This window comes from Alosa pseudoharengus, unplaced genomic scaffold (genome assembly GCF_046254945.1).
Source record: "Alosa pseudoharengus isolate Yale_2024_CS ecotype anadromous, Long Island Sound unplaced genomic scaffold, YU_APseudo_1.1 YU_APseudo_1.1_scf_6, whole genome shotgun sequence".
Lineage (NCBI taxonomy): Eukaryota > Metazoa > Chordata > Actinopteri > Clupeiformes > Clupeidae > Alosa > Alosa pseudoharengus.
In genome coordinates this window covers 22,540,463-22,601,410 of record NW_027468848.1, presented here as the reverse complement: position 1 = coordinate 22,601,410, position 60,948 = coordinate 22,540,463, and the positions used below count along the sequence as shown (strand labels likewise).

The 60,948-nt window shown below is 41.5% G+C and overlaps 3 protein-coding genes and 1 long non-coding RNA gene across 4 annotated transcripts; 1 reads left to right on the top strand and 3 right to left on the bottom strand.

Annotated features, from left to right (window-relative positions):
• The first annotated feature begins 448 nt into the window (after window positions 1-448).
• thbs4a (thrombospondin 4a) lies at window positions 449-10,702 on the top strand. The gene is made up of 22 exons (XM_076270650.1): window positions 449-688; window positions 1,290-1,487; window positions 1,600-1,850; window positions 1,998-2,100; window positions 2,364-2,449; window positions 2,643-2,694; window positions 2,854-3,020; window positions 3,848-3,985; window positions 4,264-4,341; window positions 4,724-4,915; window positions 5,867-5,971; window positions 6,069-6,176; window positions 6,284-6,443; window positions 7,411-7,529; window positions 7,660-7,712; window positions 7,825-8,006; window positions 8,095-8,273; window positions 8,379-8,427; window positions 8,643-8,839; window positions 9,624-9,796; window positions 10,026-10,165; window positions 10,440-10,702. The coding sequence occupies exons 1-22, from the start codon at window positions 613-615 to the stop codon at window positions 10,499-10,501; spliced, it is 2,868 nt and encodes a 955-aa protein (XP_076126765.1). The 5' UTR covers window positions 449-612; the 3' UTR covers window positions 10,502-10,702.
• A 378-nt stretch (window positions 10,703-11,080) lies between these two features.
• On the bottom strand, window positions 11,081-40,616 carry serinc5 (serine incorporator 5). Its single transcript, XM_076270652.1, has 12 exons — window positions 40,252-40,616; window positions 30,763-30,927; window positions 28,909-29,087; window positions 27,205-27,287; window positions 21,568-21,661; window positions 18,563-18,774; window positions 17,820-17,912; window positions 17,442-17,568; window positions 15,267-15,336; window positions 15,031-15,067; window positions 14,537-14,690; window positions 11,081-14,142 (listed from the first exon to the last, which is right to left on the bottom strand). Exons 1-12 carry the CDS (start codon window positions 40,276-40,278, stop codon window positions 13,998-14,000), a joined length of 1,386 nt encoding a protein of 461 aa, XP_076126767.1. The 5' UTR covers window positions 40,279-40,616; the 3' UTR covers window positions 11,081-13,997.
• LOC143105833 (uncharacterized) lies at window positions 34,075-35,658 on the bottom strand. The gene is made up of 2 exons (XR_012983555.1): window positions 34,641-35,658; window positions 34,075-34,318 (listed from the first exon to the last, which is right to left on the bottom strand). It is a non-coding gene; the product is annotated as an uncharacterized LOC143105833 (long non-coding RNA).
• Window positions 40,617-40,963: 347 nt separating the features above from the next.
• cdk7 (cyclin-dependent kinase 7) lies at window positions 40,964-52,944 on the bottom strand. Its single transcript, XM_076270082.1, has 12 exons — window positions 52,856-52,944; window positions 52,361-52,420; window positions 52,167-52,200; window positions 51,805-51,872; window positions 51,514-51,582; window positions 50,582-50,692; window positions 45,379-45,497; window positions 45,020-45,119; window positions 42,462-42,548; window positions 41,937-42,086; window positions 41,499-41,643; window positions 40,964-41,236 (listed from the first exon to the last, which is right to left on the bottom strand). Exons 1-12 carry the CDS (start codon window positions 52,919-52,921, stop codon window positions 41,208-41,210), a joined length of 1,038 nt encoding a protein of 345 aa, XP_076126197.1. The 5' UTR covers window positions 52,922-52,944; the 3' UTR covers window positions 40,964-41,207.
• Between the last annotated feature and the right edge of the window lie 8,004 nt (window positions 52,945-60,948).

The window sequence follows — 60,948 nt, the reverse complement described above, 5'->3', positions numbered from 1 at the left end:
TAATAATAATAATAATACATTTTGTTTGTATTGCACTTTATATTTAAACAATCTCAAAGTGCTACAGAGCAACAGTTTAAAAAAAAAGTAATTTAAAACAACCAGGGTCAAGAATTAAAGTTGTGTTTTCCCTTTCTGCCTTTCTTGATACCTTTCCATGCTTTCTGTTTCATGTTGAATACTTGAAACTGACTTTTTTCATTGTAACATGATGGTGTATTGATGAGAATGCTGATGGTCAGTAATAATTATCATGAAGGACAAGAAAAATGTTTAATTCTATTTTTAGATTATTAAAAAAACTAAAAACTTCAGTGTGTTGACGTGAAGGAGACAGTTTATAGGGGGAGGTCTTTGGTCTCACCTTCCCTCCATGAATCCATGTGAGAAGAAGTATAAACCCTCTGAGCACAACTCAGATTCTCAGTCTCCACACTGCAGTGCAGAGGTCTGCAGTGAGTCAGAGAGAATAACCTCTTCAGAGCGCTCTCTGCTTTTGCAATTGGGCTAACTTACACATTACTCACGCTGTGTAATTCACGTGTGCACTATTATCCTGCTGCCGTTGTCAGACTGGATTAATAGTCTTGGATCTTCAGGGACAGAGAAAAAATGAGTTGGAAATGGGCTTTGTTCTCCTCAGTGATTATGCAGCTTTATTTCTCATGTGTGAGATCCCAGGGAACTGGTAAGTAGCTGAATCACTGCTACTGTCAAAAGTGCTTTATCAGACTATTGTCTGCTATTCCAATTAAACAATGTGAGGTGTTTATAGTGATACAGATAAACTGTGTTTAGTAATCAGTGTTCAGGACAGGACAGAAAGCCAGGCATTTAGGCTATGCATGCTATAATGTGCCTCTGATTACTTTGTCCTGCTGCATACTTGTATATGACTTTGAAAACCGAGTCATAGTTAGAGCAAGTTCATTCAAGTGGACAGAATTTACTTCAGGCATTCTGGTTAAGTGGCACTCCATAAATTTCAGAAGGTTGCAAAATGCTCAGCGTGATTGCCTTGATGTATGGCAGTCACAACAGGTGTGAATTCAGACACTTTATTAAACTGCCCTCAAACATGTCATAGCGGCTACCAGCCATATAGTAAAACAATTTTTATGAGAACCCTGTTTGCCAAATTAAGTGCTTCTATATGTAGGATATTAAAACGCTTGACTGGGCTAGTGTTTTTGTATTTATCCAGGTGAACTCTTTAGACGTGTAATCACTGATTATTCATTCAAAGTGTTATTACTACTTTTAAAGAATTACTACTTTTATGTTCACAGTGTATGACCTCATGGGATCATCAGAATGTTTAGCAGACCTGTTACAAGGTGGACTCAGAGGTCGAGCGCTGAATGAAGTGTTCGTTCTAGCCACCTTCCAGATGAAGAGCAAAGCTCCCACACACGTTTTTAAGATTTACAACCCCCAGGACAACAGTGAACACTTGGATTTTGTGGTGCAGGGGAAGCTCAATAAAGGTGAGGTCTTTTAACTTAATGACACTAACTGCCTGGAATGAGAGCTTGACAAGTGTTTCACATCCACTTTCTTCCCCTGAAAATTCACACATGGTCTCTGCCTGTGCTGTAGCTACAATTCGATACCAGAAGAGCAATGGGAAGTTAGGCCAAGTAGTCCTTGGTGACACATCACTGGCAGATGGGCGCATACACAACCTTATGGTGCAGATGACAGGCCTGCAGTCAGGCTCACCCAGGATGGCTGTCTATGTGGACTGCAATTTGGTGCAGACAGTTGATGATCTGCCGGCAGCCTTCAAGCCGGGAGTGCCTCCTGGACATAACAAGGTGGCAATAAAGAAAATGCCATCTACCTCACAGGTGAGTAGGTCCTGATTTTCAGTTTGGTTTTGTAATTTCTGCAGCATACTACTATTGTCGTTTTCAAACATTGGCATCTCTAAAATTGTCAAATTTGAAATAGTATGACATTCTAAAGGGTGTTTTTTTTTGTGTCATCATTTTTAGGATCAACTAAGGGAGCTGCAGCTGGTGATTGAGGACACAGTTGAGAATGTGGCCACTCTGCAAGACTGCCACTTTCCGCAGACCGAATCTCTGCAGCTCTTGGGTGAAGTTTGGAACAGTTTAAAAAGACTGTCTAGGCAGGAACAAGTATTAGACTCTTGAGGCCAGCTGTGACTTAGCACTGAGTTATGTCTCTGAGTCAGAAAAGTATGCATTATGATATACTGGACATTTGCCTTTTAGATCATAATATTGTGCGCTGCCGTTTAATTGGGGTGATATCTTATAATGTTTTATATCAACAAGAGGCACACAACTTCAATCATAAATCATTTTGTGTCAGGATGATAATGTAAGTTCTTACAGGAATCACCACAACGAAGATGGAGTCTCCTGAAATGTTAGTCCTTACTAAGATGATCTCAGACCTCAAAGACCTGCTCCTTCAGCAGGTACTGTACAACACCCTTGTGATTCACAACTAAAAGCCATGTTACACTGAAAAAAGATTTCCATTATATCGCTAGTTTAATTGAAAAAAAAGAAAAAAGAATTGCATTATATCACTAGTTTAATTGAAAAAAGAAAAGAAAAGAAAAAAAGATTTCCATTATATTGCTTGTTTAATTGTATGTGTTCCAACAGATGAAAGAGACGGAGTATCTGAAAGACAGGATCACTCAGTGCTTGCCATGTGGTAAGATTCATAGCTTGCTTATTGTTTCACCAGCAGTAGCCTTGAGCATATGACTGAGCATTTGTTTGATTGCTTTGAGGAGTAGCCTAATCCCCATGTAATGAGGATGGTGACTTTGGGCGACGCGTTAACTGAGGCGTTTGATTGGTTGAACTTCAGACGGGACTGGCCCGACACCATCTGGCATACAGAACCCAGACAGCGCTTGCGGCTCGCTGAGGTGCTTCGGAGGGGCCCAATGCGTCAAGACTGCGCAAGGGGTGGAGTGCCCACCCTGTCCCGAGGGATACACTGGGGATGGCGTGAACTGTGATGATGTGGACGAGGTATTGCTGGTTTCTCAGTTTCTCCCAAAAGCAGCATTGCCATGTGTTTGGCTTGATTTCTTGATTGGACCTGAGAGTAAAGTATGGCTGGTTAAAATTGGAAAATCACATGTGGCTGTTTCATAGGGCTATTTTGAGAGCATTTGGTCAGTGTGGGAGTTTGAGTTATTCGTTACCTCACTGGTGTTTTTAGCAGGGTCTGCAAAAGCAACAAAGTCAGCATCAACACTCAGCAACAAACTGTTGTATCTGACAATGAAAATAAAGAGGCATTAATAAACAATCAGTAAAGTTGGAATTGCTCAACCAGTAAAACCACTTTCTTTTCTCTGTACGATGCAAACAAAGAAACTTTGCTCAAGAGTCCAATCTTGATGGAGAAAATGGAAAACTAAATTGTTTACTGGGCACTACGTAATTTCCTCCAGTGAACACAAAGGAGGGGTTTAAAGGCTCCCTGGTCTGTTTTCCATGACTCACTTGTGTTATCTGTTTCAACTCGCGCGTCCAGGCAGAGGCCACACGTTTAACAATCTGTGGCCAGACAACACATTACTGTTCTGTAGCAACTATGAAAAGTCTGTTCACCACTTTCCCTCACATCCTGTCTCCTATGTAAACTTCATTAGAAACCACTTACTGCAAGCATGTATTATATTGATAGTATATCAATCCGACCTATCCATCCATTGCAATGCTTTCTACCAATGTCCATTCCACATTAATGTACAAAGAGACGGTAAAGTTACACAGATTATTGACAGATGAATTTTTATGGAATGTAAAAGTTTTTGTGCTATGTGTGTGTGTGCTTTGATGTGCCACAGTGTCAGTTCAACCCATGCTACCCCGGTGTGCGCTGCATCAACACGGCGCCAGGTTTCCGCTGCGAGAGCTGCCCTCTGGGCTACACCGGTCCGGAGGTCCGCGGCGTGGGCATCGCGTACGCGCAGGCCAACAGACAGGTGAGTCATCGCAGTCCACACAAGTAACCACTTGTGTTTGAACAAGACCAGGTAAGGTCTAACCTTTCACGAGGAAAAGGGGTTTTTGCTCACATCTTCATCTTGAGAGTGCTTTTTGGCAAGGTTGATATTTTTGAATTCAGTGAGGGGAAAGACAAATGCTTTAAAATGACATGGTTAAGTGTTGTTTTAGAAGTAAATGCTTATGATTTCAGTCATTTGACTTCATTGCTGTTGAACAGAGATACAACATACACTGAACTGTTTGCATCCCTCAGGTGTGCAATGACATAGATGAATGCCAGACTGGCAACAATGGAGGCTGCAAACCAAACTCTTACTGTCACAACACTATGGTAAGAAGTGATATTAAACATTTCCTGACATTCCTTTTTAACCACTATTTTGTTTCATAAAAATGTTTGGAATGGAAGGATTGGAAATGTAATTAAATGCAATGGAAAGTAATGGAGAAGTTTTGTATATTTGTGTACCGGTAGATAAAATGAAGTGCAGCATGAATGGATGGAACCAAACAATTGAGATGGTGCATTATCTTTGAGAACATGACATGACAAGACAAGGTCCATGCTTTCATGCCACTCTTGTGTAATCTTTCTTTGTCTCTCACTCTTGGCACTTCTCTCTCTCTCCACCCCATGTCTCTCCGTGTCTGTCTGTCCCTGTCTCTCTTTCTCTGCCTCTCTGTCTCTCTCTCTCTCTCTCATTCTCTCTCAGGGCTCATTCCGCTGTGGGAACTGTAAGGCTGGCTACAGCGGGGACCAGGTGAGGGGTTGCTCACCCGCCACAGGTGGACAGCTGACCGGCCCTGGGACCACAGGGGACCGGCGGTGTGGTAACGGCCAGCCAAACCCCTGTGATGAGAATGCGGAGTGTATTGTGGAGGTGGACGGAAGCATCACTTGCCAGGTAAGGTCACCAGTCTCAAGAACATCACACAGCACAGCACGCCGGGTAAACATGTTCAGACTTCACTGTAGTGTCCACTGTTGTGTCCTGTTATTCTCTGAACACATGAATTCATTCATTTCAGTTCACATGTGTGATGGCCAGTAGCCAAATGTTTTTGTTAGAATGCTAAAGACTAAATATCTAAAATGATTATGTGTTTATGGGAACTGTGTTTTTAATAAATTCATGAGCACTGTAATGCACAGACCAATTGAAGATAATGTGTTTGTGGATATAACTGTGTACTTACATCAGCAAACCCTAATAACGGTAATATGAATAGGGAAAGATTGAGGTCAGCGCATGGGACTCGTGAGCTAGTCCCTCATGATAGGAACTGTCACATCAAGAGAAATTGATTTTTATTTATATAAGATCAACACTTTCAACATCAATTTCAAAGGTGTCTTGAGCAAGAAAAGATTTGAAGGATTCACTGGGAAAAAATCCAGTAAGGATTGGAATGGTAAAAATGTCCCCTGAACGCTCAACTGTCTCATAAAAATACTACAGAAGACAGATGAGGATTTATTAAAACTGTAGTGGCCAATGGTTGGAGCACAAAATACAGACTAAAAGAATATGTAAATTTGTGGTTGCTGAAATTGACAAGACATTGTTTTTTTTTGAGAATTTTCTTGATGTGGTTGTAGTAGTACACTGGTTGTGTAGTGTTCTTTCAAAGTGTTGTTTAGAGAGTTTTTAGTATGTCAACAAGAACAGACATTTATACCCTAGAAAGAAGCTAACATCCATGTTCAGGCCTTATACAACGTTTCAGTCAAGCCAGTGTGTGGGCAGGTTCGATCAATACCTAAATACACCCATGTAGTTACCTTTAAATCAGTCTTTATTAATTGTCATTTATTGTGTCAAGTTGATAGTATAATCATTCTCTTTTTCTGTTAGTGCAAAATTGGGTGGGCTGGCAATGGCTACTCTTGTGGCAAGGACACAGACATTGATGCCTACCCTGATAAGGTCCTTCCGTGTCAAGATGCTAACTGCAAGAAGGTGACAAACTCAACCATAGTATATTATATTCCCATTGTCCTTTTCCCAACACTATATTTTATTTTGCATGATGACCTAAAGTCTGCTCTGGTTTCAGGACAACTGTGTATTTGTCCCCAACTCTGGACAAGAGGACGCAGACCGAGACGGGATGGGAGATTCGTGTGATGATGATGCAGATGATGATGGAATTATTAATGTTGATGTAGGTCGAGCATGACGAAACCAAATATCACGTTGCAGTTAAGGTTTGAAGTTCAGGAAGAGAGGTTCATTATTACTCTCCTCTCTCCTCGTGGCAACTCACTATAGGATAATTGCTGGCTGACACCAAACAAAGACCAGAGAAACAGTGACAAAGATCTTCACGGGGACGCGTGTGACAACTGCCGTCTGATCGACAATCCTGACCAGCGTGACACAGACAGTGACGGCCTTGGGGACTCATGTGACGATGACATGGATGGAGACGGTAAAAAATCACCATCTGCATTGAGCTCACGGACATTATTTTCCATTCCTGCCAGAGCGTAGCACAGTAGCTCTGTTTTTCTAAGAACCAAACTGTGTGTTCAAAAGTTGTTGGCTCTCTCTCTCTTTCTCTCTGTGGCAGATTTTCCTGCACTTAGGTCATTTGATTATAGGGGAAAACAGAAGCCTAAGTCCTACTCGCTGGCCCTGTCCAAATCACCAATTAAAATATGCAATTTGACATGAGCCCTTGCCCACTGCGTAATGAGCATCAACAAAACTTAATAGGGTGTTCAGCTCTCGAATAATCGCAAACACACCAGGTCCTGTCTGGTTATTTCTGCCTGTCTCGAGGCATGGCACAGGTAGTGCACTTTTAAACTCTTACGAGTGGTCGAGTCACATGTGGAGAAATGGGTGCTGGCAAGACATTGACATTAACAGTCTGTTCGCAAGTGGCAGCCCTCCAAACCTTTGACTAGATCTTTCAAGGGCTTGGTCATGTCTCCTCGCTCAAGAAACCACATTTCCACTGTGGACCCGGGGCCAAGAGCTGATGACCAGTGGAAACTACCCCCCCCCCCCCCCCCACACACACACACACTCACATACACACACTTCCCCCCAGCCCCTCGCAGTTTCGCAGAAGCAGTTGCAGTGCCACCTCGCATCTTCGGCACGTGTCTGCACCACACGCGGCTGTAGCACAAAGACTCATTGTGCTCCGCGAGCAGTCGGAAAAAGGGGGAAAAAATGCATGTTTATTTCCACAACTTTGATTCCTTAAAAGTAGTGGAGCATTTAGGGAACACAAATCGCTGTCTGCTGTCTCTTCTACTAAATTCCCCCTAGTTTGTAACTGACCATAATAAGCTTGTTTAGTCTGTTATTCTTACCCTTTCATTTGCTTACGTTCACTAATGTATTTCGACACAGTGCTATTTCATGTGATCTGTTGCCTATCCCAGGGCTGAAAAACATTCTGGATAATTGCCCAAGGGTGCCTAATGTTGACCAGTTGGACAAGGACAATGACGGTGTCGGTGATGCTTGTGACAGCTGTCCAGATGTACCAAACCCTAACCAGGTACAGTGTACCGAGCAGATAGCCGTTTACCATACACATATGGTAGAGAGTACATAAGAACAATGAAATCATGCTTAAACAAGAGCTGTGAGATCATGTTTACCTATGAGTCTTCTTTGTGAAATTGTAGTCCGACATTGATGACGATCTTGTTGGAGACTCGTGTGATACAAATATAGACAGGTATGGACTCCTGCACTCAACATATCACACAATGTAACTCGCAAATCAACACGCAGAAGTCATTAAATGTTTTTTTATTTGAACCAAATTTTATGTTTCTCCTCTGTTCCAGCGATGGAGATGGCCACCAGAACACCAAAGACAATTGCCCCGACGTCATAAACAGCTCTCAGCTGGACACGGACAAGGACGGCCTGGGAGACGAATGCGATGATGATGACGACAATGACGGCGTTCCTGATACCACAGACAACTGCAGACTTGTGCCAAACCCAGACCAGAAGAACACAAACGGTAGTGACATGTCTTACATCAAACAGAAAAGACACACATCTATTATTTAATGAAGGTTTTTAGTAATTCCTCATGTCATGCTGGATAGGTGGCCAGTATGGCGATGCCTGTGATGGTGACCTTGACCACGACAAGGTGATCGACCGCATAGACAGCTGCCCCGAGAACGCCGAGATTACTATGACAGACTTCCGGGCGTACCAGACAGTGGTGCTAGACCCAGAGGGTGACGCTCAGATCGACCCCAACTGGGTCGTCCTCAACCAGGTCTGAGACACCTCATGAGGAACATATGACACACACCAACACTATGAGCAGTTCCAGCATTAACATTTTAGATCTTGACCTTGAATCCATATCAATTTATTGTAGGGAATGGAGATTGTTCAGACAATGAACAGTGATCCTGGGCTTGCTGTGGGTATGTTTGCTCTTACACATTCTTGCTAAAAACTTACTTTACATTTACTGGTATTACAAAATAATGTTAGAAAGGTTACATAATGCATGTATTATGCATACTTCTTAATTATATTTTTATTTATGCATTAAAAGTACAGAAAAACATCAGAACTGATTTCCAGACTGAAATGTTTTTGAAAGTAGTTAGACTCACAGTGCTCTCTTTCATGCCAGGATACACTGCCTTCAACGGTGTTGACTTTGAGGGGACTTTCCATGTGAACACAGTGACTGATGATGACTACGCTGGCTTCATCTTCGGCTACCAGGACTCGTCCAGCTTTTACGTGGTGATGTGGAAGCAGACGGAGCAGACCTACTGGCAGGCAGTGCCCTTCAGAGCCGTGGCCGAGCCTGGCATCCAGCTCAAGGTCCGTTCATCATCCACTTCAGCCGTTAACTCTGCACGGGAGATCTATTCTATACTGTATAACTACTGCTTGTTGATCATTTATTCATAAAGTCTTCATTTAAGGACATATGCACATTTAAAAGCACCTATGAACTTGAGTGGATTATGAATTTAATTTTAAATGATGTCCACAGCTTAAATCTGACAAAATGTTGTGCACTTATACTGTATAGCTACAGTAGCGAATGTGGGTCACCCTCTAAAATTTAATTGGCCTGTAGCAGCCAACATGCTATTAGTCAAAACTATCAAATGGACTATGGCTCACTCCACAAGGACTACATTCATAAATTGAATTAATAAGTATTAAACAGTCTGGCATATACATATTTTTTTTGTCAGAAGTGTTATGCATCAACACCTTTCTTAATAATCACACATTTTAAGTCTACATGGACTTTGAAAACACATTCTAAAAAGTGTTTAGCAGCAATTTACTCATGGGTACTGAACACATTTTACAATAAACATATCAGCTCATATTCTGAATGTATTTAGCTGATGCTATTATCCAAAGCGACTTACAGATACCAAATGCAGGGGCCAGTTTACTGGACCAACTCCGGGTTAAGTGCCTTGCTCAAGGGCACAATTACGACAGCCGGGAATAAACCCACAACCATTGTGGCTACTGTGTACTAGCCAGGTTTCTTAGCCACTACACCACCACTGCCTCATCTAATATCTCATTCAGATGTAAACATTTAGTTCCCTCACCTGTCCCTGCTGCGTTGTGTGCACAGGCGGTGAAGTCAAAGTCGGGCCCTGGCGAGTACCTGAGGAACTCCCTGTGGCACACTGGCGACACCACGGACCAGGTGCGTCTGCTGTGGAAGGACCCGCGCAACGTGGGCTGGAAGGACAAGGTCTCCTACCGCTGGGTCCTGCAGCACCGACCTCAGGTCGGCTACATCAGGTGAGGCCGCTTGTTGACCCTATTGCGCAACGCACCCTGCTGGCCATAAGGGGATCTACAGCTGGATTTTTTCAAGATTGCTCCTTGGCAACCTGTGCTTTGTATGAAGTCTGCCTTTCCTCACTATTAACGCTCCTAATATGGAGAATGCACCTGAGCTAGATAATTAATAATCAAATACAAAGCTCAGAATTCCTGATTGGAACAGAGATCCCATTTCTTTGCACAGGGTGCGTTTCTATGAGGGCCCGACGCTGGTGGCAGACTCTGGAGTGGTCATCGACACCAGCATGAGAGGTGGCCGACTCGGTGTGTTTTGCTTCTCCCAAGAAAACATCATCTGGTCCAATCTGATGTATCGTTGCAATGGTGAGTGAAAAAAAAAAAGACTTCTGGTCTCAACCAGTAATTGTATCAACTGAAGGAATAATGACTCATAATGAACATTTGACTATTGAGTAATGGTAATAATGGCTATTATTATCCAGTTTCCAATGTGCATATTTTCATATGGAAATATCCATGAAGGATAATAGCATACTGTTTACTCATCTGTCAGAATTAAATAAGGATTTGAAACTAAAGTGGTTTGACACCTTTAACTAATGAAGCCCCCCCCCGTCCCTGTTTGTTCCCTTTACAGACACCATTCCAGCTGATTTCCAAGAATACAACACGCAACTCTTGGGCAACACAAGCCAGTAATCAAAGAGGAGAATGTAATGACAGAATAACAAAATGGAAAGAATGTCAGAGATCATTAGTGTGGAAAGGAAAAACAGCATGAAGGCTCTATTCTGATCATTAGAACTCAGCTTCAGAATGTCTAGCAGAGAGAGAAAGAGAGAGTTAGTGAGTGAGTGAGTGAGTGAGTGAGAGTGAGAGAGAGAAACATACCGACAGCTAGAGAGAATTACATTACATTATTACTAAGCTTTGAATATTACTTGGACTGCGCCAAATTGGCACGTAAACTTGTACGGTTACATTTTTCCTCCATGTTTATGATAAATCTGAGCTCAGAGTTCTTTTGTCAGCATTGTTTACCAGGAGTTGAACAGTTCTTTTTTGACTTAACAGCACGATTCTTTAGGATCTTGCGGAATTTAATTTTCAACCATAACAGCTCATTTTCCAATAAATATATAAATAAATTATTTCAAAGAATGTTTTCCTACCATTTAAAAGTAATAGGAATCCTTACAGATATTATTACAGACTTCACATGGAAAAAAATACATTTAAAGGTCCATAACAAAGACAAAAAAAAAAAACACGTCAGAGTTACATTTAGATTTTATGTTTAATCATTAAAAAGACCACTGAAAAACTGAGAATTCAGTACAGGACAGAATAGAGTTTGTACTTCATGATGTAAGGCTCGTTCATGGCAGTACAGATGGTCTCTAGCACACTGCTCAGCACCTCAATCTTCACCCACACACTGGTACTTCAATACCAATACTAATTTATGTATACAAGAAAATGAATTAAAAACAACAATAAAAACAACAACAAAAATAACAACAACATATGAACACAAATAGCTCTCATTTATAATTTGTCTGTTAGGTTTTTTGTTGTTTTTTCACAATTGGACAACAACAATTATGCCTTTCACTCAACCTATGTATTGCCCCTAAAAAACAAAACAGCTATGTTTCATTCAGATGCACCTACCAAATATGTAACATGTAAACACACCGAATTGAAAGTGCAGTATTAGCACTCCTAGTGGTCATTTTTATAACACAACCCTGACGAGGTTGGCAGCTGAAGAATTTGACCTAGAAGCATTTTGAAAGTACTAAACAAATAACTATGAGCATTACAAAAATAATGGCAAGCATCATGTTAGTACACAACTCTCACACCAACACACAACTCTCACACCAACAATTAATTGTAAGTGGTTTTAAATGTCAGAATTAGATATATAGTAATTTATTTCTAATTATTAATCATAAGACTGAAATTACAACAATTACTTTGACCACTGAGATAAGAGAAAGAAATATACGGTGTTAAAAATGAAATGTGCTACCTTGAAGACCCCTTCACTGTTAATTACTATTTTTCACAGGTTTTTTAACCTTAAGAATTGCATTCAAAGGTGACAAGCGAGCAAGTAGTTAGTTCATAATGAGTGAAACATACCCACAGTGACTATTTAAAGGGACTGACCTTTACACACTTTTGTTAGCTTCTGAAAAGTGACCCACAGAACTTCTGAGTAAAGAATTGCACGACATTGCAAGATGCCAATTCAAATCAATTAAAATTAAAATGCAAATCAATTAGTCTATATCACAAATCTCACCCCTTTCTATATGGCTAATTAGTTTGTTAAGAGAAAATGAAGACATAAAACCACAGGATAAAACCCTTCATATAAAAAGTTTCCAGTTTCTGTTATGTGTTGTGGGCTGAGACAGGTGATACACACTGTGAGCATACTGATCACTGATGTGAGCTCATGCTACATCTGTTGTACTACAGCTGCACACTAAGCATCAGGAATACATACTAGTTCTAACTGTAAAATGCCAGTATGAAAGATAGAAAAAGTGCATTATTATTATGTACATATTAACAACTAAGATGGAAAAATACTAAATACTGGTGGATTTGGATCTTGGAAACTGACTCTACAAATATTTATTATTAGTATTTATTAGTATGAAAATGTAACAATAGTTCACTGTCTATTCTCTGATGTGATCATCAAAACACTAAATTACAAAACAACACAAAACAAAATTTTATGTTAAAAAGCATCTCTAGTATGGAGCAACATTTCCTCAAAAACGTATTTTTTTACCACTTTGAATGGTAATTAAAAGGAAAGCACAAAGACAACCTTACCAAACATGAGCTGGTAAAAAGCACTTCTGATTGCATTAAAACTGATTGTTAAATAATAGTTTGTAATAGCTGTACAATACCTGTATCTGCTCAAACCCAGTTTGAGAGAAATGCTGCTTCTTGGTTACTTAAGTAGTTGTGTGAGTTAGCAATGCTCTGCATTTGCCTGGACATGACACCATTGAATCCCTTAGGTTCTAGCTTTGGCCTCCTCCGATCCTACTTAGTGACATCTTGAGTGCATATGGAGGGCTGCATTCAGTATTTGGCCTTAATGCTGAGAAGTCACTGCGTGTCTAGTTGATGGTATATCTTCACCCATGACAAAAACGTCATATTTGGACTATAGACTAACAGCTGTATTGTAACACACCTCCCGAACTTCACTCTGTGCCCTTCAAACCTTAATCCTCTCCAGATTCAGTTTCCAAAACCTCATATCCTGAGATTAAGCTCTCGCACGACTTATGCCTCTTTCCTGACCCAACTACAACTACCGACAAAGATGAATATCTTCTGTCCTGATCATAAAAAGCTACAACAAAAGAAAACAAAAGGACAAATTGGCCCCATGATTTCCATTTCTATTTACACAAATCTTAGGTCAATATGTGACATATTTGGGAAAAAAGTCTGTGCAATTACAAAAACATATTTTCCTGGTGTTCAACTGAGTCTCACAGATGCAAACAAGAATAATAAACAATGAGCTGAAATGAGTAGTTTGAAACCAGATGACAAAGAAGTACAAAATTAACAATAGCCCGTTGAATTGCATAGAATATATTATCTACCAATGTAACAAGCAAGACACTTACAGGTGCTTTATGGGCCTGAGCAAAATGTTTCTTGGGTTTGAATCTGGGGATTGGTTCCTCATATATTAAAAAAGATGTTTATATACATTTACGACAACCAACTGGTAAAGGTGGTCACTGTATCCACAATGAATGCAACAGTAACAGAACTCCATGCTTCATAATGAAATATAAAACAAACAAACAATCAATCAAACAAAGTAAACAAACAAAAAAACAGGTCATAGGAACTTTAAGGCATTGATAGCCTTCTCTTGACACACATACACACTAAAAAACCTATGATGAAACATAATGTAGAAAAATGTAGAAAAAAGATAAACCTAACAGCAATAACAAAACCCAAACTACTGAGGTGGTGTGTGTGTGTGTGAGAGAGAGAGAGAGAGAGAGAGATAGAGAGAGAGAGAGAGGGTGTGTATGAGTGTCTGTGTGTGTGTGTGCCTGGGTGGGTGTTGCCACCTTTTGTAGGAGACAACAGGATGGGCAGCAGGGTTGGGAGTGGGGTCTCGCTGGTTCTAGGCCTCAAACCTCCTTGGACAGAACACGGGGGCCACCAGGGTCCCCAAGTAGAGCACGAGGCAGACCCAGCAGGAGGCCATCTTGATCCAGAACACTGACCAGCTGCCGTCCAGCAGCTCCTCGATACTGGCATCTTTGTAACTGTGGGCACACAAGCAAAATCTCAAGACAACAATTCAACAAACACAATACAAGAACTCAACAAACAAACAATAAAAAAAAAACAGAGAGGTGGGTAACCTGGATTCAGACACTAGAAGTCTACATACTTGTTCACTAAACAATACAATTCCAATTACTCTTCAGCCAGGTAGATCAGCTAGTGAAATCAGTTGTGTTTAGTACACAGGCAGAACCAATATATAGTGAGTAAGACTTTCTAGTGGGATTACCCACCTCTGAAACAAACAACTCAACCCAGTGTGTATTGGCCTGTATTGGTTAGTGCTATATGCTCTATAAGGAACAGTGCATAATGGCAGTGTCCTTGGTATGAGCTGGCCTCATGGGATATAGTGCATTATACGGTACTCACTGGAACCAGTTTGTGACGGTCATCATGACGTAGAGGGAGCCGAGGAAGAAGACAAAGTGGAAGTAGGCGTAACTGTAGATAGTGCCGTCCTGCTCGTCGTAATTGACATCCTGACCGCCGCCGCCCGTTTTCTTCTCCTCCTCATCAAAGTCATCTGAGAAACACAGCATCAGCTCAGTTAGGTCAACAAGCGCGCATGGAGGAGTGTAAAGAAAAACACTGTTGTTATAGAGGCCTACAGCCACCAGGTGTCACTGGAGCGGAAGAGGAGTGCACATGAGGTTCAGTGCAAACTGTGATTCATTCACCTACTTGTAAATGTAATGCAATGTAAAAAGAGCAGTAATTGCATGATGTGGATAAATCACTTGATCTAATCAATTCTACTCAGTAGAAGTCAATCAAAATGATCACATAATCAGTTATAGTGGACCTAACTGTATTAGAACAGCTATCAGTATGGGTCAGTTCATTGTTGACATAAATCCACTTACCGGTGTCATCTCCCCAGCAGAAACAACAGCGAGCTCTCTGTCAGGGAAAGTAGAAAGCAAAAAAGTGTAACATATCCGGTCCAACATCACTGTCATTGTGTAAACACTACACCATATGTTACCCAATAATGTTTGCAAAAACATAATTAACGACCATGTTGTTATTGGGTCGTAATAAGGGGCGCTGGAGGGTCAAGCCTTGTGGGTGACTGCAGTCTGCAGAGGTGTTCAATTACCTCACTCTCTTGAACAGAGTTCCTGTACACCCGCAGAGCGGTTGAGCTCCTTCTGGTGGTGGAAGTCAAGCTGCTCAGAGAGAGAGAGAGAGAGAGAGAGAAAGAGAGAGAGAGAGATAAAGAGGTTAACAAATGGCCAAAGGAGCACCCTTCAAGCCAAATGCATTGGACATATTTCAGTACACACATAAACCAAACTCCCTGCTGCTAATTGGAAAATTGGCCCCAGAACTGAAAAGAGGCTGAGCGAAGAGAGAGAGAGAGAGAGAAGAGATAAATAAGAAAACAGACACCACTGGGTGTGAAGAAAAGCTAACAACGATTTGCCTTTTATCAGAAAACAAAGGATTCAAAAACAACACATGTGGTGTTCATTAGCACCCAAATCCATTCCAAATAATGATTTATTCCCATCATTCCCTAAATGCTGACTCCATGGGTCCTCCTTTGGGGAGAAGTTACTGTGGTTTGGTGGTCTGTGACATGAGGGCGATAAACAACATTGGACTAAAATTCCCGTTGATACTTACTTAAGCCTTAAAGCAACACCAAAGAGTTTTCTATAGCTTAAAATAATGTTTCCAAAATCGTTTCAGTGGTTCATCAACTCGTAACAGGGTGAGCGGCAATTCTGCATTCGCTTTGCGGCCCTCTATCGGCTACAACCACACTATGTAAGTTTGCCAGATGGGTAGCGGATCTGTAGTTCGATGGAATGAGACATAAGAAACTACAAATTTGACTTGGATCTGATGTCGCAATACATCGTACTTTTATAAGTCATGCAAAATATTCTACCTTGTCTGTGGACATCGTTATTTGCAAAGCCTGTGCTGGATAAACAAATAGCGTGCGTGCGACAGGGAAAGTTCTTTGGTGTTGCTTTAATACTGTACATATAAAAGATTGTAAGACAGGTCTGTTTCAGTCTGGTCGACATGGTATACTTTGTAGCTTTATCTTCTTCCTTTCTTTCTACCACTGACGCCCTAGACTTTTTATCTGGTTGCTTAAATGCTTTAGAATCTTGGGTGACGCTACGCACATTTTCTGCTACCGCTTCCATGAGACTGTAGTAACATGAAGTCAATAATTACCATCCCTAATGCTGTGTTTCACAGGGCGAAATAGCAGAGGAGGAAACTGGCACACCCCACTGTGGTTATCATTAAAGTGCTTTCAATCTCCCACACACACACACACACACACACACTCACATGAACACACACACATATACACTCACATGCACACATGCACACACACACACACTCATATACACACACACACACTAATTACTGGAAGTGGTACATTGTCAAAGCCAAACAAAATGGCCAACATTCTCCTGTGTTTTTTTTTTAATAAACCGTTGTCTGGGAAAGCTTCCCTGAGAAAGCCTCAGCCCATTCAGCTTTTAACTTCATCGGCTTGCCCCTTCTCATGCGAGGGGAGTGGGACTGCCCACCAAGTGCCTTGACCACCACACGGCAGTTCAAAATGGTGGCTTCGCGATGCTCCATTCCCACACTTACAACAGATCTGGGTAAATATGGAGCAAAGTTACCGAATAAACCGCCAGCGAGCGAGCGAGGGGAGAGCCTCGGATGACATGTCGGATCCTAATGTGAAACACATGTGAGTACACCCTTCCACACTGTGGGAGCCAAGCGGAGGAGGCTTTAATCTTCCTCGCCTCCTCCTCCTCCTCCTCTTTCTACTTTGCTCAACCATGGCAACACTACCTGCTTTTATGTTGACAATAACAGCCCGCACAGTCCCACAGGCTAAATTGCACGTTTATGTTGCGATGTGAAAAACGTGACCAGGCAGCAGGAGAAACGGAAAATTGAAAATCAGTTTAGTGTTTTGAAATAGACCAAGGACTCCTAGAAGATGGAGAGAGTTTTTTCTCTCTCTCTCTCTCTCTCTCCTTTACTGGCATGACTGTGCATTGTACAATATTGGCAAAGCATTAAGAACAGTAAAATAAACAGCAGTAATAATGTTAAAGATCTCTCTCTCTCTCTCTCTCTCTCTCTCTCTCTCTGTCTATGCGAGGGTTTGTGAGTGAGTGAATGAATGACTGACAGTAAAGGAGAGGAGAGAGTTCAGGAGTTGAGACAAGACTGGAGGAGAGGTGTACAACTTTGACCCAACTGCCCCCCTCCCCTGACGTACCATGAGTAAAGGATGCAGCAGAAGAGGATGGCCGTGCCCACTCCTGTGGCTATCCTCTTACCGCTCTCATCGCCCGAGCTGAAGGGGAACACGCACACAGTGACGTTGACTCCGTTCTCCTCCACCCCTGCAACACACACACAAACACACACACACACACAGGTTTAATGAGAGGGAAGAGGTTTGCCCGAATGTAGGAGCAATTAAATCTAGCTCTGGGTGCCACTGCTGGGCTCTGTTAATAAGAGCTTGACTTAGGGCTTGGCTCTGTTAAATGCGAGAGCAAGCATTTCACACAAACATTCACACACACTTACAGTCTCCTACACACACACACAAATAGACACATGCACAGACACTCACACAGATGTCACTCACTTTCTTTGGGTTTGCTGGAGAGGGCTGAGAAGGTCAGGTACATGACATACACACTGATCACTCCAGGCTGCAGCAGGCCAGACATAGGCTGGTCTGGAGAGAGAGAGAGAGAGTGAGAGAGTGAGAGAGAGAGAGTGTGAGAGAGAGAGAGAGAGAGAGAGAGAGAGAGAGTGTGAGAGAGAGAGAAAGAGAGAGAGAGAGAGAGAGAGAGAGAGAGAGAGAGAGAGAGAGAGAGAGAAAGGGGGAATGGCGTTTCATCACAAGTTATGTAGTTTGCGGGCTGCGGCCAATGACCTTATTTACAGTACAGTGGTTTAAATAGACACAAAGACACAGACAGACACAGACCATAAACCTACTAAATAACCTACTAAATGAACTTGAGGATGACACAAACAGTAGTACAAACTCGTTCACAAAATGTGGCCACACTGTTGCATAGTGATGTTTTAATCCATGTAGCTCATCCCACTCTCTCTATCCATTGTGCTGTGGCCTCAGGATGCTCCTGTTTAGAGCCTCTCTGCTGCCGCGCTCAGTGGAGAGAACAGAGCACACGCATGATTCACCCGGCACACTATGCAGTTGTGTGACTGCTGCTGTTGACATGTGCACATTCCCCAGCCCATCTGTCACGTGTGCGAAAACACACACACACACACACACACACACACACACACACACACACACACACACACACACACACACACACACACACACACAGAAAGCCGAGTCAGACTCACAGGTCTGGATGCAGGGCGAGATGGCCAGCAGGGAGACGATGACGCAGAGGGAGGCGTTGACGCCCAGGAAGATCTTGTTGAGGAAGCAGACCTGCGGGTGCGTGTAGAAGTAGGCCATGAAGACCAGCGCGCCCACCGCCACCGTGAAGAGCACCAGGGTCACCAGGGCCAGCGCCGCGTACCACAGCTTGTTGTACTTCACCCCTGACGTCCTGCGCAGGAGAGGGGGGGTGGGGGGATATGAGAAACTATTAACCACAATCAGAATAGAAGGTCTTTTCTTAGACTGAAGAAGTTTTTCACCCAATAAATCTCAGTAGGCCGTTCGTAAAGACAACATTATGTTTGAGTGCATTTATATGATAATCACTGTTACTGAGGGAGCGCAAAAAAGAAAAGCTGAAAAAGAAACAGCTTATTATTATAAGGACCATGTTAAACTCCAGTTTATATTTTTAACACTGCCAGGAAAAGCAATACAGGCCTGCATGATTAACTAATCCATTGTGCAACTACTGTATATATGGGAGTAGTTCAGCAAATGAGTGGATTACTGGAACAAACAGAGAGAGAGAGGAAGTCCTACTATTGTGCTGGACTATCTGTTGTGTTGTCTGGCTGAAACCGCATAAGCAATGACAATCACAAAACCAATGCTGTTCTCGACTCTATGTGGATACTGTGCAAAGTAGTTTATTGACCTAGAAAGAGGGTAAGTCAATACAACTCTAAAACAGACACGACATCAAAACTGTCCAAAGGTGGAGTTGAGCACCAAGCTCCAAACATCCTTCAAAACAAAAGCAGGCATGCAAACACACAGAAACACTTACAGACCTGGCCTGGGGAAAAAATAATTGAATCAGCACTTTTAAATTAGTTAGTTGACTGGCCCATGGTTTAATCAAGAGGGGTCAGTCGCCAATTAGGCGGATGTATGGACATGCTTTAATAAGGCAGCAGCATGTGGTGAGTTAAGGCATTCTTCTGGGAAGTGTGTGTGTGTGTTTGTGTGCGACTGTGCGCGCATGTGTATGTAACTGTGTGCTCACTCACTCTACAGCATTAAACCAAGTCTGACTATCCACTGCCTCCACTTGGCTGCTCGCCAACGCCTGTGTCACCTCAACTGGGCCATCTGGTCACTCTGGACGTGTTTATGCGCATGTGCTCTCTCCCTACCCCTTTCTCTCCCTACCCCTTTCTCTCTCTCTCTCTCTCTCTTTCTCTCTCTTGCACATACACACTCTTTCAAAGGCACTTACACACACTCACAATGGCATACACAGTTGTTGGCCCAGTCATGCACAAAGACACATAAAACAGGCAGGAATTGATCCTGTACAACACACACACACACACACACACACAAACAAACAAACTACATCTGCAGCTTGGCTGACCTAGCCCTGACACAAACACACACAGGCTCCCTGCTGAACACAATCATACAGTACTACAGGAAAGCTTCACAAATGTACTTCCTTTCATCCTGGGACTTTTTTTTTATTTGCTCTTCTTTCAGTTCCTACCCCACTGTTTTGCTGTTTTGTTCTACTTGCTTCCCTCAGAGCCTGGGGGTAGCCGTGCTGGTATGTGTGTGTGTGTGTGTGTGAGTGTGTGTGACTGTGTGTGTGTTGGGGGGGTGGGGATGGCTCTGCGGACACATTTAGCCCTAGCATGTGCATCCTGTCTGCTACGCTCCAATCTCCATCCCACCCACTGCTCAACTCTCCCTGCCCCTAGCGAATCCTCGCCTGCACTCTTTAACTTCTACCAGGAGCTGTGAATCACCTCAGGCACAAGGAATGAAAGCACCAACACCAACCTATGCAGAGCAGACATAACACCAGCTCATTGAAAGCACCAGCTCATTGAAAGCACAACAATACTAACTGCATTGCAACTCCTCAATGGCAAGTCAAACATTTGTATTGTTATTACAGTGAAAAATACATAATGAAGTCAGACAGTAAAAAAAAAAAATGCATAAATCTATAAATATAAGCATTCCAACTTTGGATGGAAACATGGTGGACGTTTGGTTTTCAGTTTTTTTTGCCCTGATAGGACAGCTTTTATTCCTGAATGGTAAAGGTAAGCTGTGCTTTTGAGAAAGCTGTTGAGAGCAACAGGTTGACCCTGAACACACTGCAACAACTGATCATAAACAGATAGAGAAGTGAAGCCAAACATTTCCCCTCTCACTACCGAAGCAGCAGGCCCACGTGACCACAGGAGACCGGTAAACCCGGCCCACTGCAGCATAGCGCTCAGTCATTCGTCATCTGGAGCTCTGAGGCACCAAATCAGTGTTAAACGAATTTGGGCTGTAATTCAGACGGGTCACAGAGGGGCGAAAAGACTGAACGCAGCCAGACATACTATACCCACTGAAGATCCAGAAAATGTGTCTGGAGCGTTTGGACGGGTCTAAATTTAGGACAGTGAGAGCTCTGAAGTCATAATCTGTTTAAAGTTTATCTTTCCCAAACATCGAACATCCTGTTAGATTTCATCCTGTTTGATGTTTATGCGCCTTACCAACATGATCCCTTGATGGTAATGGGTTGTGATTTTATTTCCATCATATCTGTAGCATTGGGTCCCTGGCTGTGCTAAAGTAGCCTCCACAGCAGGAGTTCTTCGTGTTAATGGTGTGGACCACTCTGGCAAACGTACAGTGGAAATTATGAGTCGCTAATACTACAGTACGTCTTCCCCTCTCTCATGCTTAATGGATTTCAGGTGTGCAGGCTGCGCGGATTGTTTTGCTTTGCCATTTCACAACAGTCGCGCTAAGAAAGGGCTGAAGGGAAATGGCTGCACTCTGCATTTCTGCTGTCTACCTGCATTTGATATATCCACCGTGACTGATTTTGCATTCATCTGTGCTCCGCAGAATGGGGACAGCAGATGGAACCTCTGGTCTGGATGAAAGGCTTCTGCGTGCTTTGGATGTGCTGATGGGTCTAATCAAGCTGATGCTAAGCGTGGATCATTACCAGTTTTGGTTCCAGCGATGGGCGAACTCGACCAGGAGCATCAGCTGGATGAACAGGAAGATGCTGCCTCCGACTGCCCCCACGTAGCGCCACACTGCAGATAGAGAGAGGGGGAGATATAGAGAGAGAGAGAGAGAGAGAGAGAGAGAGAGAGAGAGAAAAAAATATGAGAGGCAGTCTACAGAAGGAGCACTTACAGGTCTAATCTCGAACACTCACAGAACCCAGCCAGGCTGTTCAGCTGCCAGATTTCCAGAATGGAATTTAGTGGTAAGATCGCTGCAATTTCATTCAGGGCAGATCTGGTTTACTAGAGCAGTGGTGCCAGGAGATTTTATCAAGCACAGCTAAATAACTGCATTTAAAAGTTATTAGTAGAAAAATGGTGAATGAAAAACTGCTATTCAACACGCAGAGTGTTTAATAGCTGCTAAAATGGAAGCCCACTGAACAGGCCTGGTGGTGATACTAACTAATGCTTCAGCTAAACGCAAAATCTTATAACAGCCAAACAAATACACCCTCCCCTTCCATGATCATAAAACAACGTTGTTGATTGGCAGCACATTAGAATAGCGGGTGCCTTGGCTGTCTGTTTTCCATCTACAGAGACAGGACTGTGCAGGAATGCACATTTTTGAGAGGACACGCTGAATAGACAGACAGAGGATGTGAGGATCATTTCGATGAGTACAATTTTAAAGTACAATGGATTATAATCCTAGCCTGGGTGCCAGCCGAATTTAGTCCCGCCCACAACATTTGAGGTCGGGAAGTTCGGTCTGGCATTGCTCCATTGTGGAGCAACTATGCTCGCCCCAGACCTGGGCGGACCAATCAAATCGGGCTTTACGATGATGGACAGATGAGCAACAGCGCCTTGTCTATCACGTCATCTGAGCACGCTTAGGTTGATTATGTTTGCAACAAAAACGCTGTGGCTAGAAAGAGACAGATGGCTTCTAAGACCCCATATGGAAAATGCATATTATTTCAATGAGGTTGTATCACTAAAAACGATTATTTCTGAAAACTTTGGCCAAAGTTGAGATGTGGGAAAACTCATGGTTTCACGTTCATCAAGGGAAAACAGCGCGTTGCATTGACATGTTGTTCCCTTGTTCGTTGAAATCTCTGATTGACCACCTATTAGAAGGATTTGCGACAGCCTTTCCCAGCTGTTTATTACATGTTTGTAGCATATCAGTGTTCAACGGAATTATTTTTAAAAAACGGAGGGGATATAGGCTATCAGTTTTTTCCTAATAGCCTACCCTACTACGCATCTCTTAAATTTCGCCAATGAGTGTTGTAGGAGATATTGACAGCACAATAACTTTTACAAAAGACCAGAAAACAATGTTAAGGCATTTGTGGAGAAGAAGGATGGTTTGTGTTTTCTTCTTACATCTCGTAAGCTATTTCGCTCTGATTGGTTAGGTCTATCCAATTGAGTGCAACCCCTGTATCGGTTGATACACGCCCCATAATTACGCCCCAATGGAGCAGTATCAGACTCATATTCTGACTAGAATTTGAGTATGACAACGTCAGGCTATTATAATCCAGGCCTGCCGAAGAACTCTTCATTAGCTGGCCTTCATCATTTACCATACTAAATCTCATTAATTGTCCACCATTTGCAATCTTCCAGGCTGTACTTTGTCATCATGCTTAAAGAAATATTGTGGCCTTACTGTGAATGCAAGATTCCAGGAACAAACTGCCCCTGATGACTATGCTTAATCGAGTTAGGAGGCCATGTATGACAGCATTCTATGACAAACTGGATTAGTGGAACGGCAATCTGAATGGACTACTCACACGTACCTCCCTACTGGTAGGGTGGCCTGAACTGGACTCTTTACCTCTCTACAGTCTGCTTGGAGATTAAGGTAACACGTTATTTTAGCGAACACATTTTAGCCATTAATACATAATTAACATGTGTATTAGTGCTCAACGGGGTCTGTATTAAGCACAACTGCACATTTATTAGCTCTTTATTAAACAATTTCTTATTCTTAATCAATAGATTGTTTATTCTTGGTAATCCTTAATAAGCAACCAGTTGATCTTGATCTAAGGTTACACCTGGATGTCTCAAAATTTTCTTCAGCTGAACAAAGAAAAAACTGAAGTAATTATATTTGGTAAAAAGGAGGAAAGACTGTGAATCACCTCAGGCACAAGGAGTGAAAGCACCAACACCACCCTATGCAGAGCAGACATAACACCAGCTCATTGAAAGCACCAGCTCATTGAAAGCACAACAATACTAACTGCATTGCAACTCCTCAATGGCAAGTGTATTGTTATTACAGTGAAAAATACATAATGAAGTCAGACAGTAAAAAAAAAATGCATAAATCTATAAATATAAGCATTCCAACTTTGGATGGAAACATGGTGGACGTTTGGTTTTCAGTTTTTTTGCCCTGATAGGACAGCTTTTATTCCTGAATGGTAAAGGTAAGCTGTGCTTTTGAGAAAGCTGTTGAGAGCAACAGGTTGACCCTGAACACACTGCAACAACTGGTCATAAACAGATAGAGAAGTGAAGCCAAACATTTCCATTCTCACTACCGAAGCAGCGTTGCCACTCTCCTTGACACAAAAGGGTTGAAGGCAAAGGATGCTGTTAAAAATCTTGGTGTATTAATTGACAGTGATCTAAATTTCAACAGCCACATGAAAGCGATAACTAAATCAGCTTTTTACCACCTCAAAAATATTGCCAAACTCAGAGGGCTGATGTCAAAACATGACTTAGAAAAACTCATTCATGCATTTATCTCCAGCAGGGTTGATTACGGCAATGGACTGTTCACAGGCCTTCCTAAAAAGATTATTAAACAGCTTCAGGTGATACAAAATGCAGCAGCTAGGATTCTAACAAAAACTAAAAGAACTGACCACATTACTCCAATTCATAAGTCCTTGCACTGGCTTCCAGTAAGTCACAGAATTGACTTTAAAGCACTATTGCTTGTTTATAAATCAGTAAATGGAGCAGGACCTAACCACCTGTCAGACATGCTTCAGCAGTACACACCTTCTCGTCCTCTCAGGTCCCAGGTGAAAAACCTGTTAGTAAAACCTACTGTTAGAACTAAACATGGTGAAGCAGCTTTTAGCTGCTATGCGGCTCAGCTCTGGAACCAACTTTTGGGTGACATCAAAAAGGCCCCAACTGTAGCCAGTTTTAAATCTAGACTTAAGACCAAACTGTTCTCAGATGCTTTCTGTTAACTGTGCCGAGTTACAAATTCTGAATCTGCCTTGATAATTATTCTACCTTGTCTATTATTACTTTTCTACTACTTTTGCCTTTGTTTTTGCTTATTAATTATTCTTTCTTTTTAAATGATTTTACCTTGTGTTTTCTTTTTTGTATGATCAGAGCTTAAATTTCACTGCGGGATTGCGGGTATTGCGCATAATTTGTCCCGTAAAAGTCCCGCAACTCTAGCCATCATAATGCGAGAAATTCCCGCATACACTTTTACAGCCTGTCTGATGACGTTAATATAATCATGAAGTGGCGTGAAGGCGGTGCTATTGACCGGACGGATCAACTACCGAGTTGAATTGAACATGGCCTCATGCAGACGCAGACACACACACACGGAGAGAGAGAGAGAGAGAACCACTTTGCGCTTACGCAAATAGGCTACTATGCAACCATGGCAAACTTTTACATCTGGAAAGAGCTCCTTGGTAACTATCCTGCTAGCTCAGGTCACGTCAACACTTGATCCCAGAAAGATTGTCTTCAACTTGTTAGTTTTTTGAACATTAATTTTATCTAATAACATAGAAAACATAATGAATTGCATCCACATATCCTTATGCACTATGCACAACTTTTATTCACTAGCGACTAGCCTAAAGGGAGGCTGAAGGGAGGCTAATTACTCTCACCTATTTTCTTAAAGTGACAGGCACTCAGTTACACCTACTCATCACCAATGTGCACTCAATTAGACCTACACAACACATTAAAGATATAATAATAAGTGTTATAGTTAAACGTCAATATGAAGCATTCAAATTACTAAATATGTTTAGCTACTAGTAATTACTAGTAAAATGCTATACATTAAAAAAATACATTATTAACTAAATACACTCTATATAAATTAACAAATATATAAAATAGAAACATAGCCTATCACATAAGCCATAATTTTCAGTGTGTGTGTGTGGAGAGAGTCAAGCAGAATCTAGGATGTCCACTGTTGTGAATGATCCCACTACAGTATATATTACTGATGACGTCAGGGTGTTCGGGGCCCCAAAATCAAACACTTTTTTAAAAAGTATCGAAGAAGTATCAAAATTGCAATCCCCCCCTTCCCCCTAAATTGTGTAAATCCCCCCTACATGAATAACCTAAGGTGGGAATTCCCCCCCCCATTTTGAAAAATGAATTTTAAGCCCTGATTCTTTGACTATATTGCCCTTCTATGCTTTTATTTGTTATTATTGTTTGGTTTTGTTTATGTAAAGCACACCGAACGACCTCTGTGTATGACTTTGAGTGTCTGTGTTTATTTATATAATGAAATATATAAATAAACTTGACTTGACTTGATATATAGTATAGATCAAAATAGAGAGATAACAGACTCCTAATTCACTGTCTAAATATGTGACTGATAGTGACAGAATAATAACATATTAAAACAATGTATTAGAAGGCTATACATTTTCTATTTTGATCCATACTGCAATTTCATAACCTTAGATTAAGACCAACTATTTGCTTATTCAGGATTTACCAAGAATAATTCATCTACTGAGTAAGAACAAGAAATTGTTGAATAAAGACCTAATAAATGTGTAACGTCAATTAATATAGACCATTAAGCACTAATAAAAACACATATTAGTTATGTATTAATGGCTAACATGTGTTCAGTAAAATAAAGTGTTACCGAGATGAATATTAAACTATGTCACATACAGCTAATCCATTTAGGATCTGTGTTCCCTATTGTTTGGCTAGTTGCTAACGTAAACCTTAGGAGTGAACCACACAATGAAATGAATCATGTTGAGAATGTTTGCAATTAAGTTGCCCATAAATCTGTTTCACAATGTTCGCCAAAACAGCCGAGCTAAAACGAAAAAACCCTCAGATTCCACTAGGACAGCAGATGGAGAGCATGATGACAGAGACCGGGCCAGCGACCCTCAATTTCCCCTGGGACCCAACCGCCGAGGAGGACTGGGCTAGGCCCAAATCGCCTGCCACTCCAGCAGTGCCGGCCAAATGGACCCTGGAGAGTTCTGGAGCCCTTGAAGAAGACGACTGCAGAAGTCCGGGTCTCTCTGGAGCCCGCTGCGATACCACCACTGCACACTTTTTCATTTGTTTAACAAGAGCAGTGACTCCAAGGTCGGAGAGACCTTTGCCGTGGAATGTTCTAGTGTGTTATATCTTTCCATTTTCAAAGGGAGAGTGGTTAGGCCTACAAGGAGGTTGAAAGAGTGTTCTGGAATGTATGGTGAATGTAGTTTATCATTTGAGGCAGGAATACATAGACGTTTAGGAGGTTCATTCTTTATCTTATGATAACGTGAACGTTACAGAGAGGAAAAATAGTAGAACAGAACCGAGAAAGACTGTACCTTCAAGAAAGGTATCCTGATTTGGAAGGAAGAATCCTCCTGCACAGCAGCCCAGCAGCGCCAGGAACTTGAAGAACCAGAACCTGCATGCGTGAGAAACAAAAGGTGGAAAACACATCCGATTATTTTCATAGTGCCTATGACTCACCACACATTATCTGGACGCTGCTACTTGCTGTCAACCTGCAAATGCAAAACAAGCCGTCTTGTTTGATACGGAGGATTAGTCATTAGAGAGAAAACTTCACAGATGTGAATGTGACTTCACAGTGTTCAAAAGCGTCAGTAGTAGGCTTTCCTGTTGTGAAGTGTGGCGGGCACGGGCATCTTTGTGTGTCGCCACGTGCCCACCCTGGGCTCTACTCACACACTAATAAAAAAAAAAACCACCCATACAGACACTCTCTGCTTAGCAATATTTGCATACCTCACAAAACATCCAATTATTGGTGGATCCAATTATGATCTTAAGCGTTTCTTTGTGGGGGGGGGCTAAGCCATTTGATTTGTAAGGGGCAGAATAAGGCTCATTCCGCAGCAACTTCCTCTGGCCAGATCCTCGGAATTAATACATCTATTCATTGGCGGGTGGTGTGGGAGGCTAGCGAGGAACAAGGGGGAGACAGCAGGAGGGGGAGGAGAGGGATTAGCCGCTTGCGCTTGTTATCAAGGATTTCTGGCTAAGTGCTGTTTGAGGGCAGGCCGGTTAGGAAGGCTGTCTGCCAAAGCATACATGTGATACCATAGTGATAGCGTGGCCTACAGAGATCTTCAGAGAGACACATGGTGGAAGCTAGGGATGTAACGATTACCGGTATAATGGTAAACCGCGATAAAAATGTTGACGATAATAATTACCGCTTTCATTTCAAACATCATGATTATCACTGTTGATTACCGCAGTGTGGAAACCGTGTGTTTAATCCTTCCCAGCTTCATCCGAGCCTGCTTTTGACATACAGTAGGCCTGGTACAATGGAACAGAACTGGTACCCTACTGATTCTGTTGTCTAATTGATGGTTTTAACTACGATTCAGATTAGGCTACACCTGATTTTATAAGGCGGAACTTTTTCACCGCAAAATGTGCACCGTATCATGTAGCCACTCTGCTTCTTTTTGTGTTCACGTCCACATTAAATCCATTCCACTCACGTTATCAGGAGAATACAGTAGCCTAAAGTTTTATTTTGAACGCTTACTTTGGTCTCACTCATTGCATCCAAATAACAGAAAGAAAAAAAAACAGCTAACTCCAAGTTATGGTAGGGTGTTAAGCTATAAGCACATAGCCAATTAAACATGAAGAAAAAAGTGAACGGGACACTTATTGAAACTATTTCAGCTTGTGTAGGACTATCAGTGCTTTCTGAACATATTGAACACGCTTTTAGAAATACCGTGATAATACCGAAAACCGTGATAATTTTGGTCACTATAATCGTGAGGTTAAATTTTCATACCGTTACATCCCTAGTGAAAGCTGGTGTGGACTATGGAAGCTGGTGTGGGCTGGTGGGGGGGAGAGAGAATGCAGAGATATATTATCTACCCATTCTGGATGGACATACACAGAGAAAGGGAGAGGGAGAGAGCAAGAGAGCCTGTCAGTGAGTGAGAAAAAAACAGAGGGAATGGGCTCCATAACAATGGAAGGAGTGTGTGTGTGTATGTGTGTGTCCTGTGTATTAGAGAGAGCCGTACCCGTTGTGAATGGCTGCCCGGCACCCCGTGCTGGACTGGACCCGTATGGTGAAGATACAGAAGAGGAAAAAGAAGCAGGCCATGCCAAAGCAGACCTTGTACACCGCCCTGTAGCCCACCAGGTCGTTGCAGTTGGCCCCGGCACTCAGCTGGTCACAGATGTCTTTGTACAATGGCAGCTGAGGGGGCAGGACATATCAGACATTTACCACACATGATGTGTGAGGCCTAAGTAGCCTGCCTTGCCATTTCATGCAGTGCACTGTCAAAATAACTTATGTCGAATTTATTGTCTTTAAAGCAAAGACTAAATTAAAACATTCATGTATTCATTAAATTGAGAAAAACAGGGAGTACAAAATTAGGTACTATAAACAGGATTATAAACGGGTAATAAAAATCTTTTCTCTTGGTCAGACTGTTTACTCAGAAAGAGACAGAAGATGGCTGTGTAAAAACACACAGCATGTGAACTTGAATGACTCATAGCACAGGCTCAGCAGGCCATCAAAGCTATTCCTGGGTGTATTAAACATAAAGTAAATTAATCTTCCAAAAGTTAAGCTGGCTGGACAAAGACAGCCAATGCCTGACTCTTATTTACGGCATGGGTGTTAGTGTCAACCCAAGTCCAATATTTAATATCTTCTTTTGTGAGGAGCAGACAGGATTGGCTAAGAAAGCTCTTAGCTTCAGCTGTGTAGCATTATCCATTTGGAAAACCCTATGGTATATACTTGGCCTTGTAGGTCACATTTAGTGCATGTAATTGCAGCCTGGGGTAAAGAAAATTATGTTTGACATGAAGCAGCAATCATCCATCCCGAAATACTTGAAAAGAAATAGACACACGTTTGAAGGAGCTATTTCAAGGTGAAAGTGTGATCTATTGTTACCAGTGACCACCTCAAAGGCTGTTTCTTTTCAAAACAGAAAGCACAAGCTCTAAGACCCACTTGATATCACGCTCTCTTGAAACAGACATTGCTAACTAAACTGATGCTTTTAGCACATATGTGCTGTTGGTATCAGGCTTTGGTCCCCAAAAAAGGTGGGGGTTGCTCTTTGTCACTTCACTGGTCTCTTGTTCCCATGTGAAATTTTAAACAGCAGGGGAGTCAACATCACCCCCGAATACAATAGTGGAGGCGCAACCAGCCTGTAAACCAGGGCACACATGACAGGCCGACGCCACACAATGCTTCTCCCAGAGCACCGGGCAACATTCCATTGTGCACCCAGTTTCCAGGGAAAAGGACTGCAGCCTCGGAACTACTGCTAGGGGAGCGTACGGTCAGGGGGGCGTAGCTTCTACGAGTTCTCCCTCCTTCAATTAGAGCTGTATTTCAGGCTGCTATGCTATTAGATCTTTTTTGGGAGGGGGGGGGGGCGAGTTGAAGGCCCTAGATTTTACAGTCTTTCCTTAGCAAAATGAAGCCATCCTTTGTGGTGTTGTATACCTCAATAGCTGGAGCTGAGGTGTGGAAATAACATGGTTAAAGAGGGGAGAGAGAAAGAGGGACAGTTCAGTTTATTTTCAAGGGCATCTGAGATTAGTGGGCTAGTCTCTATTTCTTAGACTACAAAAGAGTGCAGGAGGTGATTTAAAAGCCATTTGTTGGGGCGTTCTCTTGCGGTTTTACTATCTCCCAATAGAACATTTACTACTCAAAATATAAAACAACACAGAGCTCCATCCTGCTTTTCCCCCCCTGGCACACTTTTTCCCCCTTTTGAGTTGTTATGACCAGGGCATGTGTTTGTAAAGAGGGTGCGTCAGAGCAGGGGCAAGCTGCAACATGGCCGAGCAAACACAAGCAGACGTGGAGGCCAGTCGTCGTTGGCGGGACTTACATTCTGCATCTCCTTCTCCACGGTGGGCGACATCATGACGACGCAGATGACCGTGACCAGCATGAAGTAGAGCGCATACATGAAGCGCGTGCCGGTGGACTGCTTTATCTTGGGGCAGCAGCCGCAGCACAGCGAGCACGCCGCCGAGCCACAACAGCATGCCAGCTGAAAAGGGAGGAGGAGAGTAAATAAAACATGAGGACAAAGAGCAGCACAAGAAACAGAAATAAACACACACACGTTTCTCTCTTACTGTTACACACCCATCTGCACCCTTGAACACACTGCAATACTGTACTATAAAACCACATCAGTGCAGTGCATTATGGGTGAATAACTATCCTCTATTGGCCCGTAGTGTGCCATCATATTTTATGCTCTAATGGTTTTATATAGTCGTTTCTGAACATGGTGGTACATTTGAGTCTCTCTTTTCACACGACTACTGCTGTCAGACTGGAGACAGTGAAAGAGTAATAGCCTATATATTTTTTTTTTTTTTTTTTTACTACTTTGCCTTTGTTTTTGCTTACTAAATTATTCTTTATTTTTAAATGATTTTACAATGTGTCTTATGTTTTTGTTTTTATTATTTTACCTTTTAACTATTCTTTGACTATATTGCCCTTCTATGCTTTTATTTGTTATTATTGTTTGGTTTTGTTTATGTAAAGCACATTGAATGACCTCTGTGTATGAAATGCACTATATAAATAAACTTGACTTGACTTGACTTGACTTGACTATATAGCGGTCCCCAACCACCGGGCCTAACCGGCCGTAGCCTACGACATGAGTTTTAAAAAAAATGCCTGCAAACTAAACTCAATTTAATTCGCAATAATGTCACGTTTTTACATGGCATAGGCCTATATGCAGTTGTTTGATTGCACGCATGTTTGCATTTTGCAAGGTCTATTTTCTTACGTCTGTCTGTCCTGCCTTAAACACTTTACAGGTCAGCTCACTTCACTTGATCAGTTCTTGGCGAATGGTAGTGTCACGCGAAGTTAGCTAAACTGCTAGAATGAGCAACAAAAAACAAGCATCTTTAGCAGACACTGGCCAGGGTGTTTAAGTTGCGAGAGCCGCTGCAGAGATATCTTACAGAAAAAAAAGTCACCGTTAGCTGCACATTTTAGTGATGAGGACTGGGTGTCAAAACTCGTTTACCTATGTGGCATATTCGGGTTGCTTAATGACCTCAACCTGTCACTCCAGGGGAGAATGACGACTGTCTTTAAACTGGCAGATAAAGTCGCTGCATTTAAAGCCAAGCTTGATTTGTGGGGACGAATGGGGACGGGGTGTATTTGATATGTTCCAAACAGTAGTGGGGGTTTTGGGAGAGACTGACTTGAGCTTAAGGCAGGGCCCTTTCTCTCGCAGCTGGTGCGCGATCACCTTGTTGCGCTTTCAAATGAGTTTGAGCGTTAGGCTACTTCCCATCCTCCAAAGATCCACGGCAAACCAATGAGTGGGTCCGCAACCCATTTGTCAATATCCCGAATAGTCCTAACATGTCAGCGCAGGAGGAAGAGCAATTGATCGAAATTGCAAATGACAGTGGTCTTAAGAGTGTATATGAGGAAACCTCTCTGGCGGGTTTTTGGATCAAAACCAAAGCAGAATATCCCGAGATAGCCGTAAAAGCGCTGAAAACATTGCTACCCAGGGTGCGATTTGTGTAAAAACCAGAGGGGGGGATGATTTTGAATATGTTTGAACGATTCATAGCCTAGTAATTTCATGGCTAATAATAGCCTATATTAATTTTGCCAACTTTGTAACATTTACCTTTAGCTTAGTTTTAGTTTACCGTTGTGTATGACTTTAAACAGCCAGTGTGCTCAGCTCCTCTAATGCAGGGTTGGACTACGTTTTGACAAGCATAAATTCACCTTGTTCTTGACCCATCTGAAATGACTCCTCTACCTTTGCTGCCTCCATCCTTTCTGTATTTGTTATGTAAAATGTTGTATATGATGACACTGAAGTCTTGAGTTAGGGAATTGGCTAACAGTGTTAGTTGGTATACAAATAGTACATTGCGCTACACGCTGCGTAGGCTGCGTGCATTCTCTCTCCTGCAGATTTGCGTTCAGTAGCCAAGTGCGTAATATTGTAAAAGTTGAAAAAATAAATGTGTTTATTGAAGCCTACAGAAAATAAATAGCTTACTATCATACTGTCAGTTAATTGGCTACAGTGCAGTGAAGAGTTTGGAGAGTGAAGTTATAGGGCAACTTGAAGTTTTATGAAAATAATTTACGGGCCATACCATGAAGCTTCTATTTCTTGCAGCTGTTATAAAACACCCGCTAGATAGTTTAAATACCCACCAACATTCGTTTTTGCTGTACGGATTATTTCTGTAAGTTATTTGTCTACTAGGCCTAGCCTACTGGTTGATATATCAAACGAGTGCTTTCTCGTTCGTCCTCCGCAAACTAGGTGTTTAAAGACGATATGCTGCTCTGAACGCGTTTCATGTTTGGTTCAGCTGTTTTCCCTGCGGAAGTTCCCGCACTAAAATGTTACAATGTTTTTGTGTTGACGTTCAGAAATATGTGCCGTCTGCCAGAAGGCTACTGAATAGCCTACTCTGATGTATTGACACTGAAGATTGTTAGATTTCAAGAGTTTAAGTAGGCTAGCAGTTAACCTTATACATTTCCACCCCTATTTTGAGTTTTTCCTCGAAATTGCACACCGCCTACTTAAAATGGCCCTGTTGCCACATACTTTGACTTACAATCAAGTGCCTGACCTCTTTGGAAAGCTAAGGCCTTGTAGAATTTTTTGGTACCAATAGATTGACTGTGTGATGAACTATCAGAGAGTGGCAAAGGGTAGAATGATAGTTTTTTTTATAGGCGGTTATGTACATCTCTAGAAATGACCACATTCTGCCCTCTTGGTCACTTATTTTCTCTTGAAAACACCACTGAGGCCCACTACCAGGTCTTGTGAATCTGTATGTCAAAGTAGATCCTTATAGGATGATGTATGACTGTGTGGGACCCATATTTGTGTGGGCATACACATGCGTTTTGCTAAGTGTCCATTTGGAGACTCCAAAAGGACCTTTGGTTACCCAAAACTAAAATGCTTCCTATACAAGAACCCCTTTATGTAGAACCATGATCTTGGTGTCAAATGAAAGGTTACACTCTCTGTGTCATGTTGCTTGTACCTGGAGTGCTTTGCAGTGGCTGTGCCATGAGTCCAGAGAAGCATTATCTGACCTGAAACTCTTACTTTTGCTCCTACGCCTTTGAGATTTCCATGAAAAAAGGACAAACAAGGTAATGCAGTGAACATTTGTATTATAAAATGAAACAAAGGTAAAAAATAGCAATACCCTGGCAAACGAAACATCAAATGATTCACATTCAATGCAATAGAAATGTATTTGTGTTGGCAACCACGGTCAACAAAATGGAACGTGTTATGAACAACTGAAATAGTCTCGGCCACCGGCTCCTCTTCCTCAGACACAGGATCCTCAGCTCTTGTTTTTTTGCTTGGCGGGGCCCAGTCTTCATCGCTGTCACTGAAACAATTGTACAGATGGAAGTTAGGCTCAGACCCACTAAAGTATATGAAAACCCTTCCCAACAACTTACACAAATGATATAAATGTGTGTACTCAGGTCACACCTCCCCCTGCTCTCTCTTTTACACACACACACACACACACACACACACAAACACACACTGCATTCTCACCTAACTCCCCTCCCCCCAGGTACCAGAACACTGTTCACACTGTTCACACTATGAAACAAAGCTAAATGAAAAACTATGCACTAAACATTACAAAAGCAAACTAAACTGTATCTGTAACTGTATATGGATATAAGTAGTCTACTCACAGCTCAAAATCGGGGTCCTTCCCAGCTAAAAAGTTCTGCTCCTCCTCGGAGTCGCATTCCGAGAAAATGCTTTCTTCTCCTTCATCGATGTCCTCCAGATCTTCAATGTCCTCGGGTTCTTCGACATGTTTCGTCTTTTTTTTGTCTCTTTGGCATGTTTTACGAACAAAAACCTTCAAAAACATGTATCTTGCTTGTTTAGTAACAAACTTCCAAACCACTGCTTCGGAATCTGGTTACGCATGGGCTATGCGCCTTGAGTTTAGCCGACAGGGAAGTAGAATGGGACGATGTGTCACATGTCTAAAGAAAGCTCTCCTCATTGGCTACACGGACATCTAGGTCCCATCTCATTGGCTCACTCAGACGCAGCGCTATGACCATTCAAAGACTGGTTGTCAGATTCATCGCTTACGTGACTCATTGGCTTTGATGGCATCTATCTCGACTCTCATTGGTCCTACAGACATGTAATGGGTATCGATGGAATCAGAAGAGCCTCGTGAACACGCGGAGTACCGTGAATCCAGCGACAATAATGGAAGTAAAACCGAAATATCTGGATTTCCGCGAAAAATAAGTGTTTACTTCGCTTCTTTTCGTATGTATCTGTTTTGTTTGTACTGGCGTGTACAACTACTCAATATATTGGCAATATAACAATGTAGATATTTTACATCTATGGATTCTTACGAAAATTTCAAGACCAAGCATGCTGGGCTAACTTATTGGTACGGCCATACAGACAAGTGACAAAATATGAACGCAGCAACTTTGGGGGGTGGTGGAGGGGGGTATTCTGATATGTTATATATCGGGATAAACTTATATTTTACACACGAAATATATGTTAATTCATGGAAAGCTTTACATATATCGATTCTTGAGTTTCTCAGCTTTAAAATGGTATATAGCATGACTATGGTAGTTCATGATAAGGTGCAAAGAAATGCATGGGGGTTGTTGGGGGGAGGTGGGGGGCACTGTATTTGCCCGAATACGGGTCACCCGTAGTGTACTGGGTTAAGTTGCATTGCTATCAAGGGGGGAAAATCCTTGTCCCCACCGGCGATAAAAATAATTTAGCAGAGGTAGGGATAGGAAAACCAGAGGTGGGGAAATCCTCACCATCCCCCCCTACAAATCGCACCCTGTTGCTACCATTTCCCACCACGTATCTATGCGGGTTTTCTGCAATGACTGCAACTAAGCCCAAATTGCGCAATCGACTGGACATTTCAAACACACTGAGGGTGTCACTGTCTTGTTGCAGGGAAACAAGCACAGGGCTCCCACTGATTATATTCGTAATGCACGTTTAGTTCCCATGTTTTGTTCCCATATTTTGTTACGCATGCCATGTTCACACTTGATGGATGTAGCTTCAAGTTGTTCAATTTTCATAGTTCATATTGTTCAATTTTCACTTCTTCAAGTTCACGTTTTTAAGAGTTCGTTACCTTCACTGTTCATACATAGGGCCTAACTGGAGCTAGTTCTTTTCAAGTAATGCATGCACAACACATATGGAATATGGAACATGGAACCCCCGAACCCCCCCGTCCGTGAAAAAAAAAAAAGGGAATCAACCCGGTCCATGGTACGTAAAAGGTTGGGGACCCCTGGCCTATAAGTTGTTATGAACAGATTAAAGTCTTGTGTCGAACAAATAGGCCTTCTCAGTTTTGTTGTGGATATTACATTTCTATGCCCACTTGCCAACAACACAACACTCAATACAGAACTCATGAGCTCAGAACCGCAGTTGTTTAAACAAACCACACGTTGCTCCCATTGGTCAAGTACTTGCTCTAGCCATCCCAAAGACCAATCCTTATTGGCTGCTGAAACGGCAAGAGCAGGATTGTTTCCATGGCCGCCTGTCAGCAGCAGTGGGGAAGGCGCATCCAGGGAGGTTACAGACATTACGGCTGTATCAAGTCTACAAGGCAGCTGATGGGGGCTTGAGAGATTGCACCTGGAAATGTCTTTATCTGCTCATCTGCTGCTGAGTGCTGAGTGGAACTTTTCTGTTGCAGACAGAGTCTACAGGATGGAGAATGGGTCAGAGATCCAGGCTAACAACTGTACACTGTTCATATGAAACCTTTTTAGCATGAGCTAAAAACAAAATGTGTAAATCAAGTCTATGGGATAGAGGAGGGTGAAACGAAAAATAAGCTTTACCCAAATTGTGTGTTAAAGCCTCCTTTCAGGTTTTTTCTACTATTTACCATTACATATGGAATAAAGTGCAAATAATTTACCCAAACACACAACCAAAAAAGACAGCAGGGGAGGGATACCTTAAGCAAATGCCCCATCCCAAGCTGTGGCTGGAACCAATGTGGGTGGGTAAAAGGGGAGGGGACACCCTGTGGTCAGCATGTCCAGACCACTGATCACCCACCGACCCACCCTGAGTAAAGGGCCCTCCTTCGTGTTGGTCAGTGTGGCATGAAGGGAGCGCGGCCGGAGTCTAGGCTACATCCCAACCCCCTACACTGACCTCTCCCATGCTGCGTAAGAGATACTAGCCCGAAAGCTCCCCCACACATAGGGGTGCACTCTTGGCCACTCGAGTGCAGTGCCTCCCTTTCTTGTCCTCCAGCTGCTAGCTGTGGCCTTGGGTGAAAGGCGATAGGACCTCGCTGCTTCACACACAAAGGCCTTCCAACTCCAAGACAATGACCTGGCCGATGTAACCCCATCCGTGGGAGCGACAGAGACTGTTGATGGAGACTTCCTCGCCTTGCTTGACTGATCCCTGCTACCAGGATCTGTTGTGCCGAGGTCCTAGCTTTAAGGCGCATCTTTCAAATGAAAACCTGTGTGACTGCATAGCTGAGTGTTGGTTGCAAGACTAGCTGTGCTAGTCAGTGCTGCTGTGTGTGGTGCTTGACAACAAACTGACTCACGGCGCATTTGGCGGCATACGCATGAGTCACCAGGTCAGTTGGAAAATCCATGAAACACAACAACTCAAACAAGAAAACACAGCAAAATGTCCATGGATTTGTGTCAGTGTGTTAGCCTAAGCTATTACAGATTTGTAAGAAACATGGCTGGAGTATCCTTATTTTGAGGAGCAATTAAGAACAATCTGGATTTGTATTTTTTTTTTAATTGTATTTAGTGATTATTTACTGAGCACTTGTGTTGTAAAAGGCATGTTAATAAAGTATCTCTGTTCCGTCAACAATGCACTTCCATTCAATGCAATGCTTCGATCTTTCCACATTTCGGGACATTAAAATGGAACATTTGGTCCACTTTTAGCAGCTCTTGTAACAAAGTCAGAGGAAGTGAACAATGATTTGGCCTAATACTGTTTCTGCATCTGCAACATCAAGGGCAGTAGTGGAAAAAACAGGCTTGACAATAACACCACAGATACAGTTTTATCAATGAGTCCTTTGTGGTACCACTGCCCTGTTAACAGGGTGACAGAACGAGAGAGACAAAAATTTATTACTTCACTGTTTCAAGTATACACAGAAGTTGCCTTTTGTCTTGAGTAAATAGAGACCATGAATACGCTAGAAATTTAAGGACTGTAAGCTGTTGAATATCTGCCGAAGAATGAAATGTGTTTCACACTTACTATTCAGAGGGTGTGTGAATAATCACTATGCAGGTGTGAAAAAAACAGGCAAAAAAGAAGGCTAACTTAAGTTTAAAAAAAACCTGGTAACCTCAAGCTTCAACCAATCTCTTAAACAAGAAAGCCTTCTCCACACAAGCCACAGATTTAGGTTGAACAGAGAACTCCAAACCTCCCGAAGTCTACGGGTGAGAAGCCATTGCTCACTGCAAAACTTTGAAGTGATAAGGATTCTTTGTCCTTTCAATTTAACTCTGCTGTGAAAATGAGGCTATTCCTCTGGAAAACTGTTATTGGAGTTGTTGGAAAAAGCTTTCCATCTTTCCAGTATCAGTCCACAGAGAATATAGCCTAGCAAGGACACAAAGCCTCGCCTCCCCTCCCCTTCATGGAACATCCACATTACAATGTGTACTTGGGCAGGCAGCATAAAGAAAAGACCTCAGAGTGTAGCCTATTTCAAGGCATTTCATCATGCCTTTGCTGGGAGCCACCTCCTTGGCAACTAATAATGCAAGCGCATGTGAGGCTTTGCAATCCAATAGACAGCACCCCAGACACATGCACACATATTCGTGTGGATTTTAGTGCAAAGGTGACAAAACTGAATCACCATCTTTGCAAGGAACCTAGTAAACCTGAGAAAAATCACAGAAAATAACACACAGAAACCAAAAGCTGTTTTGGTCAGTGCCTTTTGTCTACTCTGAATGACCCAAAGAGGAAGCGTTCTGTAGGGATAACCCTGTGTCAGACATTCCCCATGTCAGCAACTCCATGGCAGTTTGTGTGTGTCAGACATGCCGTATCCCCAAGATGTCTGCCAACAACTAACTCCTGACAGGTCTACACTAATGAGACAGAAATCCAGAGACTGAATCCCCTTTGGCTGCTGGGATCTTCCCCCTCCTTTTCCCAGCACTAATCTTATGCAAACAAACCGCCTCACAGATTCTACAAGGAAATGAAAAGACCACCCGCGGACCACGTACAATAATAAAAGCTCAGCCTGTAAATGAGGTCCACTTCAGGCAGAAATTAGCATATGGAGACTGTAGCAAGGACAATATTGACCAAAAGACCCTCCTTAAAGGGAAAATGCGACTGCTGCTTCATAATTTAAGATTAGCCGAAAAGAAAAACAACTAGGCATCTAAGCCACTCTTACAATGTGCTGGCTTTAGCTTTGATGCATTTTTATGAATACCACCATCTAGAAAATCTATGTAGCCTATTCAATCAAATAGCCTACATAGACTGTGCAATGTATGATTTGCCATGTTAGTGAGTCATGCTCAGGGACGATATTGGCTACCAAGTAGCACCTGTGTTCAGGATAATGTTGACAATAGACAATGTAACTTCTAAAAATATTCCAGCTAGGGTTAGGCTATATTGAATCGGACTCAAAACGGCCATTAACTCCAATCTAAACACAATGTCCGGACAGGTCTTTCCCTCCATTATTTAGTTGGTCTCATATGGGGGTCCTTGTAAATACCCCGAGGAAATTTCAAGCGAGGAACACAGTAGCCCAGCCAGGCACTTGCTCATCTTGCATATTGGCAACTACGCAGCCAGCTCGCCAAAATGTCAGTTGTTAAAAGAGAGACGACAAGCGAGCTAGCCAAGTATTTGATAAGAGAGTGGCCTGTATAGTATACGTGTTTAACCAACTTCACATGAGTTTGGAGTTGCTTAGGAGTATTGTTTCTTTGTTTCAATAGGTTTTAAATCCAAAACAACTCGACAATATCGAATTCATTCCTTAGCCATGTAACAGATGTTTCCGACGTCCTAGAACGACCAATATTACCATAATACAACTTTTTATTTGAGCATAACGTGACATTCCACACAAAGTTTATCAGTTCTTATTCAAACAATGAAAAAATGCTAGCCCAGGAGCTACTGAACGCGTTCAGTCCGAATGCTAACGACTCCCTTGTATGTCACCGGGAAGTTTAATCTAACAGAGCGTGATTATAAAATACGGTATCTACTCACCTGACTAAGACAGCATGGGTTACACATTGTTAACTGTTCAACTCGCAGATCCAATCCAAGACTGACGTTATATCCTCTTTATTCGATAATGTATCAGTCTTTGGATTCAGTGATATCGCTCCAACGACTTCCACCTATCCTCACTAGCTCGACCAGCGTGCGTCTACTGAGCGTCTAGGCAGACAAAAGGCATTGATGCGTAACTGAGTACACGACCCAGAGTGAAGATGGGCGACGGCGACGCTGTATGGAAATTTTGGGCAGGATGTCCTACGTATTTGTCTGTTTGCTTTAGAGAAGAACGATCACTGGTGTGATGCTTGGCTCGATCTTCGATGCCCAAGTAAGCCTTCAAATGACATCCAAATGAATTTTCAACAATTAGCTACTTCCGTTGTCGTCATGGCTTTCGACCGAAACCGAACACACAAACCTAACGTTACAATATGTTGTGGACGGAACACTGTTGGCAACGTTTTTCTATAGTTCTTCATGAATAACGTCACACTAAATGAATTACACAACATGATGCACAACAAATTTACCATGTAACTTAGTAGGTTATATAAGCTACACATTAGTGTGTTTACATTCAACTGACAGAGCAGTGATTTGACCTTTTTTTTCTTTGTAACCTATATTTTCAAAACAGTCCCTCATTCAGCACATTTGAGATTTAACACACAAAATGAATACTCAACAACAAAACAAGACAAATTAGTCATAATTTAATTATGCAAAGCATATACAAAACATCTACAAAAATAAAATAATAAACAAAAACACACATCACCACTTGTTCCAGCAGACCTACACACTTCACATTCCATTTTACAGGCTCAGTCATTAAACTTTTGTGTAGAGGCTCCTGAATTCCCCAAACCAAGGAACATAATCGTGGAAATGTGTCTTGAGCCTCTGCCACAGACAGTGGGCTATCTGTTCCACTGTCTCACTCAAAAAACCAATTTCTTGGACACAGTCCCTGAAATAAAACAGTGAAGTCAGAATAATTATATATGGTTCAAAACACACATCCATGTATGACCCAATTGCCTTGTCTGACAGATTTTTATGAAGAATTTGCAGTTCACTTGCAGTCTTCTCCACAAAATGCAAAAAGGTAGCTGGACAACATTAGTACAATACAAAATGGCAACATAGGTCTCTGTTAGATAGATCTCAACAAATGTTACAGCCTCAGTCAAGGTTGCGCAGAATAGCAGTGATACAAATTGTAGACTAACCCTCAGATATGGCATCACGCTTTCGTTTGGTCCCTAAAACGAGGTTCTCCTTTTCTTTTAAAACTTCTGTTGAGCAATTTGGCCGTGGAAGCTGAGGTCCTGGGGTTGGTCCCGGCCTGTTGCTGAAATACCTCATCTTAAGGGCCTGCATGGACAAAGTAGAGGGATTGGAGTGAGTTTTCAGGTCTTTCTCTAGGCATTGGATTAGTTACATTTCAGCTGGATTGGGCAAAGCAGAAAACATATAGGAGGCAATTCACCACCACTGATAAACACCTGTTTAACAGCCCAGGATGCTTTATACATTATCCCCCCAGAATTTTACAAGGTGGATTAAGGAGCTTATGAGCTGGTTTCTTACCACTTTGTGGCATTAGCAAGGAATGTTTAGAATCATAGTGTCAAGCCAGGAAAGCTGGATGTCTCAGGATATCTGACCTGTGTCGCTGTGAGCCGGGTAGAGGGGTTAAAGGTGAATAATCCCTGCAGTAGCTCCAGAAGGTCATCCCCAGCTGCGCTGAATATATGCTCAAGGGGAGTTCCAGGGAATAACTTAAATGACACGTAGTCAGGGAGGTTGGTCATCCCCTTTATAAGCATACAAACACAAAGGCGTAACAATTGAAGTACCACAAGAGCAAACTGAAAATTGTAACCACATGCTTTGAAATAGGCGTTCATAATCATCACCCTGCAAAATGACCACTCTAGAGTCTTGCTGCATTCTTTTCCACTGAAAGACCAACTGAAATAACAAATTACGTGACATAGTCCACTTTCGTAAAGATTATAAAATTACCCTTGTATATTCCTTGGAGTAAAATAATAATAATAATACATAATAAATAAACAAATCTGATATCTTTGGTATTTTGAGTCTAACAGCCAGTTTCTTTTACGTTTAGAATTTGGAATTCATCAGTGTTCATGTTTAGCTAGCAAACTGCTATAGATAAAACTTACCGGCCATGTTTCTTCTGTTGGTGTTCCCAAAGCTTCAAATATTTTTGTCAGCTGATCTAGGTCTGAGTCTCCTGCTAAGAATGGCAACTGAAAGCAAAAATGGAGAGAATGGTCATAAAAATTATAATAGATAAGGGTTGCTATGTGCAACACACAGGACATGGCTTCCATTCACATGGCTCACCTAGTGTTGAGAAAAGCTTAGCATGCCACTCTAGAAACCTCATGTATAAACCCATATCAGGGACGGACTGGCCATGTGGCATACCGGGCATTTTCCCGGTGGACCGACGCACCTTTTGGAACGATAAAATAGGCTATATATAATTTAATTAGTTTGGCCAACGAATAGCCCAAAGAAAGGACAGTCAGCGGCCCATTGGTTCATTTTCAATACTGACACTGGACTGATCCAATAACAGCTCGTCAGGCCCCACCCCTCCCATTTTGGCTCAGAGCCAGGATTCTGTGAGCGCATCAAAATAGTTACTTGAAGTTACACATTGAAATTACCGAGGGTGCCAGTAGTGCCAATTGTGCTGAAATAACACCAATGTAGAAGTTTCAGAAATATACAATATTGCAAGTAGGCTAGCCTGTCAGCAACATGTAGAAGTTTGTTGAATTTGAGCGAGGAGATGTAAGCAAGCATACAGAGCAGAGGGACAGTGAGCAGCAGCAGCTGGTGGAGAGTGTAGCCTAGTTGAGGGTAGGCCTACTATACATGATAACAATAACTCAGTAGTGATGGAGCAGGTATGTGTGACACGACATACTGACGATGATGATTATGATGACTTATTAATTGCAATAATGTAATGACATGGTAATGAATGTGCTGTGATCATAATAACAAATAGCGCAACTTAAAGTTTTCTAAATGAATGATTTGCAAACCTGGACAGCAAAAAAAGTAAAAGTGTCAAAACGACTTTAATTGTTGGTCAGATTGATCAGTGTGCGTCAGACCAAAATTCAACATCGATGGCATGAGTGATGGTTGGTCTCGAAAGTAGGGCGTCGAAAGGGTTCTCGGAAGAGTTCTCTTGGTAAAGATGGACTAAAAGACTGTAGACTGATGGAAATGTAGGCTACAAAACGTTAAGCCATATTCATGCACAAGCTAACTAAGCTGTATACGATAGGCTACTGAGAGACATTAAAGGGAATTAGTTCATGTAGGTGTACTGTTCTAAAATGTACCAGCAATGTAGGTAGGTAGTATAGCCTACAATAATAAAATATTTCCACTAACAGGTAACAAAGTTGCCCTGTTTATTGTGTGTTGTTTCAGTTATCCTATAGTGATAACTGGTATAATTTACAATAAGGTCTACCACAAACATAGGTAATTTAGTTCTTTATACATAGGCTTCAGTAATGGTATCGATTGAGCATTTTATAGTTTAAATCTGAATAATTTGAAATGATACTTTGAATTCAAGCAGAAACTCTTCTTTCATAATTGCTTGTATAGCCTACTTGAATATGGAAATCATGTGCTTCATGGCTACCACTGATCAGTCAGAGTGATAGTGTAGTAAATATTCAAAAAAAGTCCTGTACTACTGGGCAGAAAAAAAAAACAATGTGAAATAGACACAGAGCATGTAGTGTGTTAAGGTTGGTACATGTATGTTCCAGAAAGTTTAATTCTACCGTAGTATTATATCTTAAAATTAATATAGGCTATACAGAGGACAAAATGTTGCACTCTGTGTAGATTGTCAAGATTGTACTCTCTGTAGAGAAGGGCCATCTGAACACAGCAAGTGAAACGTTAGCCTGTCCATCAGCACTTTATTTTGCCGATTGCAGTCTGAAGAATATGGCAGTTGCGGACAGTTACTGGGCGGGGACCATAGCTTCACATGTATATTTGGTTAACAAGAAAATTAAGCAAAGACGGCAAAAGGTTATCTGAGGATAGAAAAGTTTCCATGACAACACCCAAAAACACTTTGTAAGGTGGATTGATGACAAACCAATAAGGGATATGACAAGACGTCAGTCATCTACTGAGAAGATGAACCCCAAATTCTGATTGAACTGTTACATATAGGAAATAGGAGGACCTTTGACCCTTTGTGAGGATAAAGGATGGAGCACACATACTCCAGCCTCAGACTTTGTGCAGATCTCAAATTGGGTTAAATATTCTGCAGCACATACAGTCCCTCTACTGCTCAGTGTTACATTGGCTTAGACTTAGTCAGGCTGTGTCACTTTGTAGCATTGTGATGAAAATATTGACAGTTCAACGGCTACTTTCATCTCAGCGTGTTTCCTTGGATCGAGGTTTTCCAGAGTGCTAATTTGGTCTTGAATTGAACGGGTAGGTGTGTTTTTTCCACCACAATAGCCACTGAGGCCTATATTTGTCCATTTTCAGTGGTCCACGACACTTAGTTGAAAATATATGCATATTTAAGGATAATGCAAGGATTCTGCATTTACAGTAATTAGGTGAGGCCGACCGATTTGAGGGCCGCTTGGGCCAAATATGCCAGGGCTGTCTTTTTGTCCCAGTCCGTCCCTGGCCCATATAATGATCTTACCCTGAGAAGCAACTCAGCAAGTATACAGCCCACTGCCCACATATCCACGCCAACGCCATACATCCTGGCGCCAAAGAGAAGCTCAGGAGCACGGTACCACCTAAAATGAAAAGATCATACAAAACTTCTGCCATCAGTATGTTCTTAAATAAAGCAGCATCAAAAATATTTTAAAATAAATCAAACAATTTTAATCAGCATCCCATCCCACTCACCCCTAAGTCACATTACCACTTACGTATTAGAGATGTATTATACAACTCTATTACAACTGTAAATCAAGGGAATTACATAATCACTGTACATGAGAAAAGGCTGGACAGCAGTATATGGAAGAATAAACTAAAAAGACACAGTACCGTGTAACAACTTGATGTGTGTAGACCCTGTTTGGACTTCCAAAAGCTTTTGCCAATCCAAAGTCAGCCAGTTTCAGGATCCCATTTTCATCTAGCAACAAGTTATTTGGCTTTAAATCCTATTTGAAACCAAACAAGAAAAACAGATTGGATTCTTAAATGTAATTTTAGATGTATCATGAATCTAACACCAGCATTATATGTTAATTATATGGTGTCTTTCATGGGATTCTTATATCTATGGTCAATTAGATGGACATTCCTTTTCCCTTCACTTTATCTGGGATACACATGTTGTATTAACCATTAAATATTATGGGTAGCCAATAGCCACCTGCAATGTTTGACAATAACAATGATAGGCTATTTCCTTCTACAAACACTTTGAAAAAAACAAAAAGACCGTGGTATCTTTTATCAGTCATAACAGTTTGATTGTTGCACCATCTCTGTTTGTTTCAATATAGTCTCCCCACCCCCACCCTTCATCACATGGAGATAACAACTATGTTGTTCCTCTGCGTCAAAGGCACTTGAACTGACTTTCCATAAACCACTTTGTTCTCTTTTTGATCATGAATAGCAATATGGGCCATTTCTCACAGAAATAAATACCATAAAACTCATTCTCTGCTGACAATTATGGTTGATTTCTAAAAGCAATGACTAAGACAGGCTGAGGTAAAAGCACATAGAAAAGAGGCTTCACTATTATTTATATTAATATTATTAATTATTATTCATTACATGATTTATTACATATTACATTATTACTGATGGACCACCTACTATGGCTCTGAGAGGATGCCGTTAACTCAGTATAGTTTGACTCTTTCATGCTCGGACTTTATAACCACACCAAGACAATAAATCATCACAGCTGCCCTTGAATTTCTTTTTTTTTTATAAAGACACACGGAATGCAAGCACACATCTATGTGGAAATTACACTACCCCAGTGTACCCCAGAGTGCAGCCTATGACACCACCCTGTGTAAGATCCACTGTACCCTAGAGTGCAGCCTGTTTTTGTGCTTCTTTGCTCGCTTTGAAGCACAAAACAGCACTTGCCCACAGAAGACCCCTCCCCCTCCACACGAGCAGCCCCTGTGCCTCTCTGCCGACAGCGTGAAGAAGACACTTGCTGCTATCAACACCCGTAAAGCAGCAGGCCCAGACAACATCCCGGGTCGTGCGCTGAAGGACTGCGCTGAGGAGCTTAAGGATGTCTTCACAGACATCTTTAACACTTCCCTGAAGCAAGCCATCGTCATTCGTCCCATCATGTTTCAAAGCTGCCACCATTATACCTGTGCTGAAGAAAACTGCTCCATCCTGCTTTAATGATTACCGCCCCGTGGCACTGACACCCATCATCATGAAGTGCTTTGAGCGGCTTGTCATGTCACACATCAAATCCATTCTCCCCCCCCACCCTGGACCCCTTCCAGTTTGCATAACGAGCCAAACGGTCCACAGAGGATGCAATCTGCTCTGCCCTCCACCCAGCCCTCACCCACCTGGAAAAAAGAGACTCATATGTGAGATTGCTGTTTATGACTTCAGTTCTGCATTCAACACCATAATACCACAACAACTCATCTGCAAACTTGACAAACTGGGACTCAGTACCTACCTCTGCAACTGGCTACTGGACTTCCTCTGTCAGAGGCCTCAAGTAGTACGTGTTGGCAACAATATCTCAAGCAGCATCACACTGAGCACGGGGGCCCTCCAAGGCTGCGTGCTCAGTCCACTGCTCTTCACCCTGCTGACGCATGACTGCACTGCAACCTACAGCAACAACCACATAGTGAAATTTGCTGACGACACAACTCTGGTGGGTCTCATCACCAAGGGCGATGAGACTCAATACAGGATGGAGGTCGACCTTCTGACCACATGGTGCAGGGACAACAACCTCCTGCTAAACGTCAGCAAGACCAAGGAGATTGTTGTTGACTTCCAGAGAGGTCACACCCAACACCTGCCACTGACCATCGACGGTGCTGTGGTGGAGAGAGTGAGCAGCACCAAATTCCTGGGGGTGCACATCAGTGAAGACCTCTCCTGGACCACCAACACTGCATCACTGGCGAAGAAAGCTCAGCGCCGCCTGTACTTTCTGCGGAAACTCAGGCGAGCAAGTGCTCCACCAGCCATCATGACCACATTCTACCGAGGCACCATTGAGAGCATCCTCTCCAACTGTATCGCTGTGTGGGGAGGAAGCTGCACTGAATACAACATGAAAGCCCTGCAGCGCATAGTGAACACAGCTGGAAGGATTATTGGTGCTTCACTCCCCTCCCTGAAGGACATTTACACCTTCCACCTCACCCGCAAGGCGACCACAATTGTGAGTGATGCAAGTCACCCCGCTCACAATTTGTTTGATCCACAAGAGGTACAGAAGCCTGCGCTCCCGCACCACCAGACTCACCAACAGCTTCATACACCAGGCTGTTAGGATGCTGAACTCTCTCCACCCTCGCCCCCCTCCACCCTCAGCCACATAACATCCCGGACTTTTGGACCCACAATGGCTGCCTTGCACTACTCCACTTGCACTACTCCACTTGTACACTTGCACACTTTGCAACTTGTTGTTGTTGTCCTGTTGTCCTGAAAACACTTCTGAACACACTTCTGCTGCTCTTGCATAACTTGCACCACTATGCCACTTGCATACTTAGGTCAAACAGAACTACCTCAGCCATTTATTGGCCTGACTTTTGCACTATTATATTGACTGTCTACTGTATGCACAATTGCACAATTTCAACCCAAATTGTGCTGCTCTTATTTCTTCATTGTATGTGCCTTCTTATTTACTTTTTATATTGTTTACTTGAATGTTATATTTGTCTGTGGACCTAATTGGTAAAATATGTCTTGTCTCCACTGTGGGATAGTGGGAAACGTAATTTCGATCTCTTTGTATGTCTTGACATGTGAAGAAATTGAGAATAAAGCAGACTTTGACTTTGACACCACCTTACCACCTAAGATCCACTGTACCCTAGAGTGCTGCCTATGACACCACCTTACCCTGTGTAAGATCCACTGTACCCTAGAGTGCAGCCGTGGCCTACTGGTTAGCCAGGGTTCTAAATTAACACCTGCCAATTAAAATTTATTTTGGCAGGTGTTAATAAAAACTTACTAGCCAGTTTGGCCGGTGATGCATGAGGCATTACATGCATGATACATAAGGCTCTGTTTTCGGTCATATATCCCCCGGCAGTACATTTCCCATGACCACTGTGCCGTAATGCTACGTCGGCTGCACGCAGTTTCCAGTGAAACCAGCGCGAGAGACCATGGAAACGAACGGAGCGTCTACCAGAAAACACAAGGAATTAGAAGAACGAACGGAGCCAGAGCAGGGAGCACAGACTGAAAGAGGAGGGAGTTAGCCAGTAAAGCAAAGTAAAAAGTACCTAGCACATGTACATAACACAAATACATAATGCATTATGAAATATTAACACAATTAACGCATTGTGTTTACCTATTTCCTTTGTGGGGGGCTGATGTCATGTAACGGAGGCCGCAAAACCTGAAGCAGCAAGATCGTTTATTTTATTGTCTATGAAGTTAGCTGAAGATGGAACGTGAGGAGCTTGTAGGCGAAAATTTTCAGTTTTAAAAATGTAGCCTTATCAGTTATCACCACCACCACACGCATCACTCACTGTGCGTAGGGCACCAAGAGACAGAGGAGGGACAAACATTTAGCCAATAAATAGTAGCTGTACTGCAAACTGTTTTTTACTCTTGTTAGAGAAAGTATACAATGTCAACATGCACCAACAGTATGTTACATAAAGATGATACTTTTCGGGTCCTCTCTATAAAGATCCAACTTGAACATAGGCCCTATGCTACTCCATTTAATTGAGAACGCGTCTGAGTGCGCAGGAGGAAGAGAAAACGAGTGGCAGGTTCTAGCTGGCTTGTCATTGTTGATGATAATTCATATCTCCTTTTTATTAAGTTAAGATTAAACTAAATGCGGCAGTGGTTGGGACAGACTTATGGGGGCAAGAATAGGAATGAAGCAGGGGATGAGGATATTGACAGAGAAATAGATAGATAGAGATCCCAAACATAAAATAAAGTGTTTGCACTTTCTGTGTATATTTTGTGGTATGTCTTCATGCCAACAATGTTAATAAAATGACCAAATGCATTCAGTGACACTCATCTCATAAACTCATAATTCTCTTATTTTCACCGGAAAAAAATTGGCTAATAGAAATTCTGATTGGCTAGTAACTTTAGAAAGTTACCAGCCACATTGCTGGTGATCAAAAAAGTTAATTTAGAACCCTGGGTTAGCGCTTCGGACTTGTAACCGGAGGGTTGCCAGTTCAAACCCCGACCAGTAGGAATGGCAGAAGTGCCCTTGAGCAAAGCACCTAACCCCTCACTGCTCCCGAGCGCCGCTGTAGCAGGCAGCTCACTGCGTTGGGATAAGTGTGTGCTTCACCTCACTGTGTGTTCACTGTGTGCTGAGTGTGTTTCACTAATTCATGGATTTGGATAAATGCAGACCAAACTTCCCTCACGGAGTAATGTAGTAAGAAACTTTGGCCAGGAAATTTGGTGTTTACCATATATGTATGTGTGCTATATTCAACCATTTACTCTTTTGGTATGGTCTGTGCACATGTTGGAGAAAGAGACTCTGCTGTAAGCAGAAAGTGAAGGAGAGATTTATGAGGTAACATCTGTGGAATGCCATGTGCAAGGTGTTTGTGCTGCCATGCTGAGTGTGTGTGTGTGTGTGACTCAAAGGAGTCTGTATGGGCCTCGCTTCGGCAGGGCTGGCGCCTAAGACCTTATTTACTGTCTTGGGGTCAATCTTGACTGGATTCCATAGATGTCGGTCATTATGGGATACAACCTTATAGATATGGTTGACTCTTTGGTAACTATGTCGTAAACAGGTTTGCGTACCATTAATGGAGATGTCATGTCTTGTCTGACTTGTCAGGGGGGTATAAAAAGTGTATCCTTGTTTGTAACATCAGACTGCGTCTGTTAGCAACACAACGTAGGTCTCCGGATTCGTGAATAAAGCTCTCTGAGATTTCTGACTCCACTCCTGGCTGACTGAGACTTCTCAAACAATCTCTAGACAAATTTCTGTTCCTACAGTATTTATACTTATACTTAGCCTATGACACCACCTTACCCTGTGTAAGATCCAATGCCGGTGCATGTACTCCAATCCCTGAAGTGTCATCAGTATGTAGGCTTTAATGTTGGCCGGGGTTAATACAAGGCTAGTGTCTTTTATAATCACCTGTTGAGAAGAGGAACGGTAAAAACCAACAGACGTTAAGACATTGTTAAGATGCTATTACAGAATGCTAAGACACAACAAACATGACAAAATGCCTCAATAGGCTAGATGATGTAATTTAATAAGATGCTATTAAAGAATACAAGAGACATAAAACTACATTTCATCTTACATCGCCACATTTTCCCTGCCTAACCAGCAACACCAAGAAGTCGAAAGAAAGATATAACGAAAAGAACACCAAGTTCTTATAAAAGATTCAAATAAAGTTTTATCACCTCTATTTATTACCGCACATTATGACTGCATAACCACAAGCGCTTAGTAATAATGCAAGAATACGCTGTAGGAGAGATAAGTGATTCTGCGTTTCCAGCTCTCAGATACCACAATGTCAGTAATGCAATACATTGGATCAAATACGATTCAAATGTTATATATACAGGTTATGAACTGAAGCAAGACATGTGTACTCATATGACAGACTCATGTAGATATCACAAATATCTACACACATAACACATTACAATATTGTGGTTTCTGCTTGATCTTCATGTGATACTAAGAATAAGATGAAGAAGAAAAAGCAAACATTCTTTTTTAATGTGCAGTCTAATTACTCTCACAGCCATGAACTTAATCAGAGATCCATTTCACATCATACAATCTACCATTTACAGTATTCAATTACACAACCCCAATCATCGGAAAAATAGACATATATCTGGTATACCAGATATATCATATATGTTCCCTTCATATTAGGACATCATATCAGCACTTACAATTATGCATATTTTACAGTAATTACAATCTCTTACCTCCAGATCTGTTTCCATGTAATCAAACACCAAACTGATGTTAGACTTGTGTCCAAAAGCATCTAATAGCTGTGGGATTCAAGAACAAACAAACAAACAAATAAATAGATAAAATAATTCACATTTTGTGAAATGCCACAGAGCAGCATGCTATGTAACAAAAATACGCCACATCCACAATTACATGCTTACTACCTTGGAAAGCAGTATTTATAGATTTGCATTCTACACAGAGTTCTCTAAAATCTCAGACTGGGCTGACTGCAAATATCTGAATAAATTCTCACATACACCTATAATGTTTGGGTGACTCAATTCCTGCAACAGCTTAATCTCTCGAAGGGCTGTCCGGTTAATGCCTGAAAGAAAACATGAATCAAGAATAAGGCAAGGCTCTTACATCCCCACATCACTTCATAATAGTCTACTGTACATCCAAGCAGTCAGGTTAACAGGAGCTGACACTTGTTGTCGAGAATACAACGCATCTGACTTGCGTGGTAAGAATTAGTGATACTGCCAAGTATGCATGGATGTGCATGTATGTAAGCTTCTTAAAATATCACTTACAACAGTTTGCTTACAACTGCAAATATTTCTGCACTTAATACACTACTAGGTCAGTGATGCTATTGAGTCCTGGGTTTACATACCATCTTTTGCTTCTGTTCTATGGCCAACTTTGATCTAGGAGGGAAATAAACATAAGACTAAAATAATCAGAAATGAATGATTGATGTTTGTGTTATATTGGAGTATTGACAATTCACTATTTAGTGATATTAAGTCAAAACATCATTGGCATAGATTGCCCATATCAACCCTTCCAAGTTATAAACAACCTTACTTTTTTGATTGCTACTATGGCATTTGTTGTTTTATCTCTGGCTTTGTAGACCGTGGCAAACTAAAACAGACAGAAACACTCACATCAATTTTCCGCACAATTCAGTAAGATTGTAAAACATTTAAAGATAGCGTGAATAAAGTTATATCGATATCCAAACTGGACACAATTACCCATCAATTCGTGTAGACTAAACTTCAACAAGCAAATGAGAAGCATCCTTTCTACATTAACAAAGCAGCTAACCCCTAAACAACTTTAAACACCCTGTTCTGTGAAGGGGGTACTTATTGTAGGATAGCCCAAGCTACAATCTATAAACTTGTAGTGTACGTTAATGATCTGATGTTAGCCATCCAAGTTGACTAGTTTACATAGCAACAGTATTGTCTCTGGTTTATTGAAAACTCTAGGACAAGGCTAACGTTAGCTTCGGGAAGAATGAGCCAAGGTATCCAGTGCTATGGGAATATGTGCAACAATGTCGTGTAATACCTGTCCCTCTCCAAGAAATGCCAGTTTTTCATAACGCTTGGATCTTGATTTCACGTCCATCGCCATGTTCGTATTTTAAACTGTCTGAAACTAACTTCCTGATTATTAAAAGGTCATTCTCAATAACTTCCGGTTCAAAAAATAAATACTAACTTCAAGAATGTTTGAACAACACCACCATCTAGTGGTGCTAGACTTGGAGAGGGGTTTTATCGAGTTAGAGACTGTTACACTGAAATGACCTTGAGTGGAGAGAGTTTTTTCCAACTCGTCAGTGGGTAGGCTGCTTGATTTGATTCAGATAAATTAACGGTGCCCCACTGCTCATCACAGCGCTGTCAATATTCTCAGACCTAATGTATATCTTATGTTTCATCATTATAAATATAGACCAGGCCTCTATTAAGAATGTATAAAGCACATAATTTGATTCAATGTAAAACCTATAGCCTATGAATATAATCCAATACAATATGACATGTGTCTAGTAATGTAATGGATACAGTAGGCTAGGGTACTTCAGAAGTGCAGCAGTTTAAGTGGGCTACACTCCCATTTGAAGTAGTATGGGATGAGGTGCTTTAGTTTTTTTATGGATCTCCTTTTCACTGTCTGAAATTGACCCACACAGAGGCACAGAGGCCCCTCTTGCTCACTCATACCGATATCTGTGAAGTTCCTATGAGGCTGGAAATAGTCTGCCTTCTTTTCAGTTCACACTGTAACATCTAAACATGTTACAAGGAATTGGTGTATTCTGACATTTACAAAATGATTTAGCCTATTCATTTCCCTAAATAGGAAAATACACTTTTATAAGTCATAGGCTTACTTTAATAAGTAGACCACAAGACAAAAACTTGGTGGCACAAGTTAGTCACTTCTGTTCATTAGCCAAAGAATGTGCCATAACGTTTTCTAATTAACTTAAAGGAAAATTCTGGTTTTTAGCACTTAGTCTCTTTTCTGGTTTGTTTTGGATGAACTAGAGTGGTGGACACTGACATTTTGACGATTGGTCCTGTCTCGACTTTTCTGAATCGTTTTGAATCGCCTTTGACTGCTCAGAGTGGCTGCCAACAGGCATACTGTAGGCTACTCAAACATGTCCTAAAACAACCCTTAACGTTCGTTTTCAAAACTGTGCAACTCACCGAGTGGTTAGTGGTGTTCGTTGATTATTAAAAGCAAATATATCGGCGCAATGTATATTTCCAGCCGTCTTATAGGCCTATTGTGGAACTATTTATTCACCTCACAACCGCATATAAACTTCCGCTCAATATTTGAACCTAAAGCATAGACGGTGGCACAGTAATATCAACGTGCAATGAGTCTTCCAGAAATCAATGGGATTTTACAAAATGCCAAATAAAACACGACAGAAACTGTATTTCGCTACGCTACTTGTTTTGGAACATCAACGAACACCACTAGTGATGGGCGAATAAAGCCTTGTGAAGCTTTTGAAGCTTCTTCCTGATTGTATCGCAAAATGATCCGAAGCATCAAAGCATCGAAGACAACACAGTGACCTCTGGTGGTCAGCAGAAATGACAGCGGCTATGAATTCGACACACCCGCGCACGAAGCTTACAACATGAACATGAAGGACAGAATGCACACATCATGCATAGCCTATGGCATGAGATGACTGAAAAATAAATAAATTAATTAGAACTAGGGTATAATGTTTGAATATAGTAGTGTGTTCAGCGTTTGAATTTACGTGTGTTCAGTTGGTTTTTAACAAACTGCAGCAAGAAATGCAGCTGTCTGCTATGTGGCAATATCAATTTACTTTAAAAAAATAAAGTGTAGGCCTTATCCAATAAACTGCCATACCCTACTCATAACCAAGAGGCATTATTTGGGTAATGTGTACTACACAAGCCGTTGTTAGAAAAAAAATAGTTTGTGAACATCGTTTCTTGCCGTAGGCCTACGATAGAATAGAGGTAATGATGGGGACGATAAATCTGGCGACGTGGGTTCAATCTCCGTGAGTCACTTTACGAGGAATCTTTATTAGGCTTATGCAATAACAAATATTTGAAATTTTACTTAAAAACTTTGAAGACTTCTTTAGCAGCAATGATTGCGGAGTAGGCTAACTAAGACACGACATAACACATGTTTTGTTAAATTAGAGCAGTAGGCTACAGAGAATACAGCAGTGTTACTCCTGTATCAGGGCAGCAGCAAACTTTCGAATCCAGCAAAACCCTTCGGTGACGTTTGAAGCTTCGGACGTCACCAATCACATGCTTATGCTAATTTGATACAAGCTCCAACACACTGTGTCAAAACAATTTGCTTCACGGGAGTGATACAAGCTTCGGTGCCTCAGTGTCGAATGTCCCATCACTACTAACCACTCTGTGAGTTCCACAGTTTTGAAAACGAACGTTAAGGGTTGTTTTAGGACATGTTTGAGTAGCCTATACAGTATGCCTGTTGGCAACCACTCTGAGTAGTCAAAGGTGATTCAAAATGAGTCAGAAAGGTCGAGACAGGACCAATCGTCAAAATTTCAGTGTCCACCATAGTTCATCCAAAACAAACCAGAAAAGGGACTCAAAGTGCTAAATAACGGAATTTTCCTTTAAGCAACCAATTTCACCTTCATCCTATACTATGTACATGTCAATCACTTCTTAACAGTTCGAGTTTGAGTTCTGTAACTCATGTTATGTAGTTAGATAATGCTTAAGAAGAGTTATATAACCCTTTGCTTTTTGTTTATCTCATGTAAACATCTTTCCATCTTGACAGAGGTGAAAACATATTAAGGTGATAGGAGTTGTATTCCTTCCCCCAAACCGGATCAAGCACACGCACACTTATTTTGCATGTTGTATTTTGCTAAAACAAACTAGCATTTGCATGCCTGCCCTCATCAATAATCCTTAACCATTGCCCTACTTTATCATCTACTGGCTGGCCTATCCTGAGGAGCATGCACAGGAAAGGTCATTATTTTGACCTGAAATATTTTCAATTTCAAGTTGTCAGTGGCTTGGCAGTATGGCTTTTTGCTTCATGCACTGGATCTATCTGTTTGAATCCTTTCCTTTCCTGTTTTGCAGAGCCTTTGAACTGTCATCTAACCGCCTGTTGGACCCAAGGGCCAACTGCCTATTTATCCAACCACAGGCTCCAACAAACCTTTGGAGATGTTTTCCATCAAACATGGTTTGTGTGAGTGACATAGAGTGTCTTTGTTCAATTTCATTTCTGACCATCTGTGAATGTCAAATTCCCTATGGATGAAAACATTCAAAACAACAAAACGTGCCACTTCAAACCAAAACTTAAAGAAGTGTGAGTGTTGATCAGATTCACATCACTGAAATTAAAGTTATTGTTGAATAACTGACCACTTAGTCAGATTGCACAATACAATCTGAGATATAAATCTAGGTAAAGTAAACTTTTACATAATATTGTAAAATTAGTAACCAACACTCAAGTCTGACACTGGTGCATAATCTCCCCTTGAAACCTCCTGAACTCACTAAAAGCTCAAGGTTTTTGCAAGCAGCAATGCCTGATGTTTTGAGCAACAATTTTCAGTTGTATCTGTATGCATGAATAATTACCATGAATTTAAAAAAAAATCAAGGCTTCATATCAACTGTGTCATGTAATGTTGTCACAAACTAGGGCAAAACCCCAAACCATATTTCCCTCCACGCCTTTCTATGCCTTTACTTGTTTACTGTACACTTTGTAACGCCATCAAATGTTTCCCACTTCAACAGGAAGTGGTTGGCTCAGTTTCTTTTCTTATAAAACGCCCACTTCCTGTGACTTTGATAAACACATTTGTGGTTTTGCTCACTAACCCCATCAGAAACATTTTCTTAACTGTTGCTGAACCTGCACTGTGCTGTCCAAACACAAATCAAGAAGTTCCCAACAGTAACAATTCAGCCAAAACAGTGCCCCTTACACACCATTATGTCCATAAGCAAGTAAGCATGTGAACTATTACAGTAACACATGTGCACACTTTCCCATCCCTTTGTAAAATTTAAAAGACAGAAATATGACCCATTGTTTATTCAAATTTAGTCACAGAGGTTTATCTATGGGAAAATGGGAACCTATGTTTCATTATGACCTTTGTTTTGTTATTATATTATTAGACATACTGTACATTGCTGTGTACAGAAATTCATCCTGCTTGAAGTCAGCCGCATCTTCAGTTTCTGTGTTTAAAATGAATGTACATGTGCCCTCTCCTTCAAAGTGTTTAGCCATAGAAAAGAGAATAAATAAAAGTGTACAGAAGAAATCCCCTGGGCCTTCAAACAGGAAAGCACAGCTGAGAAAGGGGAAACACTCAAAGTGAACTATATGCCCATCAGTCATGTCTCTGGCATAATCATTTTGATATTTTAAACTTTGTTTTCCAGTAATACCAGTGTAGGCAAAAAGTATCCATCACAATTTGTGGGGAGAAAGAGACACTGACATCCTGCTGAAATTAGCCCATGAATCTGTTGGTGCGAGGAGCATTCCATCATGAACCATGAGGATTTACTGTCACCAGGCTAAAACCTTCTGATGAAATAAAGTATTCCTATTTTGATTAGATTAGACAAAGGTCATAATTTTGTAAAGAGTATGCACTTTTTTAAGTTGGCAATACTTCTTCAGGAGCAGTGAGCTTCTTAAGGGTGGTATCTTATTGTGGTTCACATTGGCAATCATTTCTGCATGTGTGGTATTTTGAATTTAGCCAAATGGGTAGGCAAGACGGCAAAATATTTATCACAGAGAGCCAGAACTTCAGATGAGTATACGTTTTGAGCTCAACAACACACTGACAGATAAAAGAGAATGTCATTAGCTGAACAGTATTGTACTGAACTTCTTTTGAAAAATTAGCAGTTTTGCAAATGTAGCTATTCTCTCCTCGTATCCGCACATGCACGGGTAACTGTGTTCCACTTCATGGGTACTACTCACTGACCATACTGTATGTTACATTTTTCACTCTCCTGGAACACTGGATGATTCATCTCTCAACCCAGTTTTGACAGTGAGGAGTTGCAGCTCTGGGCCATTTGATGAGTAAGACTGTGAATACAGAAATATATTAAAAAAAATGACACGTCAATCTGCCACTGTACACAGCCTAGAAAGGTAAGAGAATTATTCAAGATCCTTCTTCCCACGTTGTGGGCTAGACGCAGAAGAGATCAACCAGATCTTCAACACAATGAGCTATTCTAGTTACTGTAATGAAACTAAGTGGGATGTATTTGCATATCAGTGATCAACACAACCATTAGGATTGGATTTAGTATTTGCCTAAGTTTTAGATTCAAAAAAAGATATGTTGCAACAGAGCTTTCATTCATTAACATGCACCAGCAAATAGAAAAGGAGGGAGCAGACAACTAAACGCCATGCACTTAAAGTCTCAAATCTGGGTTATGCACCTTGCTCAGGGGCTTTTTTTCTGAAGGCCCCGGGGGCTATCATTTATCTCATCAAAAAGAACCAAGATCCAAAAAAAGGGCTTTAGTTAAAGAGAGCTTTCATTATAATCCCTGGTTATTTCGCTTCGGTACTTCCTTTTCCATTTACTTGCATCATTAGTAATAAGCCTAATACTTGTTGTCTTGTTTTGTCCATTCCTGCCAGATGTTGTGGAGAGGACATCAGACATTACATTGTGGCCTTGATATAACTAGGATGGTACAAAACTTTCTAAAGGGTAAGTAATTTGTAAGTAATGTCGGGGGCAGCCATGGCCTACTGGTTAGCGCTTCGGACTTGTAACCGGTGGGTTGCCGGGTCGAACCCCGACCAGTAGGCACGGCCAACTCACTGCTCCCCGAGCGCCGCTGTTGTTGCAGGCAGCTCACTGCGCCGGGATTAGTGTGTGGTTTACCTCACTGTGTGTTCACTGTGTGCTGAGTGTGTTTCACTAATTCACGGATCGGGATAAATGCAGAGACTAAATTTCCCTCACAGGATCAAAAGAGTATATATACTTATACTTATTTCTTATGAGTGCTACAAGAACACATACAAAATGTTACATAATTGTGAATGAAACAATTATTGCAATGACAACTTCTTTCATATTGCTTTTTCATGGGAGCATAAGAAGAAGACATTTCTGTATTGATTGGCAGAAATGTTCTATGTCAAATGCTTTGTTAAAATACTTACTTTATAGTTTATACTTATTTAGTGTAAATTATTATAACTCCATCAACAAAATATCCATAGCACAAGGCACAAGTTTTACACTTTGATTCGATCATCACGTGGTTGCATTGTTTATTACAATTCAATCTAAAGTTATAAAAGTGTTATACACAGCTTGACCAGACAGGTATGATGTCATTGAGGCCAATTTGAGAACAGTTGTCAAGAAGTGCATAATCTCAAGTTCACACCTGTCAGTATGACTTTGGTTTACAACTCAGTTCTTAGCATGCAAAGATGCCTATTGCCTATTGTTGAAATCAACACATATTGAACACACTACAGCATGGGTCCAATGTATCCAATAAGGCCGACAGATTTTGTCTTAATTTTACCAGAACGTAAGTGCATAATGCCATATGTTTTACAATTACTATCCTTTCAAGCTCTCTTTTCAATAGCCACGGAGGCAGAAATGCCTTCCCGTATGGCAGATAACCAACTTGTTCTTTTATGAAGATGAACTTTTGAACCATCCGTTTTGAATGAGTCTAAACACTATGCTCTCACGTCAGTGATATCCAAGCCATCCCTCAGTTTGGCAAATGCCTTCTTTGTCCCGGCTATCCAACAACAAAGACTGTAAAGCGCAGCAACATGGCTGATCCTCTAACAAAGGTTAGTCTATCGGGCTTGAAGGCACAATGAGCTGCCAACTCGATCCAGTACACATCACTGAGATAAGATGCGATGATCAAGATTGCAGCATGGACCAGAGCTGGCCCAAGTCTGTCATGTCTCTATGGATACCACTCTCTCTCTGGTCAGCAGCAGTGAACATTCTCAGTCCTGAAAAACCTGCTTGTGTGTCTGAGATATCGCACAGTTCTTGGCAACCTCTCCTAATGCTGGTCAAGTGGCACCTCGCCAACAGTGTGAACAATGAGATAAGCTTTCATAAAATGTTATGTCCATGCAGTGTTTTGAAAATATTGTCAAAGAAACATCTCTGCCATGAAAGCAGGTGAAAGGAACTGTGGTAACAGGCCCAATCTCAATGTTGTAGTTGTCACATCTAGAGCTAGGAATTTGTTGTCAGTTCCATGTGGCAAATACTTCATTGGCTCTGTGTTATGAGCCTTTTCAACAACTGAGAAAAAGAGTGAATCTCCTCCAGGGCCACAGACACAGACGTCCAGTATCAAGAAGAGTCAAATGGACTCATTCATCCATTTTTTGAAAATAAAATGAAAGTAAATAAAATGAAAGTAAATGTCAAAGTAAATAAGAGTAGGCCCTATAAGTGCAATGTTTGTCATGTTATCATGATTAACTTATTCCTATATGCCATAATGTCTAATCTGTATCGGTAACTGCTATGGTCTATTAGTTGTGTCTTGATACATACTATTATTTTATAAGGTAGGCTAAAACATGAATTAATGCACTCACACATATAAAAAATATGGTCAGTACATCAGGCGTGAAACCTCTAGTTCCACTAGGGGGAGATAAACCATGCGAGCTCATACTGTTTAATTAAAATTCAATTCACGTATGGTAAACCTAACACACTGATGAAAATATCAACGCAAATGCAGAGGCATTGCCTATGAAGAAATGAAATACCTTTATTTCTCCTCGCAAAGGCGTTAGGCCTACCCAAAAACACCAATGTAATGACCTGCCCAATTAAATGCCTATTCAGAATGACCAAGAATAGCCTATACTTTGAAACAACTACACTGTTATTGCTGCTGTAATATTACATTGTGGTGTATATATATATATATATATATATATGTATAGGCCTAATTAAAAACTGTAGGGTCTAAGCCTATGAGTTGTATCAATTATATTTGGCCACAAGTAATCTCGGTCTCTATGATGTATTACAATAATTAATTGTCATGATGAAATAG

Bases quoted from the DNA above. Each gene is read 5' to 3' on its own strand.
- thbs4a (XM_076270650.1), top strand. From the start codon at position 613: ATGAGTTGGAAATGGGCTTTGTTCTCCTCAGTGATTATGCAGCTTTAT. The intron at 3,986-4,263 runs GTGAGTCATCGC...TGCATCCCTCAG, and splicing joins ACGCGCAGGCCAACAGACAG to GTGTGCAATGACATAGATGA. The intron at 6,177-6,283 runs GTAGGTCGAGCA...AACTCACTATAG, and splicing joins ATGGAATTATTAATGTTGAT to GATAATTGCTGGCTGACACC.
- serinc5 (XM_076270652.1), bottom strand. From the start codon at position 40,278: ATGTGTAACCCATGCTGTCTTAGTCAG. The intron at 30,928-40,251 runs GTGAGTAGATAC...CTCCCTTTTCAG, and splicing joins ACCCATGCTGTCTTAGTCAG to CTGGCATGCTGTTGTGGCTC. The intron at 27,288-28,908 runs GTACGGCTCTCT...TCACGCATGCAG, and splicing joins CGGGCAGCCATTCACAACGG to GTTCTGGTTCTTCAAGTTCC.
- cdk7 (XM_076270082.1), bottom strand. From the start codon at position 52,921: ATGGCGATGGACGTGAAATCAAGATCCAAGCGTTATGAAAAACTGGCA. The intron at 52,421-52,855 runs GTATTACACGAC...TGTCTGTTTTAG, and splicing joins CATTTCTTGGAGAGGGACAG to TTTGCCACGGTCTACAAAGC. The intron at 45,498-50,581 runs GTAAGGTGGTGT...GGTTTCAAATAG, and splicing joins GGCATTGGATCTTACACAGG to GATTTAAAGCCAAATAACTT.